General features: G+C 36.2%; 2 protein-coding genes across 5 annotated transcripts; both read right to left on the reverse strand.

Moving 5' to 3' along the window:
• Positions 1-895: 895 nt before the first annotated feature.
• Positions 896-10,722, reverse strand: LOC114167319 (BSD domain-containing protein). Of its 4 annotated transcripts, none has more exons than XM_085668257.1 (5): positions 10,397-10,722; positions 9,984-10,096; positions 5,360-5,457; positions 4,921-5,101; positions 896-1,174 (listed from the first exon to the last, which is right to left on the reverse strand). In XM_085668257.1, the coding sequence occupies exons 1-4, from the start codon at positions 10,581-10,583 to the stop codon at positions 4,957-4,959; spliced, it is 543 nt and encodes a 180-aa protein (XP_085524383.1). In that variant the 5' UTR covers positions 10,584-10,722; the 3' UTR covers positions 896-1,174; positions 4,921-4,956. The 4 variants fall into 4 exon arrangements, with proteins under 4 accessions (XP_085524383.1, XP_085524382.1, XP_027908178.1 ...); XM_085668256.1 differs by lacking the exon at positions 896-1,174 and adding an exon at positions 1,451-1,774 and having other exon boundaries at positions 10,397-10,721; XM_028052377.2 differs by lacking the exon at positions 896-1,174 and adding an exon at positions 1,451-1,759 and having other exon boundaries at positions 10,397-10,718.
• Positions 10,723-36,419: 25,697 nt separating this feature from the next.
• LOC146882220 (uncharacterized) lies at positions 36,420-36,806 on the reverse strand. The gene has a single exon (XM_085667328.1). The coding sequence runs from the start codon at positions 36,804-36,806 to the stop codon at positions 36,420-36,422; it is 387 nt and encodes a 128-aa protein (XP_085523454.1).
• Positions 36,807-72,089: the final 35,283 nt, after the last annotated feature.

The following is a 72,089-nucleotide window of genomic DNA, read 5'->3' on the forward strand; positions in this document are numbered from 1 at the left end:
ACGATCATTCCAAAAATTTTTTAGTTCGAAATACCTGTTTTGAAAGATATTTTTTAATTCGGAAATACCTTCCAAAAACATGGAACAGCCACTCTAAAATATAAAAAAATGAAACAAATATTATATAAAATATGTAAAATAGAAAAAAATATAAAAGAGGTATAAAAAAAACAAATAGAAGAATAAGGAAATGGGATAGATGACTAATGACCTCGAGGCAATAGATGAGTATAACCAGAGAATTAAAACAATCAATCCACGTTTCAGAAATTACGTGTGGGCAGAGTCCAATATATATAGTCTTTCTGTTTATGGAAGGAGGAGGGAGGGGGAATATGTTGCTAGGCCATGGGTTTATTCTGGATCTTTTAATTTTCCTCTGTTTTCATGTGTATGTTACTTTAGTAGTCATCTTTACCATCGTAAGAAATTTATACTTGACATAATACATACACAATACATACACAGTGACCATACATGTTCCATCATTGTTTGATTCTTGTTCATAACAAAATATTTCTGGATCTGAAAATTATCGTCGGCAACACTCATTCTGAATATCATTTTACATTTTGAAAAGTATTTTCGGATTAAAAAATATCTTCAAAACAAGTATTTTGGAATACAAAAAATAAAATTCTGAAACTAGAATTTCCAAAGGTATTTCTAAATCCAAAAACACCTTTTAGAACCGTCATTCTAGAAATTATATTTTACATTTTTTGGATTGAGTGTTTCGAAAATATTTTCAAATCCAAAAGTATATTTTAGAACACCAATTCGAAAAATATATTTTTTTAAATATTTCTTTTTGGAAGGTATTTCAACCTTTTAAAACACCCAATCCGGATGATTTTTTATTTTTTTTTAAGTATCCTAAACAACTTCCACCATGGTTCTTTTTCAAATTTTCCTTCTTCAATCCTTCACCAACCATCACACGGTTACCATCCATCTTCTTCTTCACGCTTCTCTTGATATAGTTGGGTGGTTAGGGTGAGGAATAGAAAGAGTGGTTTGTAGTATAAAGGAGAGAAGATATGATGGTTGTAGTGGATGAATCATCCCTGCTTCTACTATGTTCCTTCTTCTCTCCAGCGTCAACAATGGTTTTGGTAGGAGGGGACTCAAATCACAAAGAAAAGTGGAGGAAGGTGTAGATCAGTCTCCGATACTGAACAAATGATGAAAAAAAATTAAGATTTTTAATATATTTTTAATGAAGAGTAAAATAGAAATATTATAATTAACAGAAAGTACAGAAAGAAAAAAAGGGAAATGCAAGAAAAAGCAGCCCGACATACTGTAAAAAGAAATCGATATTGTAATATCCTCCCCAATCAATAAGAACCTCTAATATTGGTTCATCAATAATATATTGTTAAGAGCGGTTTTGAAGAAACTATTTCCTGGAATAGTTTTATGATCTTAACGTCACAACACTAGACAATTGATGAAACTACTAAATAAACATTGTAAAAAGACAATTCTCGACATTTATAATGAACATTAACGTCATAGGCAAAGTGGTCATAACTTCATCCGTCCAAATAGATTTTGTACTTATATATCATTTCGGACAAGAATGAGGAGACATCAGAAACACAGACTATCTATGTCAAATTCAATATCATCCGTGATTAATTTGTAAATTTGTTAGATCCTTGATTTGCTTGTCCGATATCTGAAACTTGAAGTTAAAGAAATAGCTTGCCTCCATAACGAAGAACCATCATCAGACGTCTCCAAGTATTTCGCACTATCAGTCAGTAAACTTTTGTCAGGAATCAAGAAGCAATGTCAAAAGATACAAATTAATACGAAAGAAGAAAACTGAGATAAAAGATGCACGGTTAACAAAAGAAACTGAATATATTGAATAGTTTCAACTAAAAATGTTTACAGCAGAATGTTAACATGTATTTATCCAAAACAATTCTAACAGATTAACAGATGTATACTAATCAAGCCTAACAGATTGACAGCTGTATAAAGATTTACAGCTGGCTCTATACTAATATCCCCCCATAAACTCAATGGGTTGAATTACTAATTGAATCAACAACATTGAGTTTGGAACATAAAAACAGAAATCGCCTAGGAGAAACAGGCTTAGTTAAAGCATCAGCCCATTGATTTCTTGCGGGCATAAGATAAACCTGAAGCTGCTGAGTTAAGACTTTTTCCTTGACAAAGAAGACATCAATTTCCATGTGTAAAATGTAAAACAGGATTGTGAGTGACCGCAACCGCACTCTAATTATCACAATATAATGCTGGCACTGTAGAGGAAACAACTAATTCAGCAAGAAGAGTTTGGATCCAGTTAATTTCAGCTGCAACACTTTCTAAATAGCGATATTATGCTTCAGATGAGGACCTAGCAATGACAGTTTGTTTCTTCAACCACCAAGAAATGAGATTGGGACCAAAATAGACTGCTGCCCTGATGTAGAATGTCGATCATCAAGATCAAAGGCCCAATCAGAATCACACCTTGATGAAAAACGGTTTCGAAGAAGTTGTTGGAATATGTAAACCATGATGGACAGAGCCTTTTAAGTATCGCAATATATGCTTGATAGCAACCCAATGTGAATCCAACTGAGTAGCCATAAATTGACACACTCTATTGACAGCATAGCTCAATTCGAGGCGAGTCACTGTTACATACCATAGGGCACAACAACGAACCAATAAAGAGAAGGGTCATGAAAATAATTTGTCCCATGTTTACTGAGTTTGTAGTATGCTGTCATAGGTGACGAAACAGATTGGGCTTCATCCATTTTAGTCTTCTGTAAGAGATATCTGATATACTTGCTTTGAGTCAAAACAAGAGAACCATCAAGCAGAGACGTAACCTATAAAGAGAAGGGTCATGAAAATAATTTGTCCCGTGTTTACTGAGTTTGTAGTATGCTGTCATAGGTTTGAAACTGTAAAGAGGACGTGGGCGGTCTGTTGATTAAATAAAGGTTTAAAAAGAAAAGTCCCAAAACTTGGTTGGAAGAGAGGTCTGCTTAAGAAGAGTCATTCCTAACTCAACAATATGTCTATGCTTCCTCTCAACAACACCATTTTGATGATGTATATGAGGGCAAATGAGCTTGTGAACAATACCATGAGTCTGACAGTATGAAGAAAGAGGTCTAAGCTCACCCCAACAAAGTTTGAGAACCAGGAGCAACCCAGATGGCCCTGGATTTACAACAGAAAAACTTGGATCAACACTTTTATTGTTAGCAATATTTGGAGACATAGAATAGACATAGAAGCAGATTGGGAAGGCTGTAATTGTGGAAAGACATAGAGACCATCAGGACCCAAGGAACCATGAAGCAAGACCTCATGAGTGGCCTGTGATTTAACAACAAGGATTACGATGAAATTCAAAGAAGACATGATTGTCTTTAGAAAATTTACTGACACTAATCAAATTCTAGGTAACAGAGGGAACATGCAACAACTTGTTAAGAGCAAGAGGAAAGCTGGAATTCAAAGGCGAACAGATCTGTGTGAAACTTGATGACGGGATAGGGAGACCTTGGCCATTGCCTATGTAAATCTGATTTGGACCTTAAAAGGACTCCAACTGCTGAATATTTTGAGACTCTCCCGTAACATGAAACGAAGCACTAGAGTCAGGAATCCACGTAGTATGGTTCGGATTCTGATTCTCAGAGTTAAGGAACATGGCACTTGGAACAGAATTTTTGGTCTGTGACACATTTTGTCGAACATTTGATATGCTTGAAGAATTAAAAAACACAAGCTCCTGAAGGCTCAACGTTGAGTTAGGTTGATAGTTAGAATCATATCGATAATGACACACAGTTGTGGTATGGCCAAATTTCAAGCAAACTTGGAATTGTAACTAGATCCATCTTGAGCAATGTTAATCGAAGAAGATTCGAGTAACGTCTTTCGAAACTTTGGTAAACGTGACTCATGCACAAGAAGGAATGCCTCAACTTCATTTATCGGAAGAGGATTAAACTTGCTTTCGATAACAGATATAACCGAAGCATAATCTTCTGGTAAACCTTCAAAAATTGCATCTAGGTGTTCGCGAGGTAAAATAGGATGACCGCAAGTGTTGAGAGCGTCAACCAGCCACATAATGTGAAGAAGAAACTCAGACATTGATTTTTGCTCAAGGATGTAGTGCAAAGCTCTGTTCTCAACTGTCTAGCTTTTGCACACGTCTGTTTTTGAAAGTACTCATGAAATTGTTACCAAACTTCATACGAATGAACACAACCGATCAATTGAAACAAGATTGAAGAAGAAAGAGTCGATTGAAGCCAGGATAGGACCTGATCTTGCTGTTCCCAAGTGCAGTACGCCGGATTCTCACTGCCTGCTGCACGATCATCTTCAGTAAGAAACCGCACAAGAATAACAGGATTGACAACAAATCTCTGCAATTTGTGCACTTTGATCATCGGTTCAACTTGCTGCCGGCATAAAAGAAAATTGGACTCACTCAATTTCTCAAAGATAGGATGAAAGGAAGGAACAGAGGAGGTTGAGAATGCAGGATGCATAAACTCCATTAATGGAGATTTCTGGCTCTGGATACCATAATACGAAAGAAGAAAACTGATATAAAAGATGCACTCTTAACAGAAGAAACTGAATATATTGAATAGTTGCAACTAAAAATGTTTACAGCAGAGTGTTAACACAGTATTTATCCAAAACAATTCTAACAGATTAACAAATGTATCCTAATCAAGCCTAACAAATTGACAGCTGTATTAAGATTTACAATTGGCTCTATGCTAATACAAATTAACGGTAAATAAGACTAAGTTCAGAACAATATGTTGATAACAGCTGAAGAAATGCATTTTCAAACTTGCAACACTATTTAACAAAGATCCTTCAATGCTAAATAAGTTAATAGTTTAATACCTGTTCTATTCATTCCATCAACAAATATCAGAGTTTTCATTCAGAGGGTGGTAAAGGCTCAACAAAGCTGATATCCTTTGCCTCTGCCATTTCAACTTCATACGAGTTGTTAACTGAAGATTTCTCATCTTCCATTGCCATCCGCTTCAGTTTCTCCTGTTTTATGTGGCGAAGCTCATATCTGATTAGCAGCAATGAAGGGAGTCATATTTCATCAAAAAGCATGAATTGGACATTTTACCTAATTTGGTATCCATTCATACGTGATAGGCATTGTGAATGTGTGCATGCATAAAATATGGGGTAGAGTGGAACAAAGATAGCAAAATTCTCAAAGCAGCTACTATCTACAAAATAAGTAGCCAAAACTTCAGAGTAATTCAGTTTTACTCATTTGCAAATAATCATTGAAGAATTTGCAAGAATTTGTATGACTTACTCGAGAACATGGCTTCTGGTGAGCTTAAAGTAAATTTTCCAGAATTGATTTTCCTTCAAATGGCGTGGACACAGTGCATATCTCAATTGAGATATTTCCTGGAATATAACAAAAACCATAATTATTCATGGGTACTAATTGAATGGCTTTGTTAATCCTCCCATCATCCAACTATAAGATTATATATATTAATATTGTTTTGAATAAAGTGAAATCAAAAGTTAGTAATAAAAGCCATCAACACTGCCACCACTGATTGTAAAAAACACAACAAAATCTTACTTTTAGTTCTTCATGTTTTGATATTTTTTTTCGTTTTGATACATTAACTTTTGAAAGAGTCAATCGAATATTCTTTTAGACTTTTTAACAAAAATGTTAAATAGATTAACAAAGTTGAGTAACGTATCTATTAACCTATTAACATTTTAATTAAAAATGACCAAAATGAAATTTTTTAAATCACAAATTATCTAAATGAACCTTTATAAAAACATAAAGTACCAAAAAATGGAGACTTTTAAAAGTCTGATAAAGGATACATTAGCTAACTCTATTATATAATTAACTTTATAGGTAGAAAGAATAAAAATGAACCTTTCAAAAACATTAAGTACCCAATTGGGACTTTTAAAACTCAATGTGTGCGCATAAAAAAAAAGTTAATGACTTTGGAACATCAATGTAAATACAACAACCTAATCAAATATGACAATATGTCTAGGGACTCTGAAATTCCCATATAAATTCCTATTGATATACCCACGATAACTCTGATAACTGTAACTCAATTGTGTCGTATCAAGCATAGAGATAGACTATTGCATTTTTATTTAATTTCTTAAATAAATTATTTTCTAAATAGGAAAGTAGATAAAAATTGAGCATTCAAATACTTGTGCAGTCACATGTAAGTATAAGAATAAGGGATGGTTAGTACAATTAGGATATTAAATAGTTAATTAGGGAGTTAATGAGTTAACCTAGAGGTAAGTCACAAAAATCATGCCAATTGCCTTGAGTAAAGGAAGATATCTATAAGGTATCTAATATATGAAGTTGTGCATACTAATCTTCTATCTGCCTATGTTGGTAGTGTGGTCTGTAATTTTATACACGACCCCAAGAAAGGAATCAATAGGCAGTTGATAGGATCCTCCAATATTTGAAAGCAAGTCTAGGGAAATCGCTATTCAGGATAGCAAGAACTTTGTCCTCCATCGAAATATATACAGATGCAGACTGTCTCAAGTCACTCTTGGATAGCAAAGTCACTTCTGTATATTGTAATTAGATGTTCAATCTAGAGCACAAGCAAAATTTTAGAGCTATGCAACCTAACATGTGTGGAGGATTATAGATGAAGATTATTCTTGATGACCTCAAAGCAAAGTATGAGAGGCAGACGATGAGCCTTTGCTACAATAGTTCAACTATTAGACTTGTCCATATTCCAACTCAACAGGACAGGAGAGGAGAAAACAGAGAGATTGACGAACTTTGTTTAAGAAAGGTTAGACAGTGGTGGTCTTTTAGCTACTACAAATGTTCTTACGAGACTCCAACTAGTAAAAGTCTTCACCAACTTAAGATTCATGCACATCCTGTATAACGTTGCATTAATAACTTATCATGTTTACAGCTGCTGAATCTAAATGGGCTTAATTTTGCACACATTCGTCTAAATTGACTACAGCATTAACAATCAATCAACAACCATAAGTGAAAGAAATTTATTCAATTTTCATTCTATTTTCCTCGGTTCTAGTATAATTATTGAAACTGGATCATTCATAATAGTGAACAAAATTTGCCAGATAGAAGAGTACAAGGTTAAAAAGACATTTACAGTCCCCCTTCACACAGATAAAGAGCAACCCCCTTGAAGAGATGGGATGAGCAGCAACAAACATAGGAGATTACCAGACAGAGGATTTATTGGTGAATAAGTCAGATTCTTCATTCAGATATGTAGCTAGGTGCTTCCCTATCATATCCTGTTATGTTTTTGGCTGAATATTGATCTTAAGTCTTTGGTCTTAGAAATTAGAAATTGGAAATATACTTCGTGCTTTCTCCATTCAGCATAGATCTACAAGGAAAAGTATCACTTCTTCTTTGCTTTTTATTTGTTTCTGGTTAAAATATGTTGAACAATAGAAGAAACATAGACACAAAAGAAATAAATGATAGGAACATTAAAAAACAAACCACACACCATATTATTTCTGGGCACAAGATTGCTTCATTCTTCCAAATCTTCATTCTTGTTATATTTACAGTCATGTATCCTTAAGAAAAAATCATTATAGGCATGACAAATTCTTAATATTTTCTCATGTTCCATGCTTCTTATTGTTGAATGATCAGCTTCACTTCGTATTGTTGAATGATAAAAGAAAAAATGTTATCAAACAATCCACAAGGTGATTGCTTAAGGCCCATAAAAGAACCTGCAAAAATGACACACCTTATTAGACAACTTCCCCTAAGCAACAAATTCAAGAGGTTGTTTCATATAGACCTTCTTTCAAGATCTCCATGGAGAAATACATTCTCAATATCAAGTTGAAACAAAGTCCAGTGATGAATAGCTTCCATGAAAAATACAAGGGAAATAGAGGTCATTTTGGCAAGTAGGCAAGCTTCATAACGATCAATGTTCCCCTAAAGACCAATTTTAAGAGTGTACAGCCACTGAAACCCAACAATTGTTTTGCCAGCTGGGAGAGAAATCAACTCCCAAGTACCACTACTTTGGAGAGCACACATCTCAAGGTGAGCTAAAACATCACTTAGAGACCAAGGAATTGGAATAAAAGATAAAAAGGACAAACAACCATAATGTATGGAGGAAAGACAATGATAACCTAGGGTAGTATAGTGGGGAAAGGGTTACGTGTGGAATATATATTTTGAACAGCCATAGGCTGGTCAATTTCAAAAGTTAAGATGGAATCCAATATGGGAGATAGTGTTGAGGAAGGCTCAAGCACAACTTCCACTATATCATTATCCATTCAAGAAAAATATGGCAATTCAACACCAATAGGCCGTGAACAGAGATGATTTACTAGGTGATAGGCTGCATGTAAGAATAGGAAGCATATATAGGCTCATGAACATGAATTAATAACAAGAGTTGAATCTCCTCATGTGTTGCTATCATGAAATACTTTCATGATCAACTTATAGTAAAGTATTCCAATCATAATATGAGAGTAGAATAAGAACAACACAAGAAGATAGAAACTAGAATAAGAACAAGGGTTAAAATAAATATAGAGAGATGACATAAAGAAATAAAGAAAATGATGAGAGGACTTACGAATAGAAAAAGAAGAAGAAGAAGAAGAATAAAAAGAGAACTTCATGCTTCTCAAAGATAAGCTCCAAGTATTGAATCACCACTTGATTCCTAGGAACCAAGATAAGACTTTCAAAATGCTTTTTCACACACACAAGAGCTAGGCATAGCTACTTACAGGATGAGTAAACCTAAAAAATTCAAATGCTAATTATAAAGAAATGAAATGTTAATTTTAACATAATGACTGGTAACTGAACTTTGAAAGGAAACAGGAGGGAAAATTCAAAATCAATGTATCTTGGTGATCACGACTAAGAGCCTTTTTGGAGGTCGTAGGCTTAAGTTGTTCGTTGTTTTCTTGGTGGGCCATCATTTCCTCAGCTACGCGTCTCCACCTTTCCCTATATAAGTGATTTGCTGAATGGGCTTTCCCGGAGTCCTTACAAACACATCCATGAACATTTCCTTATCTAGCCATGTAGTCCTTTAAAGGCTCGCCACTTTGCTACTTGATGTCAAACAAATTTCCGATTTTGAGAGGTTTTACTTTATTCACAGCAAATTGAGCAAAGAACAAACTGGTAACTCCACGAGTAAGGATACATGCCCGTCAGGCAAAGTGCTAAACCAAGCCAACATGGCATCAGACAAGATCTCTACAAACATTTTGCATTGCACCACGTCTGATTCTCTTGATATCAACATTTGTGCCTGAAAGGCCTTAAGTCGATTGGCGGGATCCACGACTTCTATAATCTTTTAAAGCCAACATGGGCAAATAGGCTATTTGTACAAAGACTATGGTCTCATAAATGATGGTTCCAAGCCAGGGAAAAGGAGGATTTTTCCAGAAACTCGAGCTTCAATGTAACTAGTTGAAATCCTTAACATGGATCGCTCACCACCATTGACATCATCTAGTGGAATACAACTTTTGCTGTCATTGTCTATTCCTAATATATAGTTTCCCTTCGTGAAAAGAAGGAACATGATCAGACAGAGCTTTGCTCCTTTAAGTGGGGCCACTTGACTACACTTAGAATAGGTAGTCTCGATACCAACCTGATTGCTCAACCCTCAGGAAAAAAAAAGACTACTAATCAACGGGATGGGTACTAGGCAATGTGGTGCAAGCAAACAAGAATAAAATACAAGATTTTACAGATTAGATTAAGGAGTGTCATCAACCTTGCAATATTTGCGATACCGATGAAGGAAAAATCCTCTATTTCTACAAACAAGCACACGTAGTTTTACTGTTTAATTCTTCAAGTGTTCAACATCACAAATAAACAAGAATAATTAAAGACAAACCTTGACTCTTGATAGAACGAGGATTGCATGTCTCTCTTGCCAATCGGAGAGATCCTTTCGAACTTTGGTTGAAGAGGATTGAGTTTCTTCCCAATAACTGCCTTCATCTTCATCTGCAACCAAAAAACAAAATTGAACAAGAGAAGACATTTTTTTTTTCAAATAAAAACAACAGATAACTCGAAAATAACACTGCAACAGCATTGGGTTTCCCTGAGAAGAATGCGAAACTACAGCTGCCAATTCCAAGCAACCAATAATCACGATTACTTAGTGTGACAATTAAAGAAATTTATATCAACTGTGGTGAATGGTAAAACAGGCAAAGAAAATTACGAAAATTGAAAATTCAAAAATAGTGCCCCGCAATCACACATTTTCATTCAATTAGGGTACAAACATTGGAGGGAAACCTTTGAGAGGGAAATTCTTAAAGGTGTCAACGGTGAAGGACTTGACGTGGTTGATGAGTTCCTCGGTAATCCCATATACGCTTTCTTCTTGTTGTTGATGCTGCAGTTTGGAGTTAGACTGTGTTTGGGTATTTGGGGTTTTGCTATTCCTTGAACTCATAGAAAGGCTGCTTCTAAGCCAATCCATCTCTTACAGTAGAGAGAGTTGCAGTTTTGAAGAGTTGTTACATGGGAAGAAACTGCACCGCCGAAGATCGAGGCTGTGATTGAAGTAATAGTTCCGAATTTGGCATTACAAAGCATGTTTGCAAATATTAACAAGGGGATTCTACTTCAAAAGTTTTACGCCATATCACATAATCTATTAAAAAATGTAAATTATTGTTTCTAAGTCTAAAAACTTGTATCTTTTTAATTATCTTTTAGTGTCATTTTCCTTCTAGTTTTGAAGTTTTTTAACGAAAAATCTAAATTTAATTACTTACGAGTTATGATGCACATATACGATACGATACCTGTATTGGATATGACACGTATCCGACACGTGTATCGAATACGACACGTATCCGATACGTTGATACATTTATTTTTAAAATAATAGAATACGATACGTGATAGATACGTGATATATGATATATGAATAATGAAAAGTGTACAATAATTCTTACAAACATAATAATATATGATTGTTAATATGTAAATCCGAATTTTCTAATTAGAAGCCAATTATTTTAGTAGTCAAAACCTTGTAGCTAATGTTAGTGATCAATTTAAAAATCAATTCATCATTGAAACTATTTTAATTATCAATTTAGAGACCGATTATAATTTTTTGGAACTATTTTAGTTGTCAATTTGGTTACTTAATAGTGACTAATTATTTTTTGTCACTCAAATTATTCACTATTCAAATATTTTATTATAGTGTACTACTCCTTTATAAATTAGATACTTCATTGATAAGTATCGTTAAAGTATCCTAAAGTATTGGATACAATACGTATCGAATACGGATAAGTGACTCAAGTTGAAGTATCGGTGCATCATAGCTTACAAGTAAACTAATTATCTTAAAATAACTTTTTAACAAACTTGTCAGTAAAAAAATTATTTTGGATTGTAATTTGTTATTATTATTATTATTAATAAAGGTGTATTCACTCGTAAATATTGATTTGAGATGTTCGGAAGGATAAATTTAAGTGAATTAGAGAATAAAGTTTATATTGTTCACTTTAAAGGATTTAGAGCTCAAACTGAGTTGATATAGAAGCAAAATTTGTGAGTAACTTAATAAATACAGATGGATTAAAAATTAAGCTTAATAAAAACAAAAACAAGATTATTAAATTGTCCTTGATTTTAAAAATAATTTAATATTATAATTAGATGAATTAGATTTATTTTAGAAAAAATATTAAAATGAATAAATTAAAATAACATATTTTAATAAAAAAATATTTCTAAAAAATTTAAATAGAAAACTTTAAAATTAATAATTATTTTTTAAACTTTTTTATAACAATTTTAAAATTTTCGGTAATAAACATAATTTTAAAAGTCATATTTTTATATTATATCATAATTAAACTGAAAAATAAATTGAAGCCATAAATGTAATATGTCTGGCATGTACTCCCTCAAATCATGACATATGAGAGACGATGGGAAAATAGAGGAATTTCTCTCTTCCTTACTCTCCCTCCCACTCAAATTTACTGAAATGAACAACTACATCACCTGCAAATCATTCTTCTCACTTTTCTGTGAATACTAAATCTATCCAAGTGAACACGACATAATGAAAACTCATGTTGTTCCCTTTGTAAGGCCCACTTTAATTCTGCCCAATTTTTAAGGGTTGCCCTAATCAGTTGGGCCTAAGGCTGGCTCATAGGGTGTCCAAAACCATTAAACCAGCCTAACCCTCTCATTCTTTGCCCACCTTGCAAAATCAGTCACCTTACTCTTTCCTTTTTCCCTCAATAGAAGCTCTGCTAGGGTTTGGTCCCCTTCTTGGTCATGCTAGCTCAAAGCTCCCTTCCATCTCACGTAAGTTAGTTCTTGAACCGTACTTTCTTCTTTCTAAGCCTTACTTTCGTGGTTCCAGCTAGGGTTCCTCTAGGTCACCTAGTTTTGTTCTGGTGTTGCTATTTCTCAGCTCGCTAAACCGTTATAGGAGCTGTGATGCTTCTCTACTCGTACCAAAACCCCTTACAGTAGCTTTTCCAGGTAAGGGAAGCTAGGGTTTCGTGTTTAAATGTATTTTTCTTGTTTTCCAGCTCTGTCTTGTGTTTTTGGTGGTTGTATGATGTTTAAATTAATATGAACATGTATTGTGCTCTGCTTTGGATAAATTTTTGTGTTGGCCTGCATGAACAATGGAGGAGATATGATATTATCGCCCAAATGAGTGGGTCTTGCCTAAGCGAGAGTATCAAAAACCCTCCTAGGTGCTTGTGTGAGCTGTCGCCCAGGTGACGAGCTTCAGTTTTGAGCGAGGAGCCATCTTGCTCAGGCGAGTAGGTCTCACCTAAGCGAGAAAACACGAAAGCACCATTATTCCACTTTTTGAGCTCTCGCCTAGGTGAAAGGAGCTCGCCTGAGCGAGAGAGCCCTCTTGCCTAAGCGAGGCCTTTTAGCCTGAGTGAGAATTGGGCAAGAATGTGCTCAGGTGTTGTTTCCTTATCTATTCTTGGGTGATGGTCACATGTTTGGTTGGATTACTATATTCAAGCATGAATTGAGTAATTTTACATGTATTAAATGGTTTATGGGCTGGAATTGATGAGTTTGGTATGATCTTTGTATGGGACCTGGTTGGATGGTTGGTTATAAATATTGACATGGAATTGGTATGCATGATAACTTTATGCTTGGTTGGTGAGACATGATTTTGGTGTGGCTTAGGATGTAATTCCATGAATCTCTAGGTGAGATCTCATGGTGGTGCCTCATGGTCAGGACGTAATTCCACGATGGTTTTGTGGTGGTGTCTCATGGTCAGGACGTAATTCCATGGCCCCTGTTAGTGGGAGCTTATGGTGGTGCCTCATGGTTAGGACGTAATTCCATGAAGGTTTTGTGGTGGTGCCTCATTATATAATTTAGTAAGGATTCAAGTAAAGATTGCATCCTAAAACTCTAAAGAGTCAGTTAGTCTCACGTAAAGCGTACTGGCTCAAATGGTGAGAGTAGTAGGAGACCCTAGTCTTTTGCAGGATAATGGCATTAGACGTTTGAAGGTTAACCTTGTGCGTGGTAGGGTGAAACCCATTAGCAATTGGCTCTGTAGAGTAGTAGAGGCCACCACAAATGCAAACATCTAGTGAATCCGACTAATTATATGTATCCGGATAATTGAGTCTTAGTGTCTTGTTTGTTGGTCATCACATGCTTGGTTGATGTATGTATTTTTGACTATAAAATTGTATGCAATTGTATGATAAAACATTTTTCCACTCTAACTTACCATTTCTTGTTTGTTTGCGTGTCTTGTGAGTGGTTTTCTCCTTTTTGCGATGATCATCAATTTATTGATGTGAACAGATGTGGGAACTCCTCGTAGTCGTCAGTGTGATGGAAATTTCGCTGCGTAGCTATCCATGGGTTGGACTCTCTACTCCGAGTATTCTTAAAAGGTCGAGGCCTATGTATTATCTTGTATTTTGGGATACTGTTTAATTTTTATCTTGCTTTACTAATGGTATTGTGGTGTGCCTTGGACTTTTCTCCAAGTACTTGGGATAATTGTAAGAAGTGGTATTTATACTCCATAACGTTGTTCTTTATATTACTTTGTGTGATGTTTCATTTAATTAAGTTTATTCATTAAATAAGACGTTCCACCCTTTGTATCTATTAATTTTAATTTATACATTTTTAAGTAATATTTTGATATTTATAATATGATAATAAGACTATTCCAATAAAACGCTTGAATATATATATATATATATATATATATATATATATATATATATATATATATATATATATATATATATATATATATATATATATATATATATATATATATATATATATATATATATATATATATATATATATATATATATATATATATATACACGAAAATATTAGAAACAAAAGCACAAGTATTACTACAGAATAATTGAATATATGTATCATATAATCCATATATGTGGATTCTAAAAATAAATAAATAAAAAGTTAATGTCATCCACGGTAATATACTAAATAAAATGGTGAAAAATTATTCTGCTTAGAGTTTGTCTTATAGCTGGTACGTGGGTTTGGAGATTAGATGGTGTATGCTTCCTTTTTATTAAGGAGCGTAGCAGTTGTTCATAAATAAATAAATAAATAAATAAATAAATATATATATATATATATATATATATACTTGTATAATAATTTGGGAATTTTGCAATTCTAATTTATATATATATATATATATATATATATATATATATATATATATATATATATATATATATATATATATATATATATATATATATATATATATACACGATGGTTTCGGCATTATTATATATATTATCTATATCTAAGTTAAAATATTGTGGCTTTTGCTTCTGATGGTTTTTCTATATAGGTTTTGGTTTTGATGCTTTATTATGGCTTTTAAATTATTGTTATATATTAAGTTTTGGGTAATGGTGAAAGTGTGGGGTTGTTGGATTTGGTAGTGTAGAATTAAATTTAGTAGTTTATGGTGTTGGCAATAAAAATGCAGCTTTGACGTTATAAATAAAATTGTGTTGTGATGATTTTATATATATTTTAAAGGTGTAAATTATAAATGTAACGTCCCATTTAATCAATAAATATAATTAAAGGAAGCGTCACACAAAGATAATATATAAACGCAATCCTAGAGTACAATCCCAACTCCGTACAGTAACCAAGGCATACCACGATGCCCAAACGAACCAGATACAACTATTTAACAGTAATAAGATTGGGAAATTAAAGAACAGCCAAATACATGGGTCGTGGCCCTAAAAGAAAGCCCATAGTGGACCAATCCAGTCCAAGTGGCCAAGCAGCGGAGTCGCCGTTTCCCTGTTGACGGCGAACACCTCTCGCATCTGCTCACATCAATAAATTGATGATCATCGCAAAGGGAGAAGAACCACATACAAGACAACCAAACAAACAAACAAGGTAAGCTAGAGTAAAACAGTTCATCGAATAGTAGCATGCCATCACACAATCCAAGCATTTTATATATCATCCAAACATGTTCTGACTTCTCAAACAATACTCTAGACTCTGACTCGACTCATCCAGATACATATAGTCTGGTCGGATTCAGCGGATGCTTGCACTTGTGGTGAATACCTCTGCTCACCCCCGAGCTGCTCACCCCCGAGCTATGTGTTACAAGTGTTACAATGAATCATTCCCACACACACAAGGTTAGCCCTTAATGAGTTTCAGGCCTCCTGCTACTCTCACCACAAGAGTCAGTCCACTCTAAGTGAGACTAACTAACCCCTTAGAGTGTCAGGATGCAACCTTATCTTGAATTCTTACCAGACCATATAGATGGGGCACCACCATGGACATCTACTAACAGGGGCCATGGAATTACGTCCCGACCACTGAAGCACGACCCTAAAATCTCACCTAGAGATTCCAAGGGATTACGCACTAACAAGATAAAACACTTATCATGCTTATAATATCATACCAACCCCTGAAATCAATTCTCATTCGTACCACATGTTGAATCCATACCATTGGTCATTCCCAAATCCAAGAGTATAGGGCCTCATATCATACCAATACCATGCCTCTTTAATTTCTAACCCACTCATTAGTTTCACATGCCAAGATCCCTTAATCACATCTATCAAATTTATAACCACAGATCATACCATGCATTTCATTTCACAGGCTTCATGCATCATACAGAATAGCTCATAAATCAAACCATCCAATTACCAATTGAAGAAAACACACAACCTGCAGCAGATCTCGCTCAAGCCAAGAGCGCTCGCTCAAGCGAGCGGGGTGCTCTCGCTTAGGCAGTGAACCCTCGCTTAAGCGAGATCGCGACCAATGCTGGGAGGTTCTCGCAAGCTTGCTTAGGCGAGTCCTGCCTCGCCTGAGCAAGACAACCTCTCGCCCAACAGTGAGGTCCCTCGCCTGGGCTAAAATAAAATAAAAATAGAAGAAAAGAGAGAATGGAGAGAGACAACGAAATTAGGCCCTTCTAAGGGTTCCTAAACTTTGAAGTTTCGAGCTTATCCTTGGTCTCTTTATATAGGACTTGGACTGGGCTTTTCTATTGCTAAAATCTCTCAAATATCTTTTAAAATAAAGATAAAGATAAATAATATTTATCTTTATAGTGATTATGAATATTTAAAAATATTTGGCGAGATATAGTCATTTCATCTATTGGTGCAATATCTTCCAAATCATTAACAAATTTATCAGTTTTAAAAATATCTGAAAGATATTATTGTTTGATTTTATATGGTTAATTATCTAAAAATATCTAAATAATTAGCAACAACTAAATCTTGCCCAAAATTCCAATTTAGCCTCTACACTCTTGCAGTTCAAATCTGTAGGGAAATCCCAATATATCAATAATTGCATCTTAACCTCTTTTTATTTGACCAACATTGACTAGCTTTGACCATACTTTAACTATATTTGACTGTCCATTGAGAGGTTGACGTGTGGCAGCATATGGTTAGCCAGATTTGAAAGTGGTGGATTGATGACATGGTGTGATTTTTGCTTGATTTTGTAACTCTGAACAATTCAATTTCGCACCTTTAATGAACCAAATTTAACTTCAACTGCATCAAGAAGCGTTAGAATGTCCAAAAATATTTTATGCAACTAAAATCACTTTTAAGATATTTTTATCGCACAAGTTCAATAAACCCAATTATAATAATTATAAATTAAGACATTCTTTTAAGGACAAATATTCAATTAAATACCCAAAATTAAACATTAAATGAGGGCAAAAATTTGAATTCATTTGTCGTGCATTGCCTCTATGCACATGTACCTTTTTGACTTCTTTCTTCTCAACCGAGAGGATGTTGGTTTTACCCTGAGCTTTGTATTTCCTCATGTCCTCTACCCGCATAAACTTGGCAGCTTGTTGTCTCAACTTGTTCATATTGGTTGGGTGTTCATGCATACTTCATCAGCGAACGACCCTACCTGCAAGTCGTTAATCATATAATGCAATTTGCTTTCATAGTTTAGATTCTTTACTTTAAGGGTGGCTATTATGAATCTCTCTATGTAGTCTCTCAAAGACTCTCCTTATTTTTTCTTATGTTGAGCAAGGAGAGCGAGGTGATGTCATGTTTGCTAGTCTTCTTGAAATACGTGGCAAAGGATGAAGTTAACACATCAAAGTAGTCTATGGAGAAAGGTGGCAGGTTGGCAAACCAACATAGGACTAGTCCCCGTAGAGTGGAGGAAAATGCCTTGCATAAGACAATATAATTGGTTGAGTATAGACTGATTTGGTTGGTGTAGATGGATACATAATCGTCAGGGTCAACGGTGCCATCATAACAAATTGTGGGTGTAAGACCCGAGGAATTTAGTTAATTAAATAAATAATTACAATGGGTGCCTTCCATTGCTTAGGATGGGATCTCAATGATTTTATCAATAAATGGATGTTGACAGTTGCTTCTAGGGGCTGAGGAGTTATTGATGGCCCCTTAGTGCTTGGGGTCGAATTGTATTCACTCTCTTCTTTTGTCGAATGAGTAGCCATGCCTTTGGACAAGGTTCTCGACCTTGCATGCATGGTGTTATTGACTCCTTTTCCCTTGACTTGCTTGTCAACCTCAAGTCTTCTTTTCAACCTTGCATTCTCTTCCTTTAAGGCTTCCATCTCCTTAACATTGCACTTCTTATAGTAAGCAAAATCCTGTTGCATCTTCACCTAGGCTTTGAGTATAACGGTCAGGTTAGTCGAGGGTCTGACTCCTCTTGCTTCCACAACTCTACTTTTGGTGGATACCATCTTTTAGATCTTTAAGTTTTAAAACTTTCATAGCTTCCTTTTTAAAAAAAATATATGTTAGTCCCATAGTGGGTGTCAATTTTTCTTACAAGGTAGAAGTATACCCTATAAAGTCTCCTAAACAACTCAAAAAGTCCATGAACTCGACTTCAAAGGTAACTCATCTTCTAGTCAAGAACGAAAGAGGGGGGATGTGCCTACAAAGGACACTCTGATGCCAAAGTCAGTCTGAGGTATCAGGGAATCAATGTCAAAGCAAAAATGTAATCATGTACTTCTTAAAATGTGCCTTTTATACTAGGGTCGTGGGCCTTACTTGGTTGGGCTTTGGTTTAAGTGACCTACTTACTTGTTATGGTTCTAAATGATGAATATTATGGTTCAATAAACTGGTCGGGTGTTATGGTTCTAAATTAATGCATGAGATGTGTTAACTAATGATATTAAACCTATTATAAACTTTAAAACTAGCAAAATTTATGTAGAGATGCTAAATTGTAAAGTGTTTGATGAAAGTCCTACGTGAAACCCTAATGTGTTGTACAAGGCCAGAGTACGACATAAGGTACACGACCTAACCGAGTACATCTCTATGTCGCTTACCATACCAAGATAAATGATATTAGGACTCACTCCCCGGTCAAAAACATATATACTATTAAGCTATGATGTCAACAATTGTGACCACCTAAATTTAGAGGATGCAAGTTGAACCTCCTCACAAACTCAGTCATACTCAGTCCTCCTCATGTTAGTGTGTTGTACATGGCCTAGTTGAGTACATGTCGACCCTCTAGTACGACATGTACTCAAACTACACCAACAGACCGAGCTGTCATGATTACCATTCAAAACAACTAAATCTAAGGTTAATCATTTTAATCTGATTATCAAGTAATTAGGTCACTTAAACCAAAGCCCAATCAGGTAAGTCCCATGAACAATAGTATAAAAAGCAAATTTTACGAAGTACATTGATTATGTATTCATTACCATTTATTCTCTGACACATCAGAATGACTTTGGCATCATAGCATCCTTTTCAGGCACCTCCCCCCTTTTTATGACATTCGAGGACGAGTACCTTTCGAGTGCTAGGACATGGACCCTTTAACACTTTTTAGGAGACTTTGTATTGTATACTTCGACCTCGCAAGAACACCTAATATGTTAGGTGTTTGATGAAATGTCACAATAAACTAAAATAATGAATTATATATAACTAAGGCTTGTAACCAATTTCTATACCTAAAACTAACTAAGATGTTGATGACTTCCAAGTTTGGGATCAATCACACCAGCAAGTGTACGGGTTCAACTATAGTGCTAAGTGTTGTATGTAATGAGATTTGATCAACTTCTTATCAAAAACTCGTGATGTATTTAAGATTTGTGAAAGATATATGTTTGTTTTTTAGAATGATATTGATCCAAAACTCAAAACAAAGATAAAATAATGTGATACGAATAAATAATGTGTGTTGGGATTAGATTGCACTCTCTTGTTCTTATGAACAACTACTATTTCATTGATTTATCAACATTCATTCATTGTTTTCGGAAGTATACTATTGTAATCCTGAGCTAATGTCTCGGTCACCAAGACCAAAAGACATTCAAAATCAATGTGATGTCTCACCTTTGATGAATGGACTCTTTGCATTATTGATTAAGACTCTTTACACAAGTTGGGTCATATAGGGACATGTTTGTCTCCTAATAGCCTCAAATGACTCAATTGGATCTATAAGATGAGTTAGCTTTGGCCTAACTCAAGTTATATATGCAACAAATGATTGATCAATTCCTCACATATGAAATGCAAATTGAATCACTAACTCATGAACAAATAGTTGAATAAACAATAAAACAAAACCATTCATAAGTTCAAAAGAGCTACATCCAATCCAAACACTTGGAAGTTCATCAACTCATGATAATGCTAACAATTGATCTTAGGAGAAGCTGCTCTTCCTCATGTTTTCTCTAGATTCTAAGAGATTTTACAAGTGAAGAGAGAGAATCTAGAGAGAGAAACTATGATCCTAAAGAATTCTGAGTGAAGATTTTGATGAAATGAAGGGGGGGTTTTGTCCCTTAATTTATGGAGAAATCTGGGCTGATTGTAGCTCCAATCATAGTGGCCAAGCATGTGAGATTTTCTCCCATGGAGGCTTTCCTTGAAGCTTAAGTGCAATTCTTACAGTCTCATCACAAAGCTTTCCTTCAATAATGGGTTTCCTCCATGGTTAAGCTCCAATCTTGGTGCTTGAGGTTACTTCATGATGAAGTTTTCTTCATGTGGCTTAAGCACAACATCTTCTACTTGAGGTGTGGATGCAAGAATGTTCTAGAAACCGCCTTAAAGTTGCTCAAGCTTTGATTATGCAGCTCAAGCCATTTGGCTATGTTTCTCCAAATACTACAAAAAATCATTAAAAATATATTAAATTGCCACACATGGTCATATCCAAGTGCTTTAAGTCAAATATAGTTGAAAGGGAGTAAAATCCACAAGATATTCAATGAAATCTAACTATATAAATGTTAAAATGTATGTGTAAAATAGATAAAATTAGCACTTATTAAAATCCCCCTTTTTAAACCTTTGTTGTCCTCAACAAAGCATTTAGATTTACAAAATATCATATATTAAACTTGGTATGACTCATAAGTTGTGACTTAACTTAATGCAATTTGAAGGAGATGCAATCTCAATATAAGATGATATAACCCTTAAAATTCCAGTTTAATAAGATGCTTAAGCATTTCAATTGCACAACCTAGATTGATAACAAGATCCCAAGTGTTTAAATATGATTATAGTGTGCCCTTCCTGTTTGAAGTGTTTCACTCTAAGCAACTGTTTGCAAGCATTTCTCACAACTTTGTATCGCATGTTAATTCATTGACTGCACAAAAACTTGGTGAGGTGATAAGTGTGATAATTACCTATTATTTACATTCATTTCCTAAATTAGTAAGTACGCAAAGTTAACTAAACAAACACAATTTCCGTGGGAAAACGATACTTGGACTTACCATTTTTACTACTTGCAGGACTTGGTACACTTGCCAGAGTCTTAACATGAGGATCACTAAGGACTTTACTGTTGCTGATTAAGTGTATTTGAAATGTTTTTGATGATGTCCATAATAGCATGACAATGGTTAACATGACATGTATGTTATAATATGAAAATGTTATTTTGCTGCCATGTGATAATCTGAAAATGTTAATCTGCTATCCCGATAGTTGACTAGCCAACTAATGTAGTCGACTAGGTTCGTGCCTGATAGCAGTTGTTATATAAAAACAGTTTTTGCACTTCCTGATAGTCGACTAGCCAACTAATGTAGTCAACTAGGTTCGTGTCTGATTGCAGCTGTTATATAAAAACAGATTCTGCACTTTCTGAAGAAAAATATGTTCAATCAAAACAAAGAAAGAGAAATGTGAAACAAGTTCTTGGATCTATCTTGGAAGGTCCTCTTGAAGAATTCTATCAAGACACATTCAATTTTGACTTGGCAAGAAGAAGAAATTTTAGTCTTAGAAAAGGTGTACTCAATCCATTTTGTAGGCTTTGTTCTTGTGTTTCGATACAGTTTGAAACTGTTTGTTTTTGTTGTTTTCTGTCTAAAGCAAGTGTGTGTGATAGCCTTGCTGTTGTGTGGTCGTGCAAGTGTGTGGATGCCTTGCGTGTGTGTTCCTTTATCTTAGAATTTAGATTTATCAAGTGTATTTGTAAATCTTGAAATTCCTGTGATATAGTGAATATGTCTAGCTGTGGTTTGCTAGATGAACTGGATGTAGATTCTTAAGAATCGAACCAGTATAAAAATTATGTGTGCTTTATCTCTTTCTCTCTATATCTTGTCATAGTATAAATGCTCCATACATTAAGCATCAAACCATACTATTTCAATTGATTCAAAAGAAAAGGTTTTTATCATAACAATTTCAAAAGTGCTAAAACTGGGCAAAATTTGTTAATACCAATTCACCCCCCCTCTTGGTTGTGAAATATTGGTGCATCAATTCTAACATTTACATGGCTTGTAATGTGGCTGGGCTATCAAGGGAAATTGGTTTTCAAGTCAAACAAAACTCACTAAAAGAAATTATGTCACAACATGCACATGTAGTGACTATTCCAGATATTACAATCCCCCCTTTTTAGATCTTTTCATTCTTTTGTTTGCTCAACTCTTTCATGGCCTAGGACAACTTTCATACCATTCATTTTTCTTTTGTTCATCAAATTTTCTCTCCTTTGGTATGTTAACTTTTTCACAGTCCATTTGACTGGATTTTTTAGTTTTTATGTTTCACAATAGTTGTCCTTTATCCATTTAGTCCCTTTTTATAACTCATAGACATGTTTTTCCATCTTTCCCATCAGTGAGTAAGGTAGGATTCATCAATTTTCAGGCTCAGGTGTGTGTTTGCATGGTTTAGGTTCAAACAAGATTTTTAGTTAAAGTATCAGGGTGGTTGTTTTCCTCTAACTAAAATTAAAACAAAGATGGCCTTGATCATTTTCTCACCTCCTATTATACAAGTCATAGACAAACATTCAATAAAAAATTAGTGGCATCACTTAACGCAAGGTGCTTGGCTCAATTTATCTCACAATGATTTGATCTCAATTCTCACTGGTTAGGTTCTCATCCTATGTTAGTTTTTAGTTGTGCAATGTTCATACAAAGCATTAAATAAATTCATGTAGGGCTTATTCATCATTCCTTCTTTGCACTTCCAATTTTCAAAAACATTTTCAGCTCAAGAGTGACTCATCCTACTTCTTTTTCCAACCAATTTTCAAAACTTTTCATGTTTTTTCTCAAAAGATATGTACATATAACTTAATAGTTATTAAAAGCATGCAATCAAAACACAAAACATACTAGCACATCACATGTGAACATATGGCATACTAACTTAAAACAGAAAACTAAAGTGCTAAAATTAAAAAGTGTAGAAAAGTAAAAACTCATTCAATCACATGAAAGTTTCTAACTTTAATCAAAGTACATTCTCCATTAAAATTAAAAACCTTTGAACTCATATGATTGATATGTTATGTAGATTTAACATCATGCTAACTTGCTACAATGTAGAAATCATTACTTTTACTTGATTAAAAGTCAAAAGATATAGATGAAAATAAATCATAACAAGAATCAAAAGAACAAACAAATTTATTCATTCTAACATCAGAATCTATAATGAAATTACAGTGGAACCAACCCTTAAAGCTTAGCCCTCCATGGAATGCAAAATAAAATAAAAATAGAAGAAGAGAATGTGGGGAGAGAGAAACAAAATTAGGCCCTCCTTGAGGATTCCTAAACTCCGAAGTTCCGAGCTTGTCTTTTCTGCCTCCCCTTGGTCTCTTTATATAGGATTTGGATTGAGCTTTTCTGTTGCTAAAATCTATCAAATATATTTTAAAATAAAGATAAAGATAAATATTATTTATCTTTATAGTGATTATGAATATTTAAAATATTTGGACAGATAAAACTATTTTACATATGTAGTTGGTTGATAATTTCTAATTTAATTAAATAAATAAATTATTTAAATATATTTGATAAATTATCAATAACTAATATTTGCATTAATTTTCCAAATCAACCCTTTGTAGTCTCCTCCAATTATCTTCTAAATAATCCCATATCTTCAAGATATATTTGTTTTTTGTGGAGATCTAAAAAGATTTAAGAACATCTTGCCATATTTAAAAAGATTTGGTAGTTATATCTTTTGATATTTTATGATATAATTAAATAAGATAATTATTTAAAAATATCAAATAAAATATCTAAAGATATAGTTTTCCTAAATTATCTTTTATCATAAATATTTATGAATTATCGAAGCCTTTTTTCTGGAAAAAAATAGAGAAAATCGCAAGGTCCACTATTTGTTACTTGTTCTCTCTTCTTTGCTTAGCCAAACTTCTTCACTTTTTTCAACCTTTTCATGCCTTCTTCATGCAATGCTTGACTTGGATTTTTCTTTAAGGTGTCATGAAATTTTAATCAATTTATTTCCACACCTCCATGAGTTCAACTATGTTGCAGCTGCACTAACACACCTCAAAATATCCATAGAACATTTATGCAACTAAAAAGCGATTTATAACATATTTTTGTATCTCGTGCTCAGTAAACCCATTTATAAGAAATTCCAATTAAATCAATCTTTTAAGAATAAAATTTAATTAAAAATCTAGAATTAAATCATAAATTTGGGCAAAAATATGCATTCATCACACTCTCACACTTATCCTTTTGCACTCATGGACAAAATTGAGTAATTTCAAAAGTTTGTTTCAGGTTATTTTATTGCATATCTACATTAGATAAAAGGATGAACATCATTGGAAACAAACCAATCTTCTAGAAATCAATTTACCGTGCACATACAAATAGAAAAGTTCTATTTTTCAAACATGTGTTAATATTTGGAATTCACAAGACAATCAAATATGAAAGAAAGCACTCAAGTTAAATGTATATTTTCTCACCAAAATTCGCTGAAGTGTTTTGGCTTGTGTTTTCATTAAAAATACTCATGTAAGTAAAAAAATCTTGATATTTAACAAGACTCTAATATTCAAAACTTTAAGAAAACATGCAATCAAAAATCATGAGCATTTTTACAGGTTGATATTTCGACCAAGGCAAAGGTAGGGAGATTTTTAGGATTTTTGGGGTTTTGAAATAAAAATGTAGAAAGAAATGGAGCATAATTTCAAAAATAATTCTTTTTTGTTCGTTGCACCTTTTGAGAAAGCAATTACTTTCATTTTTCTACATCTTTTTTTCAAAACTTTTTTTTCATCATTTTTTCTTCCTTTTTGTCATTTATTAATTTGTCGGTCTCACCCACATACTTTAATCCTCAATGAATCCTAACATAATCCACTAACTGCTTTCTTCCTAAGGTAAGGAAAAATATCGTTTTTTTTTTCTTTATAAGAATTTACAATGTGCTTACAAGAAGAAAAAGAGGTTAAAATCTCAAAAGGGCTACAAATGGATTAATATCAAGGTGGGCTTATTTTTCTAAGTAGCTAAAAAAAAAAGAAACGCCTTAGCCATACCAAATCATGTATATTCACCTAAGATGTAAAACAAAAAAATCAATCTAAACTTTTGAGTATAAACAAAATAAGAGCAAGTCACTCAAGAAAAAGAAGAATGGCACATGGTGGTCCGTCCTTTACTTTAAGGCTCAAGACTCATAAGGTCAAATTCTTTCACAAAAGATCTAATCAAGAAATTATCAAATCAACTCAATTAGCAAACCACAAAAAAAAATCCACTTATATCAACACGACTTTTATTTTTCCAGAATTATGATCATCCTAATTACTGAATCAAATCTTAATAATTAAATGTCAATATGTTTTGTTGAAAGCAGGGAAATATTTTTGGTGGATTTCTTATGAGACATATTGTTTAAAAGTTTCAGTTAGTAAAAAGTTAATAGTTTCACAATTTTCTAAACAAGAAATCACAACTTTTCTTTTTCAATGAAAACAAAAACAAAAATTGAAAAGAAAAAAAAATCCTACTTACGATTTGTCTCCCCCACACGTATTTAAAAAATGGTCCATGATGGACTTATTTTAGAGAGAAGACAAAAAATTTGTAACTTCTAGTTCAATCTGGCCATATCTCAAAATTTATTTTCTTTAATTTTTTAAGTACAAATTAGCTTATACAATTTTTTTATTTTTTACATTTTTATTTTTATGAGTAAAAACACATATTTTTAAATTTTTTATAACTTTTTACTTATATCAAAAGTAGAAAACAAATATGCATGCATTTAACTTTTTTACCAACAATGTTATCAAAAGAATTTGAATCTAACCTCTTTTTCTCTTGCAACAACCTTTCCTTTTGCTTAACGGCCAAGTCAACAAAGATCACCACCGACAATTTATTTTCATTGGTCACATCAACAATCTTCATGTGTAGAGCAAGTGACTTCAACTCAATTTCAGCATCATCAGGTATATTAGGATGGTTATCTGGATCATTAGTAATCCTTGTAATCTCATCTTGTGAGCAAAAATTTGCACCTAAAGTAGTTAACTTTGTTGCTTTATCATTAATCAAGTCAGTTGCAGTAGTAGATGTTTCATATGCATATTCCAATATTATTGTTTCTTCTAGTACACTTGGTTCCTCCATTGTATTATTCTCACAACTTTGCTCTTGAAAAATATCATTTGTAATTATATCATCATTAATAGATAAAACATTATATTCATTGAGCATCATCACCATATCCACCAATAGATATGTTAGTGTGAGAATCTTCAATTTCTTCATCCGCAAGTTTAACAACATCTTTAGTAAAATTGATATGTCCATCAGTAGACATATTAGTATGAGCATCCATGATTGCATCAATATATCCATCAATAGATATATCAATGTGATGTGATTCCGGTGTTGGTTGATCGAACATTTGAATATTGTACTTGTTCACATCAGTGTTTAACTTTCTATCTTCTGATTCAGGCCCCCTTACATTTTTATTATATCAGCCTTCTACTCAACTATCATCTTCGTAAAATTTTCTAAAGTGGCATCCATAGCTTTGCCATTCATTAACTGCCTTGAAGCTCAAACATTTGTTCTGCTATAATAGCCAACTTTAGAAGCATATCTTCTATGTCATGACGAAGTATTCTAAATTTTGGGGTTTCAACAAATCTTGGATGGCATTGGAGGGTGGTATTAACATTTACAAGTAATTCTACAAATGTGTTGTTACTTGCATCCTCCATCATGTCATATAATACTTGATCATTTTCATCCCACTCTTGCTACATATTTTTCCATCATTGGTCAGCTTGCAACCTTTCATCTATGGTGTCTAATTTCTCTCTCAGTCTATCCATTAATAACACAACTTCCCTATAGGATGGTCCATTGATTGTTGCATTTGTTGTGGCAGTGCATGTTGTTGCTGTTGACAACCAAATGGAACATATGATGGTTGGAGTGAATATTTATAATATGAATGTTGCTCATGGTATGGTGGTTGGTCATATTCCAAAAAAGATGATCTAGGATATAGATCATTAAATTGACATATAATTAACTTACTTATGTCAGGTGCAGAAATAGGTGTGACAATTTGTTGTTGATAATCATATGAATCATGTGGTTGCTATGGATAATAATCAGAAATCATTTATAAAATCACACTATTTATTTTCATATAAAAAATTATTTTGCATTTTTGAAAGAGGTTTTTTGAAAAGAAATAAGTTGAAAGCTTGTTGAGTAGACATCCAGGTAAGAGATGTGTGTCTAAATGGATACCTTAAGTACCTTATCTTTCCTTAGCGAAAGTGTTCCCCATCTAGTTTCACAAATTTCCCAACAAAATTCCTCAAACAAAAATTATGCTTAAAAAATGAAAATGACTAGAGAAAATAAAAGAAATGTTAGAAAAAACAAAATAGAGAAAAAGAAGATGTTAGTGATAAACAAAAATGAAATTTAAACAATAAAAAAAATAAGAAACTAAAATGATAAAAATTCTAACTGTGTTCCCCAACAACGACGCCAAATTTGATTAACGTTGTCGTTGACATGATCAAATTAATAATTTTAAATTATAGCAACGTCAGTATTGTTAAGACAATAGCCAATAAAATAGAAAGGGTAAGGTAAACCCTAAGTTGTCTCCCAACGAACACAAAATTGATTTCTAACAAATTAGCTCTTATAAAAACTATACAAAAGGGTTAATCAAATAAAATAAGAAATAAAGAAATAAAGTTGGAAAAAGATAAAATTATATAAAACAATAGAGAGAAAATAGATTGATTCCATCACTTTCTCAAAAAGATCCATCATTGGTGGTCTAAAAATTATTGCTCAATTAATTATTGTTGTAGATTTTTAAATTAATCAATATAAATTCTCAATTAATTTGTTTACATTCGCACTATTAACCAAAGTACATTCTTAATTAAAAGTAAGAACTTTGTAGATTAGTCATAGTAAATTTAACCAAAGTACATTCTCAATTGAATATTACTATGGCTAATCATGTCTATTCATTTACTTGCAAAATTAGGCAAAAAACTAATTAACCAAAGTACAATCTTGATTAATTCTAGTTAAAGTTTTCACCTCTAATAAAAGTACATTCTCAATCATTGGCAAAAACTCATTCAATCAGATGAAAGTTTATAACTTTAATCAAAGTACATTCTCAATTAAAATTAAAAACCCTTGAACTCATATGATTGATATGTTATGTAGATTTAGCATTGTGCTAACTTGCTACAATGTAAAAATCATTTCTTTTATTTGATTAAAAGGCAAAAGAAATAGATGAAAATAAATCACAACAAAAATCAAAAGAACAAAAAAATTTATTCATTCTAACCTCAGAATCCATAATGTTTGCGTTAATTTTCCAAATCAACCCTTTGCAATCTCCTCCAATTATCTTCTAAATAATCCAATATCTTCAAAATATATTTGTTTGTTGTGGAAATCTAAAAAGATTTAAGAACATCTTACTATATTTAAAAAGATTTGGTAGTTATTATCTTTTGATATTCTATAATATAATTAAAATAAGATAATTATTTAAAAATATCAATAAAATATCTAAAGATCTATTTCTCCCAAATTATCTTTTATCATAAATATTTATGAATTATCAAAGGCCTTTTTTTTTGGAAAAAAATAGAGAAAACCGCAAGGTCCAATATTTGTTCCCCGTTCCCTCTTCTTGACTTAGCCAAACTTTTACATTTTTTCAAGCTTTTCTTGCCTTCTTCATGCAATGCTTGACTTGGATTTGTCTTTAAGGTGTCTTGAAATTTTAATCAATTTATTTCCACACCTCCATGAGCTTAACTATGTTGTAGCTACACTAACACACCTCAAAATATCCAAAGAACATTTGTTCAACTAAAAAGCTATTTTTAACATATTTTTGGTTCTTATGCTCAATAAACCCAATTATAAAAAATCTCAATTAAATCAATCTTTTAAGAACAAAATATAATTAAAAATCTAGAATTAAACATTAAATGAGGGTAAGAATATGCACTCATTAGTTGTGTTAGCAGTGGTGGTACAAATGTAGGGTTCTACTGAGTTTACTGCTGTTGAGGTGGTGGCATTGACTTCTATGGTTGGAGTTGTTCTTCCTCTGTGCTACAACGCTAGACTCCCCCCTTTGAGTGGGAGTGTCTCTAAGCAATGCCTTTTATCTTTTGAATTCTACAAGGGTCATGGATTGAATGGTTTGTTTTCGTTGTTGCTGCAAGGCAAAGTCATAGAAAATTTGATGAATTAGAGTATGTGCCTTTAGTGTGGCAGTCAATTGTTATTGCATGTAAGAGATTCTGTAAGTGAGGAAGTTCATTCCTTCTTGTTGCTTGAACTGCTGGTATTGGCCTAGCTTTGCAGAAGGTTAGGGTTAAGCACCAAACATTGCATATTTTCCAAATCATTTGTGCAATTGGTAAGAATTAATGCCTTGGTGATTGATCTTCTTAATTTGCTCATTGGATGGCCAGGAATAACCACCCCTTGGTTCTTGAAGTGATGTGATTAGCAGTTCCAACTATAGTAGGGTTAGAGCTAGCAATTTTAAAACTTTCCTCAATCAAAATGTTTGTTGCATCTATCATATGCTCCTTCATTATGTGTCAACACCCAATTTCGTCTGGATAAATGCATTTGTTTTGTTAAAAAACTAATAATAAAAAAAATAAAAATAATAATAATAATAAATAATAAAATAAAATAAAAAATATGATTTGATTAATTGTAGCTTTTTTTTTAATTCTACCATGGAAAAAAAGAAAAAAAAAGAAAAGAAGAAAAAACCAAGAGAAGGAGAATCTAATTTATTTTTAATTATCACACGTTTTTCATGAGCCCAAATGTTTTGTACATATTTTCACTCCACTCTTTGCTATTTACACTCTTCACATAAAGGATGTTTCATAATTTCTGTTTTTACAGAAGGGTATAATATTATGAGCAATTTTTTTTATAATAATTTGAATAAATATCTTGCATTTACACTTATGTGATGTGTCTCTTTGCGTTGTTAGTACCGGAAGGTATTATTTTAATTAGAAGCAAATATTCTTGATAATAATGCTTTTAGAGAATGGTACGATTTTAATAATTAGAAGAAAATATTCCTGTTAATAATTAGAATCAATTATATGAATAATATATTATGATTTGATCATGATCTTGATGTGACGGAAAATATGATTCTAGTAATTACAAGCAATATTTCATTAATAATTATAATCAATATCGTGGATATTATGCAACGATTTAATTGCTATAATATGTTTCATCAAGACCAATTCATTCCTCATATATTTTATTATAATTAAAGACTAGGATCTCAAGGATACCCAAGGTGCCTATATAAGCACAAGAACTTCTCCAATGCAAGGACAGAGAAAAAAAAATTGAAAAACCCCTCTCTTTTTTTATTATAGAGCACACACACAAAAAGGGTCACTTTAAGGTAAATTTTCTTTGTTCCTAATGCTTTTCATGATTCTCTTATAACATCAAATATATGATCGTTTGAATGATTGTATGATTAAATGATATATTATGACAGATTTAGAGAAACCTGTCATAATATCTTTAAATCCCTAATGTTTTTTCTTCCTTCTTTTCTCTTTCTCTATCTCGTCTCCATTCTTTCTCCAAAATCCAGAAGTATACTTTCTTTCTCGAAACAGTCACGTTGCACTATCCGCGCCATTCGCACGCCATTCGCGCATCTTCCGCTCGCCGTATGCTCGTTGTCCGCTCACCAGTCTGCGCTGTCCGCTCGCCGTCTGCACTGTCCGTGCACCGTCTTCGCATCGTCCGTGCGTTGTTCGCGCACCGTTCGCGCACTGTTCTTGGTTGCCACGTTGGTGATTCTGTGATGAAGGATTATCTTGTTCCTTTTTAAGATTATTGAATATGGCGTGAGTTGATTAAGAAAGCTAAGTGAAATTCCAAGTGGACATTAAGATAGCAAGCTATCTAGATGTGAAGGTTCCTTTCACAAAGCTCAAGAGAAGAAGATGATGGATTGATTCAAAATAAAAAGGAAATGGAAAGCACATAAACCATAGAAAACCAAGAATAATTAAAGGAAGAAGAAAACATAAAATGAAAAGGAAAGAAATGGTAAAAAATGTGAGAAGCACGCCACTAAAAGGCTAGGCTAGAAGCCATGATAACCTTGAAGATAAGTGGATGTGTGCTGCCACTTGCTATGCAAGATAAGGCTTAAAAGTATTCACTCCCAAGGGAGGAAACTCTCACAAATGGTTGAGACACAAGAATGTTTTTACTTCAAAATGTTCAACCCTTTTACATGTCTAGGAGCACCCCTTATATAGAATAGTTCAGGGGTCTCTAAGCAAATAAAAGATACCTAAGGATGTCTCTACAAAAACCTAACCCAAGCTTTTAGAAACTAGGTCAAATAAGATTACAAAAATGAGAGACAAAAGAGCTAACTATGGTGTGTGCAAGGCTAATTTCGTTCTAGCACAAAAGGAGACAAAGAATATGTCTCATATGTCTCCAAAAAGTGGCCAAAGTGTGCAAAAAACAAAGGAGACCAAAGGCACATAGGTACACTTGTTTTATGCCTTTCACTTTATACTTTATGCCTTTGCTTTACTCTCTCCTCCACATCATTTATGCTCCCCAATCACCATGTACCACCTAGCATTGCTTTCTTACTCCTAATTAACCTACAAAGCAAATAAACATAGATTAGCATGTTGGCTTAAGTAAAGTCAACTATAGTCAACAAGTCAAACCTAGTCAAAGGTCAATAAGTCAACTAAAGTTGATTCAACTAAGTCAACTTAGGGAATCAAAAATAATAAACACAAATGAAAGGGATGAAGGATTAGTGAACTTCCTTTCTAAACATGCTTAGTCTTCTTAAGCATGTGCCTCTATCCTTGGTTGGGGTCAATCCTTCATCATTCTGCCTCCCTTTGGACAAGTTTTCCCTCTTTTCTTCACTTAATTTGTACATGTGTGTTGGGCTATGGTTTTGATTTGAAGTGAGTAAGAGATGTTTTTATCTGTTTGTTCACTTAAGTTACTGGGCATCTTTTAAGTCCTTATTGTTTCGGGTGTAGGGACCAAGAGCCCACTAAGAGAACCTCTTCACTTCACGTTATCTTTCTCCTCCCCAATGACTTCAGCGAAATCCACTCCTCAGTTCGATCGGTTGGGATGACGATCGGGGTACCTGTCTAAAGCACTCCGATGCTTAAGTCAGAAAGGGCCGATCGGTGTATTAGAATATCAGCTGTAATAAATGCGAAATTAAGATCCTCACCAACCTACCTTTGGGCCCTATTTATAGCTTTCGACATGGGCCCGCAATTAGGGTTTCTTAATCACGGCCCAATGACCCCTTAATGAAGATTATTGACTTGTTTAGCCGATAATCATTGGCTTAAGCTATATAACCGCGCGACCGATGGTCGCTTGGCTGGGTTAATGACGTTATGTTTTCAACAAGCTAACGATGTGTTTTACCGATCGACCGTCAGGTGTTTTTATAAAGTCCGTCGCTGCTGTCCTACCGATGGGTCCTCGAGGATAGAAGGTCCATTGCTGTTGTTTTACCGATGAACCGATGGGCTCTCAAGGTTAGAGGGTCCATCGCTGTTGTTTTACCGATGAACCGATGGGCTCTCAAGGTTAGAGGGTCCATCGCTGTTGTTTAACCGATGAACCGATGGGCTCTCAAGGTTAGAGGGTCCATCGCTGTTGTTTTACCGATGAACCGATGGGCCCTTGAAGCCAGAAGGTCCATCGCTGCTGCTTTACCGATGGACCGATGGGTATGAGTATGGTTAAGTCGTGACTTATATGTTCAATCGTTTGACCGATGGTCTGATACTTTCTGTTATTCGTTCGACCGATGGTCCTTTAATGATGCTACGTGGTTGTTCGTTTACCCGTGAGACCGATGGTCCCCTGAGGGTTATTAATGGCCGATTGATCGATTGGACATACTGTACACAAGCCCCCCCAGCCTCGAGCGATGGGAATGAAGCGAGGAGGTTTTATCCAGACCGTGGTGCCGACTGACCGCTGGCGTTTCTCAACGGTTACATTGCCTCGTGGATCGTGCCTGACAGTTATGATCTGAAGCGTCACGAAGCCCGGACCGTCGATCTGAATATGATCGTAGGGTTCTGGGGCTGCCACGTGTCACATGGTCCCCCCTATAAATAGGTTTGTGTGGCTGTCGTTATTTTCACGCTTTCCTTTCTCTTTCTAGCCGAGCTTCCGATCGTTTTCCTCTATCTGCAGGTAAAAATGTCTTCAAGCGCATCGGGTTCAGAGGGTCTGTCGGGTGAAGTGGTCGGGCGGTCTGGGGGCGCTGGGTCGGTTTCCGCCTTGTTCGAGTCGTCTGAGTCGGGAACCTCGCTCGGGGGAGTGTCGAGCGCAACAAGTTCCCCCATCCTCCTAAGTGGCAGCTCTGAAGCCGAACCACCGGTCGCTGAGGCGGGAGAGCCAGTCGCTATTTCTGACGAGAGCGGGGACATCATAGGCATCGACGTTCGCGACGAGGGGGACGAAGCCGATCTGCCAGAAATATCAGGGTACGACTGGGCCCCCTATGAGCCGCGCACACTCGCGACAAGGTTTCGATGGGGCAACGACCTGGGGGATCTGGTCGAGCGGACCAGGATCTTTAGCGAGGAAGTAGAGGATGGGCTCCTTCGGGTCAAAATATGTGCCGGCAACGAGAGGGTGTGCCATGGGAAGGGCGAGGCGAAGCTAGACTTCTTCTATGTGTACGCCTGCCTTTTTCATGACCTGGGTTTGACTGTGCCGTTTGCCGACTGGCAGATGGCCGTCCTCCAACAGATTCAATGCGCGCCGACGCAGATACACCCGACGTTTTGTGTCGGGCGGCCGGCCTGACACCCACCATGCCTCTGTTCCTGCACTTCTACAAGACTCGACCGACGGCGTCGAAGGGTTGGGTCTCCTTCCTCGGGGTGAACAAGAGTATGTTCACCCTCTACCTTGCCTCCTACAAGGGTTTCAAGACCGGCTTCTTTAAGGTCGCTATTCCCGGGAAGGGGAGGAGATTCATTTTTGATGAGCAGAACCGACCGAGATTTCCTCTATACTGGACGGCGTTCCCCCCTCTCACTGACGCTTGGGTTGAAGAGCGGTTGACCCCGGCCGAGCAGGCTGACCTGGCCGTCCTCAAGACCTTGCCCGACAAGATACCCCTGCGGCCACTGATCCAATGCCTCCGCTCCCCGGATTTATCGAGGGCGGTTTATGGTTAGTTGTTCTGATACTGCTAATTGTTGTATTGATCGCAGTTAACTTATTTACTTTGCTGTTTTGCAGATATAATGGCTCGGACGACCGCTCCTAGTGCTGAATTTCTGGCTCGCGCAAAGACTAGACGGCGAGGGGAGGACACCGCAGAGGAGGTGGTGCCACTCTCGACCGTCCCTGCGGCTCCTCCTACTAGTCGGGTTCCACCTACCACCGCCCCAGCCGGGACTTCGGGCGCCGTCTCGCGGCCTCGTCTGATTGTGAAGCGGCCCGGTTCTGGTGCTGCCGCTGCTGGGGACAAGGGGAAGAAGTCCAAAAAAGACGACTCCCCGACCGTTCGTCCCCTCAAAAAACAGAAGCAGGGGGAAACCTCTAGGTCCTTGGCCGATGCTTTCCTCGGCGGCGGTGCTCGCCTTGATGAAGAAGTCTTCCTTCAGCTGGGGCCTCGAATGACTGAGGCACTGAAGGACGTGTCTGAAGAAGATGCCCTTCGGACTGCTGGGGAGCTCACCCTCAGGCTGGCTGCCCTGTACACCAAGTTTCCTCGCCCCGAGCGGAGCAGAATAAAGGATTTGGAAAAAGAGCTCGCAGCGGCTAAGACCGAGCTCAACGAGGTGAAGGCGTCGACGGCTGACTTGAAGGCTCAGTTCGATCGGCTCAACGACATCAAAACCGAGCACGCCAAGTGTGCTGGGCTGTTGAAGGCTGCAGATGATCGAGCCAAGGCGGAGCAAGCTAAAGCGGGTGAAGCCGCTGAAGAACTGCGCAAGCTCCAACGGCGTTTCGACGATCTATCTCTGGAGCACCTGGCCGCCGCCGGTTCAGCTTCAGACTGGCAGAAGAAGGCAAAGGACTTGGAGGCAGAGCTGGAAGTGGCTGACGAGCAAGTGTTTGCTCAATATGAATCGGGCTTCCAGAGGGCCGTCGACCTGGCGGTCTTCTACTATAACTGCTCTCCCGACCGTTTCGACGTGCATATGGGAGTAGTAGATGGGAAAGTGGAGAGGGTCTTCGACCGGCTGGATGAGGTCAATGACCCACCTGTATAGGATTTTTATTTTTACTTGTATATTTTGATATAACCGATCGAACCCGATCGACCGTTTGATCGATCGCGTTCGCTCGGTTATTAGGTTACTTTTTGATAAACTCGTGTAAATTTTTAATTCCCTATTTATCTCATAGATTATCTCTTTCCTTCTTTCGTTCGCTTACTGCTTTGTTTTGGCGACCGGCTGTACTTCTGTTGTTTCTTATCATTGGCGATCGGCCTTGTAATTGTTTAACTTGTTAATTTTGCTTGCTTGCGCTTAGTAATGAGCTGACCGGACGATCGGTATTCAAACGTTATACTCGTTATCTCGATTATCTGTTCCGTACGGTGGGCTTTTGCGTGTTCAATTTATTTTTTAGACCGTTGGTGTTATACCCCGATCGATCAAGACAGCTCGTGTCACTTGTTTACCCGTGGGGTAATTAGATCGCTTGGATCGGTGCTGACAGAGCGGGACTTCCTCTTGGAAGTCCCTGTCTCGATCGGTCAGGCTTTGCTTGGGTCCCGTAGGGAGCCCCGTCGGTCAGGTAGTTGGATAAAGTTGTATGAAACGCTCATTTTATTCATGGTCAACTGTAATACATTTTGAGGTGTGATGCGTTCCATGTGTTGGGTATTTCTTTGCCGCTCAAGTGCTCCAGCCGATAGGCTCCATTCTGCAGACTCTCGGTCACGCGGAACGGGCCCTCCCAGTTTGGGGCTAGCTTTCCCTGTGTTGACTTCTTTCGGGCGTCATTGGTTTTTCTCCAAACTAAGTCCCCTCTGATGAAGCTTCTTGGTTTGACCTTTGCGTTATACCTTCTTGCCACCATTCTCTTACACGCTTCAGCTCGCACGGCTGCTCGTTCTCTTCGCTTGATCGTCCAGTCTAATTCCTCGCGCAGTCGTCCACAATTCACCTCGAGGTCTTGCATCTCACGCCGAAGAGTTGGCTCCCCTACTTCGACCGGCAACATGGCGTCTGTTCCATACATCAGGTTGAAGGGAGATTCCCCGGTTGTCCCGTGCGGCGTACATCGATAGGCCCAAAGGACTTGTGGCAGCTCGTCGACCTACGCTCCTTTGGCCTCTCCCAACCTCTTCTTTAACTCGGCCACTATCACCTTATTCATGGCCTCAGCCTGGCCGTTGGTTTGGGGATGCTCGACCGAGCTGGTTACGTGCCGTATCCCCAATTGCTTATAGAAGTCCCTCAATTTCTTGTCGATAAACTGACGACCGTTGTCGGTGATGATCGTGTGGGGAAGGCCGAAGCGACATATGATGTTGCGCCAGACGAAGGAGTGAACCTGCCGAGCGGTGATATTGACCAGAGCCTCCGCTTCGACCCATTTGGTGAAGTAGTCTACTGCCACAAGTATGAATTTCTTCTGCGCTCGGCCAATTGGGAAAGGTCCGACGATGTCCATGCCCCACTGAGCGAACGGCCATGGAGCTGTTAAACTGTGTAACTCGGTCGGAGCCTTCTTCACATCATTTCCATGGGCTTGACATCCTTCGCACTTGCGTATCATGGCTTCGCAGTCTTGTTCCATGGTCGGCCAAAAATATCCCGCTCGGAGTATCCTTGCTTTCATCGTCCTCCGACCGGTGTGCATCCCGCAGATGCCGTTATGGACCTCGTTCATGACGTACTCTGCTTCGTCCGCCGATAAGCACTTGAGGAGCGGCGCTGTGAAGCCTCTCTTGTATAAATCTTCTCCGATGATCACGAAGCGGAGTGCTCGCCTTCTCTCCGTCGGCTTGACCTCTTCTCCAGCCTCGCACCTCTTTAAGAGTTCTCGCACCTCGCCAGTCCAATCAGCCGATCGTTCTGCTGCAGCGCATTCTCCAGCTGAAGGTCTCATCAGGGTTTGCCTGATAATTGTCTTCAATTGGCCCTTCTCCTTTCCCTCCGCCAGCTTAGATAGCCTATCGGCTCTGGCGTTCTCCGCTCGGGGAATGTGATGGATGGTAACTTCTTCGAATTCTTTCATGGCTTCAACAGCCTTGTGGTAGTACTGAAGCAGCAAATCATCCTTAACCTGATATTCACCTTGTACCTGCCCGACCACGAGCTTCGAATCAGTGTTGCACTTCAACTTCGTCGCGCCTAAGTCTTTTGCTAGTCTTAACCCGGCGATCAGCGCTTCATATTCTGCCTGGTTATTTGAGGCTTTAAACTGGAACTGCAAGAAGTGCTCCACCGTGAAGCCGTTCGGTCCTTCAATGACGATTCCCGCTCCAGCACTTCGTTTGTCCGACGACCCGTCGACGAAGAGGATCCACGTTTGCTCGGACGAAGGGATCGGCCCGTGGAGTTCGGCTGCAAAGTCGGCCAAATGCTGCCCTTTAACAGATCCTCTAGGTTCGTACTTGAGACCGAACTCGGATAACTCAACCGACCAGGCGATCATCCTACCAGCTAAGTCGGGCTTTCGGAGTATCTTTGCTATGGGATGATCGGTTCGGACAATCACTTGGTGACTCTGGAAGTACTGGCGCAATCGACGTGCGACCGTTAATAGCGCCAAGGCTATCTTCTCTATCAGCTGATACCTCGTTTCTGCACTCTGTAGAACTCGACTGATGAAATAAACAGGCCGCTGCTCCAGGGATTCTTGTATTAAGGCCGCACTGATCGAGTCGTCTGATACCGACAGGTATAGCTGCAGGGGCAGCCCTTCTACCGGTCGGCTCATTACTGGTGGACTGCTGATCATCTCCTTTATTTGCTGAAACGCCGCCTCACACTGATCATCCCACTTCTCCGTAGTCTGCTTCTTCATGATCTTCAGGATCGGCCTAACCTTCTCCGTCAGCCTGGGTAGAAAACGTGCCAGAGAAGTCAGCCGCCCCATCAACCGCTGAACCTCCTTCAAGTTTTTAGGGCTCCTCATCTCAATGATAGCAGCGCACTTGTCTGGATTTGCCTCTATGCCTCGGGCCGTCAGCATGAAACCTAGAAATTTCCCTGCCGGCACCCCAAAAACACATTTCTCTGGATTGAGGCGCATATTATATTTGCGCACCTGGTAGAAGACCTCCGTGAGATCGCGTACGTGCTTTTCGACCGTCTGCGACTTCACGACCATGTCGTCCACATACACCTCCATGGACCGACCGATCTGCTCACGAAAGACCCGATCCATCAGCCTCTGGTAGGTAGCCCCCGCGTTCTTCAGACCGAACGACATTACCTCGTAGCAGAAGTTTGCTTGATCTGTTATGAATGCCGTTTTGGATCTGTCTGGGCCATACATGGGAATCTGGTTGTACCCAGAGTATGCGTCCAGGAAACTCAAATAATTGTGCCCAGAGGCTCCATCCACCAGCCGATCGATGCTGGGCAGCGGGTATGCGTCCTTCGGGCAGGCTTTATTGAGGTCGGTGAAGTCCGTGCACATCCTCCACTTCCCGCTCGTTTTCTTCACCATGACCACGTTCGCCAGCCATGTAGTATACTTAATCTCCCTGATGAACCCCGCCCCTTCTAGCTTTCTCACTTCTTCCTCGACCGCCTTCCTTCTCTCTTCTCCCATCTTTCTTTTCTTTTGAGCGACCGGGCGAGCTTCCCGAAAGATAGCTAACTTGTGGGACATCACGTCCGGATGGACGCTCGGCATATCGGCGCTCGACCACGCAAACAAGTCTTTGTTTTCTAAAATCACCGCGCCAAGGAGTTTTTCCTCTTCCGCGCTCAGGACTCCCCCGATCTTCGTGAGCTGCCCCGGTTGGCTTCCGATCAGGATCTCCTTGATTTCTCCTTCTGGCTGCAGCCGATCCTCTGTGTTCGTCCGGGGATCTAGGTCTGTCATCGCTACCTCCGATCGGTGTTGTTTACGCGGTCGGCTGTGAGGCCTGATCCTCAATCCTGCAGCATAGCACTGCCTGGCGACCTGTTGATCTGCATGCACCGTGCATATTGTCCCCTTGTCTGACGGGAACTTCATGGCCAGGTGCAGGGTAGACACAATCGCTCCGAAAGCGTTCAAACAGGGTCTCCCTAGCAATACATTGTAAGAAGTGTTAGCTTCAACCAGAAGGAATCTAACTCTTACCTCTCGGCCGTCCTTCCTCGAGCCGATCCTCGTACGAAGATCTACATATCCCCTCGTGTCCACCCGTTCGCCCGAGAAACCTACTATCTGCTCGTTGTATGGTACGATCAGGTCCTCGGAAAGGTTCATCCTCTGGAAAGTCTTCCAGTATAGGATGTTGACAGAGCTTCCCTGATCGACCAAGACCTTCCCGATCCCATACTCGGCCACCTCTATCGAGATGACCATCGGGTCATCGTGATCAGGATCGGGTGCCTTGAAGTCGTCGTTCGTGAATGTGATGGGAGGCATCGATCGGATCTTCTTCTCGACTAGATGAACCGACTTCAACGCACGAACGTGCCTTTTTCGAGCTGCGGAGCTTGACCCTCCTCCGGCGAACCCCCCGGAGATAGTATTGATATAACCCCTCAGGGGTCTCTCCTGGCTACGACTGCGGCTCCTTCTCGGACTCCGATGTGACCGGGATGGTCCTCTCCTACGTTTCTCACGCTCGGGCTCCCTTTTCTTCTCCGAACGGGTTGGGGGGACCCTTCTCTTCGGGCTTTGGTTCCTCACCGGACTCCGCGGGGGACGATCTTGCCGAATGTATTTCTTCAAGTGTCCCTGTCGAATGAGCTCTTCTATTTTGTCGCGGAGCGTGTGGCACTCTTCGGTGGTATGCCCGATAGTCCGATGGTACTGGCAATGCTTACTCCCGTCGGCATCGGGTGGCGGAGGCTTCTTCCTAATCGCTGGGAGCGAATCGGCGCTGAAGGCCTCCTACAGGATCCTGGCTCGGGGAACAGCCAGGGGAGTGTAGGTTGTGAACTTCGGTGGCTTCCGTTCGGTGGGTCGGGTTACAGGTTTGCTCGGTCTAGGAGCGATCGGCTTTTGGAGTGCAGCATCCTCCTTCTCCCTCTTCTTCACCCTAAACTCCTGCATATCTTCCATCTGTATAAATTTGGCCGCGCGTTCCCTCATCTCCTCCATCGTCTGCGGCTTCTTTCGGCTTATCTTGACCGACATTCGATTATACCGATCAAGGTAACTCCTCAGTGATTCCCCGTCCTCTTGTCGGATGTTCACCAGGTTGTCGACCGTCAGAATGGCCGGTTTCAGGGGCGCGAACTGTGTGCTGAACCTCGCTTTCAGAGTAGCAAACGAGTCAATACAACCGGTCGGTAGCTCGGAGAACCACTCCAGCGCCTCCCCAGTCAATGAAGTTGAGAAGACTCGGCACCAGATGGGATCGCTGACAGCGTGAAACATCATCTGATGCATGAAGACCCGCATGTGATTGTCTGGGTCGGTCGTGCCGTCGTACTTGTCAAAAGTCGGCATTTTCCATTTCTCCGGTAGCGGCGTCTCCAAAATATACGAGGTGAAGGGGGAGGACCCCGACGCGGGGATCGGTTGTCATGACGGGCAGCCCCCGTTGTTTGCTCCTGAACTTTCCGCCACCGTGTGTGACGGATTTCCCCTCGAGGCCTGCGTCCTTTCAGCCCGAGCTGGTTGTGATTGCTCATGTCCCGTAGGTGGAAGACGGCTCTCCACCCGCTCAGCATCCCGATGCTGTTGTACCCGACTTAGCCTGTTCGGGTCGGGTACGGTCGACGTCGAAGGGATTTCGTCCTTTTTCTGTCTTAGGATGGCATTCTCCTCACGTAAAATCTGCATCTGCGCTTCATAGTTTCTCTGCATCTCGTCCATCCTCTGCTGCATCACCCGTATCATCTCCCTAGTATCCGCTTGATCATCTGCTAATCTTCCTCCGTCCATGTTGCTGTTTCGGTTCCTAGTGGTCACCATATGGGTATATTCTCAAAGGAGACTGCTCGGCCCCACGGTGGGCGCCAAAATGTTTTGGGTGTAGGGACCAAGAGCCCACTAAGAGAACCTCTTCACTTCACGTTATCTTTCTCCTCCCCAATGACTTCAGCGAAATCCACTCCTCAGTTCGATCGGTTGGGATGACGATCGGGGTACCTGTCTAAAGCACTCCGATGCTTAAGTCAGAAAGGGCCGATCGGTGTATTAGAATATCAGCTGTAATAAATGCGAAATTAAGATTCTCACCAACCTACCTTTGGGCCCTATTTATAGCTTTCGACATGGGCCCGCAATTAGGGTTTCTTAATCACGGCCCAATGACCCCTTAATGAAGATTATTGACTCGTTTAGCCGATAATCATTGGCTTAAGCTATATAACCGCGCGACCGATGGTCGCTTGGCTGGGTTAATGACGTTATGTTTTCAACAAGCTAACGATGTGTTTTACCGATCGACCGTCAGGTGTTTTTATAAAGTCCGTCGCTGCTGTCCTACCGATGGGTCCTCGAGGATAGAAGGTCCATTGCTGTTGTTTTACCGATGAACCGATGGGCTCTCAAGGTTAGAGGGTCCATCGCTGTTGTTTTACCGATGAACCGATGGGCTCTCAAGGTTAGAGGGTCCATCGCTGTTGTTTTACCGATGAACCGATGGGCTCTCAAGGTTAGAGGGTCCATCGTTGTTGTTTTACCGATGAACCGATGGGCCCTTGAAGCCAGAAGGTCCATCGCTGCTGCTTTACCGATGGACCGATGGGTATGAGTATGGTTAAGTCGTGACTTATATGTTCAACCGTTTGACCGATGGTCTGATACTTTCTGTTATTCGTTCGACCGATGGTCCTTTAATGATGCTACGTGGTTGTTCGTTTACCCGTGAGACCGATGGTCCCCTGAGGGTTATTAATGGCCGATTGACCGATTGGACATACTGTACACTTATGTTTCTTTACCGATATTTAATTTTAGATACTAGTCTTTGTAATGGTTGGAAATCGTGTGAAATTATAAAAATTGTAAAACCTCTGTGAAGAGAGGATGTTTTTAAGCCTGAAACTTGTGAAATATTTTGTTAAATCAAGATTTAAACTGACTTTTTTTTTCATATGCCCCCTGCCTCAATTGTTTGATTTACATATAGAGGATATGGCCAGATACTAGGAAATCTTGGTAGGGAAAAAATATTGAAGTTTGGACACAAGTTGATCACAATATTATGTGCTTCATGTAACAGTAGGATTGACCTTAACTTTGCTATGAAAAAGAGTACTTGTAGATGATTTGTTTTCCTGTTTTTAGCTTCTGTATTCTAGGCTCCAAAAGCATATAGTGATGTATATTTTTCCTTATGCCAATTGCAGATTTTTGAGAAAAATCCTACCAAGATCAAGAACTATGGAATTTGGCTGCGATATCAGAGCCGAACCGGTTATCACAACATGTACAAGGAATACTGAGATACTACTCTAAACGGTGTTGTTGAACAAATGTACAACGAAATGGCATCTCGTCATAGAGTGAGGAGTCCGTGCATCCAGATTATTAAGACTGCCACCATCCCAGCAAACTTTGCAAAAGGGAGAGCACCAAGCAATTCCTCAACTCCAAAATCAAGTTCCCTTTGGTTTTCAAGAGGGTTAGGACCCCAACTAGGAAGCTCAAAACAACATACAAGGCATCCAAGCCCAACCTTTTCATGTAATTCTCAATGTGCCACATTTTCTACTTTTCATCTTGAGGTTGCTTGATTCATTAGAAACATAAGAGAGCATAGAGAAGGTAATCACATAGTAAGAACTTCATTTCCTGCTTCCACAGATTGCTTGTGTTCTTATTTTTGAATATTTTTGCTGAGCGTTTGTTTTTCTCATCTCCATGAATCTGATCAGGATTGGTTCAAATCAAGTGTCTCAATTTTGTTATGAATGCTGGTTTTTCATTTCTTATTTAATTTTTCCATTCTAGTCCCCAGCCTCCCTTACGGCTTTTCAATGTATGTGCCTAGTAAACATTCTTGAGTATTTGACTCCTCTAAAGTGAGAAAGTTTGGGTGTATCCGCCATTGCTTTGGAACTAGGCACTCTGAAGAATATTGGGCAGTCTATGCTTAACCATATTCAGGTAGTGCTCTTTTTCATTATCACACTTCAATGACAAGTTTTTAGTAAGATATGCATAGTTTGAGTGCTTTTCTATTCTCAGTATGAAAACATTTTATGAATGAAATTTGGTGTTACCCTTGTGGTGTAGGTAATTGAATCTGTTTTCCAACAAGACCGCAAAGGCCAGGTTACTGCCATGACAACTCTCAAAGAGCTTCGGAAAATTAGCAATCTTTTGTTAGAGATATATAAATAATGTGATTACAATTCATTAGGGCCAACGAAATTAAGTTCTTTTGCTTCTTTCTGAACTCCACCAAAATTTTGCAGAGATGAATTTGTAAATATATTTATTCGGGTTTCATAATAAACAGACTTGCATTTATGAATATGTTCTGCTTTCTTGCATTCTAGAACAGATTTTTTGGTTCTTTTACTGTCTTTGTCTTTTCTTCCTGCATCCTAATGTGTATCTCCTATCATTTTTGGTTCTTTCCTAATGATTGAACTTCCTGTTAGAACCATGTTTTTCAATTTATTATTGGTTACTTTATTTTTAATCTAAATCAATTACTTTTGAATTAATAGTATAGGTTGCTGTCATCCGAATCAAGTGTTCCTACCAATGTAAATTTGACATTTGAGGAAAAGTTTCTTCCACAGCAATCTCAAACTTCAGGTTAGTTATTACCACTCGTGATATTTGGAGATTTAATGCTTTCTCGTAAATGTTATAGGAATGGAGGTATCAATAACTGTTATTAACTTAATATTTGTAAATATTAATAAATTAATTTTTTTTTAGTGTTAGACATCGACTAAAATATTATTAATAAGTTTAATCTTCCAAGTAAGATGGTAGAATTAAAAGAGATCTAAAAACATTATTACTTTTTCTTTTGTTTTTTGTTCCAGAACAATTTTGTTAGTCGCTGGTGGTAATATATATATATATATATATATATATATATATATATATATATATATATATATATATATATATGTAACGTCCCATTTAATTCATAAACGTAACTAAAAGAAACGCCACACACAAAAGTACAACAACGTAGTCTTGGGGTACTTAACACCACCCCTACAAAGCTAGGTACACCACGATGCCGAAAGAAAACCAGTTGAAGAGTCTGACAGATACAGATAGAGTATTAAAGCATGTTGTAATACATGGGCCAAAGCCCTAAAGAAAAGCCCAAAGAACTAAAGTCCAGTCCAAGCGGACTATGCGGTGGAACCATCACCTCCCTGTTGTCCACGGGTGTTCCTCGCATCTGCTCACACCAACAAGTTGATGATCATCGCAAAAGAGAGTACCACACAGCAGAACACACAACAATAAAAGTAGGGTAAGCTAGAGCATAAAAGTTTTTATCCACACGATCAAATACATATTCACCACTCCATATACACATATCAACCAAGCATGTTATGACTTCTCAAGCAATACACTAAGACGCGACTCGACTCATCCAGATACATATAACCTGGTTGGATTCAGCGGATGCTTGCACTTGTGGTGGATACCTCTGCTCACCCCCGAGCTGCTCACCCTCAAGTTATGTGTTACAAATGTTACAATGAATCAATTTCCCTCACCACAAGGTTAGCCCTTAATGAATTTCAGGCCTCCTACTACTCTCACCACAGGAGTCAGTCCGCTCTAGGTGAGATTAACAGACTCCTTAGAGTGTCAGGATGTAACCTTACCTTGAATCCTTACCTAGTTATACAGATGAGGCACCACCATGGACACCCACTAACAGGGGCCATGGAATTACGTCCCGACCACTGAAGCACAACTCTGAAAAACCCCACCTAGGGATTTCAAGGAATTACGCACTGACCACAGACCAAAACATTATCAAAACAAGTAATTATTTAACACACACATATGTAAATATCCCATGCCAACCTTGGCAATTCCATCCTCCATTGTATCCCATGTCAATCTCTTTCATTCACCAACTCAAACCACGAAAGTAGGAGTGTGTTTCATACCGACATCATGCCACGTTCATTAACCAATCTTCACTCATGTCTCATGTCAAATCCATACCAACACATCACTTTAATTCCATGAATCATCCCATACCAAAAGCACACTCATATCATGTTAAAACTCATGAATCACAATTCATCATTCATCTTATTCATGCAAAGCCACTCAATTCATACTTAGAAGGGCATAAACAATTCATACATATATTCAACATCCAAGAACAAGGAAATCCGTCAACATACATACTCCTTGCTCAGCCCTTTGCTCAGGCAGAAGAGCCTCGCTCAGGCGAGATGTCTCCCTCGCTCAAGCAAGCACCCTCCGCCTAGGCGAGGGCTCGAGTCAGGAACAAACATACTATCGTGCCCGCTCGCTTAGGCGAGACCACCTCGTCTGAGCAAGATGGGTTCTCGCTCAAAACGGGTGCTCATCGCTTGGGCGACCGTTCGCTCAAGCAACCTGGGTGAGTTACTGCTAATCTCGCATAGGCGAGATGTACTCGCTTGGGCGAGACAACCAGAACCCGTCCCTATTCACGCAAGCATATGCATCCAAATAGACCAAAACATGTTTTTAACAGCTCCCACACAGATTATAATGGCACCCAACATTCAACTCACGAAACAAGACCAAGCATATAAGAACACGAAATAAAACAATAAGCCCTAACTTCCCCGTACCTGGAAAACTTTAACTAAGGCTTTGATACTCGAACAGTGAAGGACAGTAGCTTAAGGAATAGCTTCGCGAACTGAAAAACAGTGGGACAAGTTCCAAAATGAGCTCATTAGAAAGCTCTAACTGAGAACATAAGGGAGAGACAAAATGAACATAGAGGTTGAGTTGGGAGAGACTTATGCGAAATGGAAGAATGAGGCTGAGCTTGCTAGGCGATGACGATTCCAAACCCTAGCAGAGTAATGACTGCAGTTCTTAGAACAAAGGGGCAGATTCTAAAAGTGAGTAAGAGGGTTAGGGTTAAGACACACTTAGGGTCTGTTTTTCCCTTTGGGCCAGCCCTTAGGCCCAACTCACATGGGGTAGCCTTTTTTAAATTAGGGCAGAAAAAGTGGACCTTACAATATATATATATATATATATATATATATATATATATATATATATATATATATATAGAGATGTAGCTTTTTCATATTGTTTAACTTTTTGTTAATAAGTCTTCCTTGCTTAGTATAAAAAATTAAAATACAATAAGTCTTTGAAAGTAGTTTAGCATTTGGATGTTTATATCTATTTAACATTTCTAGTTCTACAATTTTTTATAGAACTAATTTTTATAAAGTAGAATGTAAATTATAACCTATAGATAAACACATCCAAAATTAGAACCCTTAAGTTCATTATGAGCTTATTTACACATTGTGTTATGACACAGAACATTAATATGTCTGACTACCATTTAAGTTCTAATATAAAACATATTATAATTATTTGTATTTGATTTATAGTGTCCACATCAATTGGGGAGTTATGAGTGTGGGTATTACGTCATGAAACACATGCACACGATTATATGTACAAACATTACTGACTCATGGAATAAGGTAACAAAAAACTGACTAAATACTTATGTAATTGTTAGTTACACTATTGTTTAACTTCATTATGATTTTTGTAGATATTTAATGATTCATCCTTATTGGAAGGTAGATGGGCGGAAGAAATTGGAACCAAGTGGGCTTCCTTTCTTTTGAGTGTTGCTGATAACTTGTAGAAAGCTTACTTTTATAATACTTACAATCTTTTTGAGAGTATTTGTAAAAGTTGTCAAGGTTGTAGGTTTATTATATACAATTTAAATTTTTGAGTTTGTTTAGACAAATTAACTGTATGGGATTGGTTTGGTTTAGAATTGTTTGGTCTGGTGATATGAAAGTTATTTGCTGGTGAATTGAATGGAAAGGAAATGGTAAAATAGAAAAATCATAAAAAAAAGTTCTGACTTATTATGACGTAGTTTGCACTACCTATCATAGTAATTTGGACTTATTGTGACGAACTTTGCATTACCTGTCATAGTAAGTTGGACTTACTATGATAGGTTTAACAAAAAATTGTTATAGTAAGTTCATTGATTGTCCTAACATCATCAACTTGTGTGATGATAAATTAGACTTATTATGATTGTTAATCGAACACCTATCATAGTAAGTCTGACTTACTATGACAGGTTTCTGCAATATCATAAAAAGCGCGCATTTTCAATGACTCCTGGAACTATGACACTAGAATACCTGTCATGGTAAGCTCGTTTTACCTGTCATTATAAGCCCATTTTCCAGTAGTGAATGAAATTTAAGACAATTCTCGATTATGAGGGGAAGGCGTGTGTGGCTTTTCTTCTTTGGAATGGAACAAACCTTGCAAAGCATGAGAAGCGTATGTTGAAATGAGTACGTTATAAAAAGTAGGTATTTTTTTACTTTTTTTTTTTTGTATGGGGTAGCTAGATGAGAGAGATGGAAGAGTGACCGGTTTTAGAAAAAAAATGGTGCAGAAGCAGGAGATTTACAGGAAACGAAAAGGAAAAGGAAGTTCAAAAGAAAGAAAGGGAAATAGACAGATGTCAAATTTTTAGAAAGGGTGTAAAGGACAAAAAAAAACTTATTTTTGGATAGGTGTCCAAATTTTAAATAAGGGTAAGAATATAATTTACCTAATACATTCTATTCTTATATTTATAATAGATTTGGTGCATTCATATAACTCATGCAAGTTGTTATATTATTCACGTGACGGTGGCCTGATAGAGATAAACGTTGGGGGTGTTGGAGGCAATGCAAGAGAGAGATACCAATTGGTGGGGTCATGCATGTTTTGTCCACTTTAGGGAGAGTGTTTTTGGAGTGCTGTGATGTGAACGTTCCTTAGCAATTAGTGTGCTTTTATGTACGGTTGCATGGGAATGGTATAAAATTGAGACTTTTGGTGTCTTATAAGCCTAACCGTGAGTGTAGGTAGTGGTGCGTCAGGTGGTACTCATTCCATGGCTACGTTGGTCTATGTTTTCTTTTGATTGAAATACCAAATAAGTATGGTGCGTGTCTTTTCGTTTCTTTTATTTTGGTTGTTTGCCTTTTCTTAAAGCTTCAATTTTCTTGACGTTGTTGTGCTTGGGAATCATGGGCATATTAGTATATGATTCAATTTTCTTGACGTTGTTGTGTTTATTTTTATGTTATTCCAAAAAAGCACTCACAATAAAATTCAAACAATATAACAACAATATATATGAAAGAGTAACATAAAATTTATCATCAACAATAATATATATATATATATATATATATATATATATATATATATATATATATATATATATATATATATATATAATAAAAACAAAATTTACCTTTAATCAGAGTGCTCTTCCAACTTTTAAAACCTATAAAAAAACATTCAAAAAGTTAAAACATGTTGATGACAATCAATTTATTGCCATTTAGAATTCAATGAAAATAAACTCAATTACTTTAGAGTATATTTCTAATCTTGCTCTTCTCTTACACAACTTCAAAGTCTAAAATAACTCTATCTACACAAAGAAGAATTTGATCAACAATTAGAGCATGATTTTATGATCTTTAACAGATAGAGATATGCCTAGCACGTAGAAAAGCCACAACATATAAAAGGAAAACAAATTGCTTAAAAAAAGGGAAAAAAATGAACTTACTCAAAAGAAGAAATTGTTCGGTCCAAAATGTTCATTAACTCTTCAATTTTGTCGTAGTGCAATTTGATTTTGAAAGAATAATGAATTGATGGTGAAAATTGAGATGAAAATAAAGCGAGAGAAAGAGATGGAGCCATGGAAGAGAGAAACCAAATAAAAAAGTATAAGAAATTATAATAAAGAAAAAAAAACATGATTTTTAAAATTTAAAAAAGATTTTTTAAACTAAATTAATATAAATTAATTAATAATATGTAAATAAAATAATAATATATAAATATATTTTTTAAAATATATAGAAAATAAAATAAAATAAAATAAAATAAAAATCAATTAAAATAATTAAAATAATAATAAATAAATATTATTTTTTAAATAAATAAAATAATAATATATACATAACCTTCTTCCGCCATTATATATATATATATATATATATATATATATATATATATATATATATATATATATATATATATATATATATATATATATATATATATATATATATATATATATATATATATATATATATATATAAGTGACACGGAAAATCCGAGTGAGATTGTGGTTATCATGTTTAAGTATTGTACTTAGATGTGATATTTAGTATTATTTGTAAATATCCTATCTTGTTAAGTTTCATTTATATATCATTATTTATTTTTAGTTTACACCTATTTGTTTTGTTGTGTGTTTTTTGTATGTGTGATGATCATATGACGTGTGTGATCATGCAGATGCTTCTGACGTGGAGTATTGATGAGAGGATGTGGTGAACTCGAAATTTTATTATTCTATGAAGTTGTTTTAAATTAAATATTAAAGATAATGTAATTTATTCTATGATGCGGTTTTGAACTACGATATTTAATGATTAAATCATAAATTTTTACTTAAGTACATTTTGCCAATAATTGTTTTTCGGTAAAAGTGTACATTTTATAACTCTCTGTGACATTCCAATTTGGGGTGTTACACACGGCAATTGGAGTGAGAGCTTCTTTATAATGCTATATTTCAAAAATTTTCAATAGATCAAAACAATATTTTGACTGGCTTAAAAATTTTCTTTGCTTGAGTTGTTTTACTTGTAGGTCTAGAAAGTAGGTTAGCTCACCCATCATAGACATTTCAAATTCACCCTGCATAGCTACAACAAAATCTTCACATATAGAGTTATTATTTGAACCAAAGATAATATCATCAACATATACTTGAACAACTATCACATCACTTTCATGTTTTCTATTGAAGAGTGTTTTATCAACAACCACCAGTGCAAGAAAGGAAAACGACAACGGTTATTTTCAACTTTTGGCTTCGGGTGCGCACTCGAGACATATACTGCCGAGGTAAAAAAACACTATGTTATGCCTCGGTTGTTAATTCGAGGCATATTTGAATCATTACTGCCTCGGTTTCCACCACCCGAGACCTAATGGTGTATTAAAAATAAAAAAAAGAAAAAAGTTAAATATAACAATGCATATCAGTTATTAAATTATTCAATTCATTATTAACAATGCCAAAAAATAACTATTCAATTAGTCCACAATTCATTATTTTGTACTCGACCAGAATTTTTATTATCAATAACATGTAGATGTGAAATCATACAAACAATTAACAATATAAATGATCAAATCAGCACAACAATCAACGTACAAGTTCTTGGATAGTTTTTTTTTTCCTTTTACAAATAAAACAAACAAAATAGTATACCTATTTTGGATTAAAAGAAAGAGTCCATTATCACCCTTTTATTTTTATTTCATTTATATATTCAGGAAATAAAGAGGGAGAGGGATGAAAGCACATTAGGTAATAGTGAAACCTGAAGCTTCTCAAGGTTTTCTTTTTCAGTCTCGTATCTATCCCTATTCAGAGATACACCTTGATCACTGTTCATCTCTTCAATATCTTTTTCTGCATCATCGAACTAGTGAAGAAAAGAAATAACAAACTTACAACTAAATTTAAAGAAGGACATTAAAGTCAGGAACTATCTTATTCAATATCCTCAATTTTTGGATCAATTTATGGATATACAGTAGAAAAAAAAAGAATTTAGATCAAAGTGAAATAAAGATGGTAATGTGACTATACCTTGAACTTGGATCCCCGAATGTAATAGCACAAGGTTTTTCGACTAGATCCAGTATCTTGAAAACATCCAAAACCCCATCAATTTCAAGAAGCTCATCAGGCACAAGCGTCTTCAAGAGAGTCCTAATCGGTAGAGAAGCGAGTTCTTCGTAGTGAAACCTGTAAGGAAGAATATGAAGCCTCACGACTCTGTGAAGCAAAGTCGAAGGGTTGGGGCCAAGCAACATGAAATCAGGAGGAGCAAAGATGGTGACAAAACCCAAACTACCCAAGTGATCTTTCTTAATCCCTTCAAGAACCGAACGCAGTGCAATGGAGAACAAAGCGTAGCCATTTGCACGGAGCAAGTGAACGATGCGGTTCTAGTGAACGGAACGGCGCAGTGGATGTTAGTGATGGTTGGTCAAAGAAGAAGAAGATTCAGTGGCTCCTCGACGGTGCAGTGACAGTGTAGCGACTCCTTGACGGTGCAGGCGGAACGAACGCCATAGTGGAACAGCGGTGACGCTTGAAACCTCCTTGACGTTGCAATGACGGTACAACGACGGTGTAGGCGGCACGAAGGGCTGGTGCATAGTGGAAGAGTGGACCAGGTGTGCGGGATGCTCGGAGAAGAAGAAGAAATGCAGAACGCGTTGTTGCTGCAGTGAAAAGATTTGGGTTTTTTTAACCCTACGATGCGATATTGCCTCGGTTAATTCGAAACCGAGGCATATTGCCTTCTTAAAATTAAGCTCATATGCCTCGGTTATAAAAGAACCGAGGCATATTCCTTTAGTGAAATAAAAAAAATAAAAAACTACAACTTAACTGCATCGGGTAAAAAACACTTGAAGCAGAAAAGCTATTAGGCCTCGGTTTAGCGGTACCCGAGGCATAAAAGCATGTAAAATTTTTCAAATTCTGGGATAGCGGAAATTGTCAAAATTTTTTAAGCTATATGCCTCGGTTAGAATAGCAACCGAGGCATAAAAGTTGACTTTAATTACAAAAATGCCACTGCATGTTTATATGCAGCGGGTGCGCAAGAACTAGGGCATATACTGCGATGTAAAAGCTCTTAAATGCACTAGTGAACACATCTATCATATCCTTTTGATAAAAGAAAATGTCTTAGCCTTTCATACCACTGTCGTGGTGCCTGTTTCAAAACATACAAGGTCTTTTTAAATTTAAAAACATGATTAGGATATAGGTGATATTCAAAGCTAAGAGGTTGTGATACATATACTTCTTCATTTGAAAAATCATTGAAGAATGCACTTTTCACATCCATTTGCTAATAGTAATTTCACCACTTCTAGCCTAGCCACATTTACATATGTTTCATAAAAAACAATTCCTTCCTCTTTATTATGCCCTTTAGCCACTAGCCTAATTTTATTTCTAACTATATTGCCATTTTCATCCATTTAATTTTTAAACACCCATTTAGTACCAATTACATTCATGTCATCACTTTTAGGAACTAGAGACCACACATCATTTCTAATGAATTGACTAAGTTCATCATGCAAAGAAATAATCCAATTATTATAATTTAAACTATCATTCATATTCTTAGGTTCAATTTGTGAAATAAATGCAACAATCCACTGAAAGTAAGTTTGTGTCTAGTGGATAATCCCTTATTAATGTCACCAATGATGTTGTCCTTTAATAGTCCTTTAGGAGCAATCCAATCCTTCTGTAAGTTGTTGTGAACTGTTGTTTCATTCGATTGAATTTCCTTTTCAGCTTATTCATTTACTATTCCAGATTGCTTCTAAGTGTATACCTTCATCATCTACATTTTTTAACACTTTCACTTGCAATTTAGAGTTAGTTTGATCAAATAAACATGCATACACTCTTCAACATTCATTAACCTTTTATTATATACTCTATATGCATGACTATGTGTAGCATATCTAAGAAATATACCTTCATTCTCTTTATTATCAAACTTGCCAAGTTGTTCTTTGCCATTATTCAAAATAAAGCGTTTATATCCAAATACTCACTAGTGCAGTTTTGGCCTTTTAACTCGCGTTATAGGCCTCGGTTGTCGCTTAATCGAAATTTTTTCCAAATTTTATGCATCGGTTCATTAGAAAATCGATGCCAAAAGGTCTAATATGTCTCGGTTTTGAAGACTCGAAGCCTAAAAGTTGGCTAATACTTCAAAAATGCCACAACAGCAGTGATATTTGGCCTCGATTGGAATTGAACCGCTGCCGAAAACTGTTTTTCTGCCTCGGTTAAAAATTGAATCGAGGCCAACAGGTTCGTTAGGGTTCAAAAATCGTGAATCACTTTTTTCTTCTTCTTCGTCGCGTGTGCGTTCTCTCTCTCAGCCACCCACCTCCACTGCTATTGTTGCGCCCCGACCACTCGCGACTACTTGACGTTTGGTTCATTCGTGTTCTGGCTTGGCGAAGTGCGATTTGGGACTCGCAAAGTGGGCATCAGTTCGTTGTGTTGCAGGTGCGTGGCAGACTGGTGTTGTCAGTGGATGGAGATCTGTCGTTGATGGTGGCGAGACGTGTAGGTGGCGGCAGCGTGAAGAAACTTGTTGTTGTGATGGAGGTGGTTTCGCGATTTTAGGGAGGAGACGCGATTTAGGGTTTGTGATTTGTTGTAGATGGTTGATTTTTGTTTGCATTTATGTTCACATTTTCGTGTGTGAAGAACATGGAGGTTCCATGGTGGTGGCACGATTCACAAATTGCTCTTACGATGAAGGAGAAGATTGCAGTAGCTGCAGATCTTTGGTTCTGAGTGTCGGATGTGGCGGTGGTTGACGGAGCTGTGGTGGAACCATGAGGCCTGCCTAGGATTTCTGGTGGAGAAGAAAAATGCAGAGAGGCACATATGGCCTCGGTTCTCAGTAAAACCGAGGCAAAATATGGAGTTTCTGCTTCGGTTGAGACTCGAGGCAAAAAGCTTACCTTTTTGGCCTCATCCTAATGTGCCTCAATTCTAGAACCGGGGCAAAATGACAAAAATAACCACTTCCAAAAGCCCTTCCTGCACTAGTGACTTTTACATGAATCCAAACAGGCCATTTACCTTTGAAAAGCTCATAAGGGCTTTTCTTTAAAATATGCCTAATCAACACACGATTTAACACATAACTAGTTGTGTTGACTGCATCAGCCCAAAAGTATTTAGATAATAAAGTTTCATTTAACATGGTTCTAGCAAGTTCTTCAGGTGATCTATTCTTTCTTTCAATTACTCCATTTTTTTGTGGAGTTTTAGGAGTTGAAAAGTTATGTTTAATTACCATGTTTTTCATAAAAATATTCAAACTTTTCATTTTGAAATTCTCCACCATGATAACTTATAGAAACGATTTTAGAACTCTTTTATTTTCTAAATTCTTGACAAACATATCAATGTAAGTTGCTAATTACAATGTCCATGTGAATCTAGAATAGTCATCCACTAAGACTCATGGTTTGTGAAGGTCCAAATAAATCCATGTGAAGTAATTCCAAAGGCCTTTTAGTTGAAACACAGTTTCTAGGTTTAAAAGAGACCTTGCTTTGTTTTCCCTTTTGACATGCTTCGCATACTCTATCCTTCTCAAACTTGAGTTTTGGTAAACCTTCAACCAGTTGTTTTCTATTTAATTGATTTAAATGGTGCATGTGCATGTGATAAAGCCTTCTATGACATAACCATGTATCATCATCTTCTGTAAGAAAACATTGTATATTGTTTAATGCATGATGCAGATCAAGCAAGTAAATGTTATTAACTTTTTTCCCTATTAACACTATACTACCACGTGAAATAAAGATAAGACAGTGACTAGGTTCAAAAACAACTTTAAATCCGTTGTCACAAAGTTGGCTTATAATTATCAAGTTATGCTTCAATCCTTCAATTAGAAGTACATTTTTTATGTTGAATGAGGATCCATTACTTATCATTCCATTTTCAAGTATTTTTCCTTTGTTGTTATCTCCATAAGTCACGAAACCTTCATCCTTCAAGTTCAACTTTGCAAATTTGGTTTTGTCACTTATCATGTGCCTTGAACACCCACTATCAAGGTACTACAAGTCATTTTTGTCACATTTAATGACCTGCAAAACAAATTCATATTACATGGTACCCTTTGATAGGTTGGGTCCAACATGGTTAAATCTTTTGGTGTCCAATTCATATTCCTTTTGGTGTCCATTTCATAAGTCCCTTAGGAACTTCATATTTTCTTGCATTACAATTCTTATACATATCACCTTTATTCATACAATAATTGCATGAAATAAATGGCATATCATTTGGCTCACGTATTGAAAAGAAACTTACAAACTTCTTGGCTTTCTTTTAATGAACAAAATTATAACCTAGTCCAGCCTTTCCAGAAACACGATTTTGAGAGTCAAGAACAACTTCTAAGTTTCCCTCTTGTGAACTTTACATATGTTTTCAAAAGATATTTAACTTGTTTTTTCAAAGCAATGCAATTTTCACAACAATAGGTTGATTTACTGTAAATCATGTCCAAATTTTCAAAGTCAACTTTTAAATCGGCTAATTCTGATTCAAGCTAAATAACTTGGTTTTCTAGCCAATTGTTTATACATTTTAATCAATTGTTTAAGGCAACAATTTTGTTAGCTTCACTATGCAATTTTTCAAAGTCATGCAACAATTGATTATAATCATTCTTGTCTTTTGATGACAAAGAACTTACTTGGCTTGATGAGGATGACTCACATCTAGCCATGAGACACAAGTTTGCTTCTTCACTTTCATCATGTGATGAGCTATTTGTTGAATCATCATTATCTTCCCAAGCTATGTAGGCATGTCTTTCCTTAGGCTTGTTCTCTTTTTTGCTGTCAATGCTTTTCTCTTTTCCTTGGTTAATGTTTGGACATTCAATTTTTATATGTCCTTGCTTACCACAATTATAACAAGAAAAACTAGGAATATTATTTGAATCATTATGTTTAAAATTGTATCTCTTTTGATTAATATTCATGCATGGACAATATTAAGTTATTATGGGACTCAAATATTCTCTTACAACAATCTTTGGGCTCCTCGGATGGATACTCCACGGTCTTGTTTGCAAGGTCTTCGTTATCGGATGCTTGGTGGAACGTGGGGGTTACTTCCAAAAAGGACTCCGACGATCAAGTTAGCAAAAGCTCTCAAAGTCAAATCTCATATTATTGTACTAATGAATTACGTACCTTTAATTAATGGGGTCCACCTTTATTTATAGAGGATTTACTTCTTGTGGTACCTTTACTTAGTTAATTGTGGGTTGGGCTTTTACTAGGTTTAAGTGCCTTTGACCCAACTTTTCCCATAAGTTAGAGTAGGTTCGCTAACATGCCATCATAATAGATTTCCATGCTTGCATACTTGTTATCCACAGATGTATCTAGTTAGTATACATATATTTTCTTTGACTGATGGTGTTAGGTAGTCAACAAGTTTTGCCACTATATAGGCGACTTTATGCATACATGATATAGTTAGCACTTGGGTGCTTGTTATTTGTTATGTTGCCATGTATTCGGCTATAGTGTTCGTGGTACATTGGGTTTAACGACCATTTGAGTTAAAGGTCTTTTAGTATAGTGGCCAATTCGGCCCTTATAATACAACTACCTTTTTTACCTTTCCTCTTGAGATACTTTCCAAACCTTTTAACTAGTAGATTCATCAACCTCTTCCTCGATTTTGTCAATCTTTTTGGTGTTAGACTTCAAAGTCATGTTCTTCACCATTTTCTCACTTGACTCTTGCTTATTTAGCCTATTCATCTTAATCTCATGCTCTTTTAGCTTTCCAAACACTGCAGTTGTGGTCATAGTGGATAAATCCCTTGATTTTGGCATGGTTGTGACTTTCGGTTGCCAACTCCTATCAAAACACTTTAGCACTTTGATATTATGCTCGTCTTTGTCAAAATCTTTTCCCAAGCCTATAAGGTGATTGACAATGTGTGAACCTCTTTTAAATTTTCGCAATTGATTCACCTTGTTGCATCTTGAAAAACTCATATTCTTGTATCAAGGCATGCTTTCTAGCTCTCTTCACATCATTGGTTCCCTCATGTGTGACTTCATGTACATCCCACACATCCTCCGCACTTTGTCATTGAGAAACTCTACAGAACTCAATCATGTTCAATAAAGAGGTTACAATGTTCTTTGCTATATAATCATATTGAGCAAACTTCCTTCCTTCCTTTGTCCAAAGATTACAAGGCTTGTGAACTTGCTTGTTATCAACAACATGTTTAGGAATGTATGTTCCATTCATAATTACATTCCAAATTCCTTGGTCAATTGATTCAATAAAAAAATTCATATGTATTTTCCAAATATGATAGTTAATACCACTAAACATAGGAGCCCTATGTATAGAAGCACCATCTACAAAAGAAAGTTTGTTTTCAACCATTTTTCAAAAACACGTTTAGGATCAAACTTGAATACCATTAAAGAACCCACTCTACTACCAATTATAGGTTTAAAATGACTTTTTAAGCAAGAAGAGGGATTGAATTAGTTGAGTACTTGAAAATATGCTCAATTAAAACTTGTAAAAACCCTTTCTATTTGAATTCAATTGACCAATCAATTATGTCTATTGTTGCAAGACCACACAATTCAGTCGATTGAAAAACAAAACAACAAATTAATTTGTTCATACAGTATAATTCAACAAATTGAAATATAAAATCAATAGACTGATATTCTGGAAGATTCTGTAGAAAAACACAAATCACGAAAATCACTCAAACCACATGCATATATCACACAGATTACATCAATTCACACAGAAACCTTACAATGATTGATCAAACGAGTTTTCTTGAGATTTAAATGATGAAAAGATAAGGAACAAATAATCACACAATGGTTTTTATACTATTTCACTCAAATCTAAGATACATTTATTTTATTAGGATAACTTGAGCCTGACAATGCACTATATCAAAAGAATTACACAATCTCACAAAGATTACTCTTTTGAATTAATGAAAACACCAAGATTCTTGAATCCCACAAGAATCTCAAACCTAACAAAGCAAGATCCCAAGTACAAACCTACAATCACACTAGGAAACACTTAGAAGCACAAGAACAACCGAACCTTGGTGGTAACTCTCCCTAACCAACCAAAACATGTTCTTCAATGCTTTAAAACCAAGCAAAACTTTCTCAAAGATACAAAGATCTTCAATCACGAGTTGCACACTGTGTAATCCCGAGAGAGAGAGTTTTCCAAATTGATTTCACTGTTTTCACGCTAAGAAATCACAAAAGTTACTCCACTCTATGAAAAACTAGTTAATATAGTCTACACATAAGTGAATTCAATAAGTTGTTTTGTTTGTAAAATCTATTGATTTCACTTGAATTAAGTGAAATCAGTCAATTGCATAACAATTCAACTGATTGAATACAAGAACTATATGCAACAATCCTTTTAAACTGTTAAACCCCTTTTTAACATATTGAAAAGGACAAACAGAAGACAAAAGACAAAAGACATGTACACTATGTCATACAATCTACAAATTGAGTGCAATCTTCTAGACACAAGACAATAACTTTTTTTTAGATAGAAAGTTTTAAAAATGTCAAAAGATTTTATAGAATAATTTTTTAAAAGAATTTGAAATATTAAGAAACATGATATGTAATAAAATAATTTTAGCAATGGTATTTTTTTTCGATATATATTAAAATTTAATATCTTAAATTATTTTATATGAAAATTTCAAAATATTTACTTTCAATCATGAGTATATTATATAGATAATTGTATATATTTTTCAAAAACTCACATATTTTAAACAATGTGAAAATTAATCAAGCATGTGTTCGTTTAATTTGTGCATGTTGTCTAATGCTTTACATATTGTGAATGAATATCTTTTTAACAAAAACTCATGCTAGCAAGGTTGTCACATGATTCAATCATTTTTTCATGAGAGATTTTGTATATATATCAACTAGTTGATAATGGTATAATCATTAACTCAATTGTACCTTTAATTATAAGCACAATCTCTTATAAATTCTAGAATGCAAATTGTCACAAAAGATAGGATTGTTCCTTTCATGGACGTTGTAGTCTTCCAATTGATTTCTTTTCCATGGGATTTGTGAGCATGATAAACTAGAATTTTTAACCGCATTAAATTCATTCAAAACCAATTTTAACCCTAAAATATAGAATAAAGACAATCTTGGGTATCAATCCTACGAAATAACAATACAGAGGTGAAAATGCTTATAAACCACTTGTGTTAGGAAAATTAAACTAACTATCCAAAACTAAAATCCTAAAACTACTGAGCAATGCAAGACTATGACTAAAAACTACACCTAAGAATCCTAAACTAGCTTGAATTGATTTATACAAGTCATGGAATGATGGAAAGTATGCTTAACATGCACTACTGGTCCCTAATATATACAAACTAGCACTTAGAATCAATTAACAAACCTTGGAAAACAGAATTAAGCAAATTGTTTGATGAAATGCTCACTAAAACTGAGTTTTCACCTGGTGTTTGATGAAATGCGCTAATGGGAGTGACATGCTGGTTTTACAAACATGAACTATTCACATAAACTAACTAAAATATGCATGGAAAACTAAACAAAATATTAAAAACTTAAAATCACGAAGAAATCAACAAAGTGAGCAAATTATGCAGAACTAGTGCAAATGCTATGCAAAAAAAAAAAATTGTTTTAACCTCAATTAAGCACAGAATTTGGAATGAAATGAAATAATTGAGTGTCCACGAAAATCATAATTTGAAAACCTATTTTAAATGAAAAATACGAATTCAAAATTTCAAATACTATTTCATGATTTTATGTTTTCTAAGTGAATCAATGATGGAAATACTTCAAAATGAATTCAGTGAAGTGTAGAAACAAAGACGAAAGCAAACAACAAGTAAAACATCCAATTTGAAATCAACCTCTCACTATGGACCAACGAACATAACAAAAAAAAAATAAAATTAACTACCTATCATTTTTTTGCTTTTTCATTAAACGCTAACTTGAAAGGTAAAACATGTTTAAAATCACTCCTCTAACTATTCCAAAGTGTTTACAAATCACATCAAACGAAATTCATGCAAGAAATTGAAAATCACAGTGGCTCCACTCAAGAACACTTAAACTTGTGTTTATCACAACTTTGCCTCTAATAGCCAGGTTTAACACTGAAATATGGAAGATATGGACACACTTATCCATTCTCAAATTTAAGAAGAACTTGAATGAAAAATGAAAACACAACATGCAAACGGGATAAAAATTCTACAAAAATGAAAATGAACGAGTAGAAGAGAAATTAAATGATGGAAATGGAAAAGAAACATGTATTGAAAATAATACAGAAAATGTAGACAACAAACTTTGGAGTTCTTGAGCCTATCCTACTTACGATCTTGATCTCTACGTCAAAAATGAGAGAAAATGAAGAGAAAACTAGAGCAAATATGTTTTTGGTGTTTTCTTAGAAGTATGTCTTGTATCAAAGTTAAGTGACGTTTCTCATTCTTAAATCAGCTATATATAATGCTTTTACTCTTCTTAAATCGCTTAGACTAAGCTTAGTTAACTTTGATCGAACTGGAAGTTGTGTTGTGTAGAGCATTCCAATGGTTATTTTTTCCTTCGACACATCACATGATATTTCTCTTAGAGTCTTCAATAGCCTGGACAAGGATAAAGCTTTAATTTTGAAAGTAAACTCTAAGGTCAAAGTTAAGCATATGTGAATAAGCTCCAACTCTATTTCAGATTCTACACTATCTGCAATTTGTGATTGATCTTCTTGTTTATCATAATTAAGCCACTAGATTGAATGTATTAACCTGTACCAAAGACACAAAACATGAATTAGCATTTTAGTTCTCTAAGGAAATGCCAAACTAGGCTAAACTAGCTAGACTAATTACCTAAATAAGTGTAAAATGAGATACTTGATTGAATTAGCTTCAAGCCTTCTTTCCAAGGTTCTCTAGCTCCCAACAACTGCATTTTTGTTGTCCCTTAAATTCTCCCACAACTACTACAAAGCTAGGAGTTGAATAGAAAAAAATCAACTGTGCAGAATTTTGGCCAAAAACCTGTCACGTCTAGCTTCAATTGCTAATTTTTGCATTTCTTTGGTTTTGATCAGCCCTCAAACAACCCCATTTAGTTGTCCTTGATTAAATTTTTCTGCACCAAATCAAGTTACACAAGTTAGCTATAAAAAAATCAAGGAAAACAACTAAACTAATAACTAAAAATCAGAAACATTCCAACTAGTCTTAGCTTTTTAATATCTTCTAACTATGATTGTAATTAAGTAAAACTATTAACAAAATTTTCAAGTACTAGACGAATGTTACACTACTAAACCTATAAAGAACAATAATTAAACTAAACAAGCTCGTATGCGCCTAACACTACTAGATTAGTTATTCTTACTAACTAAAACTAAAGTCTCGTGAACTTCAAAATTCAAAACTAAGCTACTGAAAACTAAAGACAACCCAAACACTCCTAAAAAATGCTAGAACTACTTTATTAACACTAATTCTAAAATAAAATAGAATTTAACAAAATAAGTGTGTGAAGAGATTAGGAAAATATAAAGGAAATTATTGTAGGGATGGGGAGTGGAAGGCAGAAAAATAGGTAGGGTTCAATGGGAAAAATTGTACCAAAATAAGGAAGAGGGTGGATCGGGGATTAAAGATATAAAGATGTTTAATACAACTTTATTAGATAAATGGAAGTGGAGATTAGGAACAAAAAAAATAGGATTGTAGAAGGATATATTAGAATCAAAGTACGGTTCCTGGAAAAGCCTAAATAATACCCAAAGTCCTAATAATGAATCTTGGTGGTGGAAAGATCTAGGAAAAAGTTGTGACCTTATAGAAGAAAGTTGGTTTGATAATAATGTGCAATGGAAAATTGGTTCAGGAACTAGGATAAAATTTTGGGAAGATAAATGGCTTGATGATATGCCACTCATGCCTTCATACCCCAGACTATACGCCAACTCAAATAACAAACATGTCACCTTATGGGAGGTAGGACAATGGAGGGAAAACAAGTGGGAGTGGCACTTAACTTGGAGGCGACAATGGTTTCAGAGGGAAAAACCACAAGTGTTTACATTCATGTCACATATCTCAAGAACTACTCTAAATTTAGAAAGGGGAGATACTTGGTGTAGGGAAATGAAGAGGAAGAAGTATACACGGTTAAAGATGCCTATAAGAAGCTGAATGACAATTTTTGTGGGGAAGATACTTGTTTGTTTACAACATTATGGAGTGTGAAGGTACTACCATCTGCGCAACACTTTGCTTGGAAAGTAATACTTAATAGAGTGGCCACTAAAGATAATCTAACAAAGAAGGGTTGTAATTTGGGAAATGATTTATGTGTAATGTGTGGGAAAAGTGTGGAAACAACTAATCACTAATTTTTTTAGTGTAAGATAGCTTGCACAGTATGGAATATGTGTGATGTTTGGGTAGGATTTAGTAATGTATACCATAATCAGGTGAGGATTCACTTCAAACAATTCTACCTAATGGAATTAAGTCAGAAAGGAAACATGATTTGGAGGGGAATGTGGATAGCTATTATATGATGTATATATAACCAAAGAAATTGCATTATATTTAGAAATGGGAGGGCTGATGCAGAGGAAGTACTATGCATAGCCCATATTAGATTTTGGACATGGATAAGAAGTAAAAATAAAAAAGTTATATTCTCATACTCTGATTGGTATTCTGACCCTATAAAATGCACCAAAACACTAGTGTGAAGTGCAAGATTATAATGGTCACAAAGAGAAAAAAATTTACATATATATAGTTGTATTTGGTTTCCCAATGGATACTTTGTCCTCAACTTGGCTGCAATAACATGAACATCAAATGTAAGACAAAGCCATTGAATAGAAGACACGATGATAAAAAACTAACCCCTGATTCAGGCTATTTAGCCTAGATGTTAATTTTGTTTCTACAGATGAAAACTGTGTATGGGAAAAAGGGATGAGGAGAGGGTTGCAACTACCAATAGGTTGTTGTAGTGGACAACTAGAGAGCTCCTAACACTACATGATTTATTAGATTTAGTAACATTTTTCTGTTACATTTATCCTAAATATTACCTTATAAATGTTACCATAAGTAATTAAAAATGTTACTATAAATATTGTTACTATGATATTGTAACATTTTAAAATAAATGTTACTATAAATAAGTAATTAATTTTCATTTTCTTAACTAAATTGTAAAATTTAAAAATATAATAATAAATTTATAATTAATTAGTTTTATTATAAGATTGAAATAGTTAATATTAATTTAAAATTTAACATTTTAAAGTAATGGTTTAATTTATTTAAAAGTAAATTTAAAGTAATATTATAATTTATTTAATAATAAATTTAAATTAACAAAAAACATTTTTAGATATTTAAATTCTACATGGTTTCAAATCATTTTTAAAGTAATAGCTTTCAGATGTCTAGGGTAACAACGTTCCCAATCGAACCTCACGCGTGTTCCTATTTCACAACCTCTCCAACACCCTATTTTACTTCAAACTGCGATTCTACTCTGCTACTCTGTCTCAACAACATTTTATGTGTCTTCATGCAGTAGATTCTACTTTGTCGTAGGTATTCACAGAAATTCACAAACAGTCTGTTTGTTCGAAATTAAACAGTTGAAAATTGTGTCTTCAAACCCTACCAAGTTCGATCACCGTTGAGTCATCTTGCCGCCATTGCCATCTTCAGGTAAATATTATTTTGTGTGTAAAAGTCTTCTTTCGATGCATCTCTTTTAGTTTCAAAAATTCTAATGCTTCTTTTCACAAGTTCCTATTTGATTTCTTCATTTTAATTTTAATATATCTCTTTATTACTAATAAATTACAAATTCATTGGTTTTAATTTCACATTAGAACAAATTGATGAAGACATCGCAAACTAAGGAAGTGTTCTCTGAGTTCCTGAAGACATTGTGAAGGTGAGTGAAAAATAAACATGTGTGTGCTGCTAGTTTAATCTCAGTTTGTTTGAATGGAATGTTAAATCAATTATTCAATTCGGTTTTGACATGTTCAAATAATTTGTCCTTTTTGTGTTTCACTCATGGACATAGGGAAGAAGGAGGCCGAGAGTGCCAAGTAAAATCTAATTGTCGTCAATTTATTTCTATTTACCTTGTTTTGCCCTGGGAAAAGCTAGATTTTTTTTAATGTAAAAATTATAAACCCTTCTCTTTTAGCATTTAATTCTTCGAAGATTCTTAACGCATTATCTTCTTTACCTGCTGGGATCATTTCAGGTTTGTTTATGTATTAATTGTTTAAGAACGATTTTTTTTTACAATTATTTTCTATGCACATTTATACCTGAACATTGTTTAATCTTTCTTCTCTTTAGATCCCAAAGTGTTGACTGATATCTTCAGAGCTTGAAATTCTCTATAGCATCTTTAAAATAGAAGGTTTAGAATCTAGTTTTCCATTTTATTCTTTTTCAAAATAATTCATCATCAATTCATTCAGCTTCATTTTCCTTTATCACTCTCTTACTTGTTATCTAATTGAGAAAGCAAAAAGAAAGGAAGATGCATTCATGGTAACATTTGCTAAACGAGAAAAATATATGAAAGAGTTGAAGGTAATAAAACCTTAAATAAGGTTAATGTCTATTACTGCATTAGCATGATTGTGTATATGCATCCTTCTTTCTGGCATCAACCATGAGCACCTTCAAGAAACTATACTATAAAGCAAGTAGAAAAAAAATATAAAGTGCAGTCTTTTAAGCTCTTATCCTTTATCATTTAGATATAACAACAAAAAACATCACAATAATTGTCTCTATGGTATAACAGTTTTGTTGGGGAGTTTATGCTCCAATGTTGATCTTGTAAATGACAACCAGTATTCTTAATCTTAGATGTGTACTATTCATATAATTTAACACACAACTGATATAATTAAATTTACAGTATTTATATTAGTGATTCAATTTTTGAATATAGTTATGAAAATATTATTGATAATGTAAAAAAATCTCAAACAACGCATGTAGTTATTGTAAAAATCATTTCATCATTTGTGTCTTTCATTGTTTAAACCTTCTTTTCTATGTTCTTTTTCTTATAAAATGATAGCAACTCTATTCAGTATTATATAAGCATTTAAGTAATATACATGGTGATCTAGATAATAACCATATTTCTTGTAGTGAAACCTTGTAAACATTTTGCTGATAGAAGAAAAATAACAAAAGAAGTTGAATATTTTAGAAATAAAAGCATACTATATATATATAAAATATATTCTTATCATGAAAATCTATAAAAACATTCTCTATTGCACTCTTTTAGAAATCACTTTATTAAAGTCTCGAGTTTATATTAAATCAAAAAAGTGCTCGTAGTTTTACTGGTTTAATAATTATTTACCATCAATATAAATTTTTTTATATGATCATTCAATCAAAAGTCAATACTATTGTTATGATGTTTAAGATAAATATTTCAAAAGCTATTGAGTTTGGCAGAATAAAACTGATTTTATGCTATCACAACTATTATATATCTTTGCATTAGATTATAACGAAGAGTGGTTATGCAGTTGATTTCTTGAAGTGGAGAGGAAGGTGGTGTAGTACATGTCTTACACACACACACACAAGCACACACACACACACACACACACACACACACACACACACACACACACACACATATATATATATATATATATATATATATATGCCTTTGATATTACACTATCAACATTAGTTTGGTTTCATGCGGTTTTGTTTATACATAATCTTCTCTTCATAGATTCATAAGCATTTCATGGGTATCATAATTTTTCTCATTGTCTTTCTCTTTTTTCCTTGTTGATGTTCTATGGCATTGACAGGAAAACTTTCTGCATAAACTTAGTTTACCTTGAATATTTTTTCAGAGGATCTTTTGATCCTTCATCAAGTTGATAAGAATCTTTATCTGGTTCTTTAGTCTTTATGATGTTTTGACTAGTAACGTGTATGATTTAAGTAGTTATTTTTTGTCAAAATTTATTGCAATTCACAATGCTTATGTGTTTGTTTCTTGGATTTGATTACTTCGTGGCATTTAAACTTGGATCACAAATATGATTTTCTGAATGATATATTTTCTGGACCACAAAGCTAAACAATTAATCTAATTCAATTATATCTTTTATAACAATTGTCTTAACAGTAGCTGAAACAATTATCAAGGAAAATTAACGAGAAAATCAAAGTCATGGACAAGAGTTGGATGTGTCAACCAAGATCTTCTGGCAGGTACATAGATGGTTTAAACAAATTTCTCGACTTTGCATTTTGTAATGCAGCACAAGGTGATCAAATTTTATGTCCGTGCAAAAATTGTAATAATTGTTGTTGGAGTAACCGTGTTAGGAACAAGGCAATAAAGGAAAGAATAAAGGAGAGAAAAATAGACACAGAGAATTTAACGTGGTTCGGCTACAATGTGTATGCCTACGTCCACGACTACACTAGGAAGTATTTGTATTTTTGGTGTATCTTAAAGCTTTACATAGAGTCTCTTATATAGTAAAATAGATAACCACATCTCACTATTCTAAGCGATGTGGGACTAAATCAAGCACCATAATTCTAACAATTCTCCCACTTGGGGTTTGATTTACATTACCACCTAGTGTAGTGCCTTCATCATCAATTTTCTCGAAGGCCAGTTGAGGCAATGCAAAGCCTCAACTTAGTTGTTGTGACAGTCTTGGTCAACATATCAGCTGGATTCTCTGCACCTGGAATCTTCAACAAAATCAAATCTCCATCATTTATCAAGTTTCTGATAAAATGATACTTCAATTCAATGTGTTTGCATCTAGAGTGAAGAATTGGATTTTTAGCAAGACAAATGGCACTTTGACTGTCACTGAACAATGAAGGTTCATCTTGCCCTTTTCCTAATTCTTTTAGAAGATTCTTCAACCATATCATCTCTTTTGCTGTTTCTGAGATAGCTATATATTCAGCTTCAGTGGTTGAAAGGGAGACTCTTCCTTGAAGTTTGGACTTCCAACTGATAGCTGTGCCACCCAACATAAAAATATAACCTGTTGTGCTCTTTCTACCATCCAAATCACCTCCCAAATCTGCATCAGAAAACCCTTGTAAAGTGAGATTACTTCTTTTAAAGGACAAATGCATCTTTGAAGTGCCCTTCAAATATCTCAATATCCACTTCACGCCTTCCCAATGCTCCTTTCCGGGATTGGATAGAAACCTGCTCACAACTCCCACTGCATGTGCTATATCAGGTCTGGTGCAAACCATAGCATACATTAAGCTCCCTACTACAGATGCATATGGCACTTTAGACATGTGATTTTCTTCTTCCTCTGTCTGAGAAGATTGCCTTTTTGAGAACTTTAAGTGAGTTCCCAAAGGTGTATTCCTGGTTTTAGCATTTCCAACATTGAACCTGCTAAGTAATTTTTCAATATATTTTTCCTGAGATAAATTTAGAATACCTTTAGATCTATCCCTGGAAATTCTCATACCAAGAATTTGCTTGGCTGGACCAAGATCCTTCATTTCAAAATTTTCTGACAATTGTTTCTTCAACCTGTCAATTTCTGCCATATTAGCACCAGCAATCAACATGTCATCAACATACAAGGCAAGAATGATATAACTATCAACATATTTCTTCACATAACAACAATGATCTTCTTCACATCTGTGAAATCCTGAGTTTCTCATAAACTCATTAAACTTCTTATACCATTGTCGCGGTGCTTGTTTCAACCCATACAAACTTTTATGAAGCTTGCATACAAGATTCTCTTTGCCTTGTACTTCAAAACCTTTTGGTTGTGCCATAAAGATTTCTTCCTCAAGATCTCCATGTAGGAATGCAGTTTTCACATCTAACTGCTCCAGATGAAGATTTTCTGCAGCTACTATACTCAAGATAACTCTGATGGTAGTCATCTTCACAACAGGAGAGAAAATTTCTGTGAAGTCAATTCCTTGTCTCTGTTGGAACCCTTTCACTACGAGTCTGGCCTTATATCGTTTGCTGCCATCTGGTTCTTCTTTTAACCGATAGACCCACCTGTTTTGCAAAACCTTCTTTCCTTCTGGAAGCTTGGTTAAAGACCATGTCTTATTCTTCTGAAGAGACTTTATCTCATCTTCCATTGCTAGCTCCCACTTAATAGATTCACCTCCCTGCATAGCCTCAGCAAAATGCTCTGGCTCACCAGCATCAGTCAACAACAAGTAATGCAATGAAGGGGAGTACCTTTGTGGTGCTACAATGGTTCTGCTAGACCTTCTAGTCGGTAATTCAGGAGTTACTGACTCTACTATCTGTTCAGGTTCTGACCCAAACTCTGACTCGGGCTCTGACTCAGGCTCTACTTCTGTATTCTGCCTTCTGTTGGCTACATCACTTTCTGAAACTTCTTCTAATGATACCTGCTCTGGCTTTTTATTTGCATTTGCAAATTCTGCAGTCCTGTCCTTATAGAACATGTTTTCATTAAAAGTAACATTTCTACTTCTGATAATTTTCTTGTTTTGGTCATCCCAAAACCTGTAGCCATACATGTCAGATCCATAGCCAATGAAATAGCATCGCTTTGCCTTAGGGTCCAATTTATCTCTACTATTAGAGTTCAACAAAATATATGAAGCACAACCAAAAACTTTCAGATGTGAAAGGTTTACCTCATTTCCAGACCATACTTCTTCAGGTAACTGATAGCCTAAAGGAACTGATGGTCCTCTGTTTATGAGATAGGCTGCTGTGCTTATTGCATCTGCCCAAAATACCTTGGGTAATCCTGACTGGATTCTCATACATCTTGCTCTCTCATTCAAGGTTCTATTCATTCTTTCTGCCACACCGTTTTGTTCTGGTGTTCCTGGAATCGTCTTGATCATTCTGATCCCATTCTCTGAACAAAACTCCTTGAATTGATTACTGTCATATTCTCCACCATTATCAGACTTCAAACATTTAATCTTTAAACCTGTTTGAGTCTCAACCTCCTGTTTCCACCTTTTAAACACAGAAAACACATCAGATTTATTTTTAAGAAAATAAACCCATACCTTTCTTGTAGAGTCATCAATGAAGGTTACGTAATACTGTGAACCTCCAAGAGATTTCACTGGAGCTGGCCCCCAAACATCTGTATGCACTAGTGCTAGTCTTTCAACTTTAGACGACTTACTTGTTTTGGAGAAGCTAACCTTTTTCTGCTTTCCAAAGATACAATGTTCGCAAGGTCCAACGTCAACATGCTTCAAGTTAGGTATTTTACCTTTTGAGACCATGAGCTTCATTCCTTTCTCACTCATATGCCCAAGTCTCTGATGCCACAAAGAGGAACTGTTGCCAACTTCTGCAACTGATATCATATCCTCATCTGCAATCATGTAAAGAGATCCTCGCTTCTTTCCACGAGCAACAACAAGGTTACCTTTTATTACTTTCCAGTGTCCATCTCCAAAGGTGGTGTAATGCCCCTCATCATCCAACTGCCCTATAGATATTAAGTTTCTCTTTAAGGCTGGAATATGTCTGACATTCTTCAAAGTCCACACACTTCCATTAGAGGTTCTGATATTGATATCACCTCTTCCTATAATATCAAGAGATTTCCCATCTGCAAGGTAGACCTTCCCAAACTTTCCTGGAACATAGTTAGATAATAGTTCTAAAGAAGGTGTAGTATGAAATGACGCACCTGAGTCCATAATCCATGAATCAATAGAACTATCTAGACTACATAATAGTGCATCTTCAATTTCATCAGTTGCTGCATTTGTTGATTGATCACTATCTTGCCTCTTGTTGTTGTTGTTCTTCCTTGGAGCCCTACATTGATTTGTAAAGTGACCCCTTTTCTGACAATTCCAACAAGTGATATCATTCCGGAATTTTGGTTTTGATTTCTCTCTAGACTTTGATCTGCCTCGGCCTTGATTACGACCTTTCTGGCTACTTCTTCCTCTAGTTTCAGTACTCAATGCTGAACCGGAACTAGAACTGGAAGATTCCCCTGAACTTTTCCTGCGAACATCTTCGCTTAAGATCAGGTCACGGATGTTATCAAGCTTCAACTTACTATTACTTGCAGAATTACTAACTGCAGTAACAGTTGCACTCCAACTTTCCGGAAGAGATGATAATAAAATTAATGCTTTCATCTCATCATCAAATGTTATCTGCACTGATGTCAACTGCGCAATAATTGTATTGAATTCACTAATATGATTAGTAATCGAGTTACCTTCACCCATTTTTAGGTTGACTAGCCTGCGAATCAAATACACTTTATTGGCTGCAGATGGCTTCTCATACATATTTGACAATGCCTTCATCAAATCTACGGTTGTGTTCTCGTTCATGATGTTGAACGCAACATTCTTGGCTAATGTCAACCGGATCACACCGAGTGTCTGCCGATCTAACAAATCCCATTCCGCCTGCTCCATGTCAGTTGGCTTCTGCCCTGTTAAGGGTAGATACAACTTCTTCTGATACAGGTAGTCCTCTATCTGCATCTTCCAGAACCCGAAGTCACTGCCATCAAACTTCTCAATCCTTACCTTCCCTTCTTCCAATGCCATTGCTCTTGCTGCTTTGACGAAAGCTCCCGCTGCTTTTGACCAAGCTCCTACTACGACTTTTGACCAAGCTCCTACTACGACTTTTGACCAAAGCTCCTGCTGCCTTTGACCAAAGCTCCTACTGCGGCTTTTGACCAAAGCTCCTGCTGCGGCTTTTGACCAAAGCTCCCACTACTTCTCTAAACTGAGATCCCCAAGAAGAAAAAAATAGAAACCAAATCTTTTCTGATGTGGAAGATCAGACAATGCTGCAACCACAGAGCATACTAAGAAAAATGGCTCTGATACCAATTGTTAGGAACAAGGCAATAAAGGAAAGAATAAAGGAGAGAAAAATAGACACAAAGAATTTAACGTGGTTCGGCTACAATGTGTATGCCTACGTCCACGACTACACTAGGAAGTATTTGTATTTTTGGTGTATCTTAAAGCTTTACATAGAGTCTCTTATATAGTAAAATAGATAACCACATCTCACTATTCTAAGCGATGTGGGACTAAATCAAGCACCATAATTCTAACAAACCGAGCATAATTGTATGAACACTTCATTTGTGATGGATTTGATAAAAGATATGAGAAATGGATTTTTCATGGGGAAGGTGGATCTTCAAAAGTGGATAAAGGAAAGACTAATATGCATGATAATTTGAATGAACTTTTAGAGGATACTTTCATGATCCATGAGTGTGATTTTGATGACATCTTGGATGAAGATGAAGAGTTTGATGTAGAAATGGCGAGGATTTACAATTTA

The sequence above is a fragment of the Vigna unguiculata genome, chromosome 10 (genome assembly GCF_037176805.1).
Source record: "Vigna unguiculata cultivar grain cowpea cultivar isolate G323 ecotype 2 chromosome 10, ASM3717680v1, whole genome shotgun sequence".
NCBI lineage: Eukaryota > Viridiplantae > Streptophyta > Magnoliopsida > Fabales > Fabaceae > Vigna > Vigna unguiculata.

Coding starts and splice junctions, on each gene's coding strand:
- LOC114167319 (XM_085668257.1), bottom strand. CDS start 10,583: ATGGATTGGCTTAGAAGCAGCCTTTCTATGAGTTCAAGGAATAGCAAA. Junction 10,097..10,396: donor TAAGAATTTCCCTCTCAAAG/GTTTCCCTCCAA, acceptor TTTTGGTTGCAG/ATGAAGATGAAGGCAGTTAT. Junction 5,102..5,359: donor ACCAGAAGCCATGTTCTCGA/GTAAGTCATACA, acceptor GCTGCTAATCAG/ATATGAGCTTCGCCACATAA.
- LOC146882220 (XM_085667328.1), bottom strand. CDS start 36,806: ATGTTGCCGGTCGAAGTAGGGGAGCCAACTCTTCGGCGTGAGATGCAA.